The 72,089-nt window shown below is 39.6% G+C and overlaps 2 protein-coding genes and 1 non-coding gene across 4 annotated transcripts; 1 reads left to right on the top strand and 2 right to left on the bottom strand.

The window, feature by feature from the left end:
- The first annotated feature begins 15,027 nt into the window (after positions 1-15,027).
- On the top strand, positions 15,028-47,390 carry AGGF1 (angiogenic factor with G-patch and FHA domains 1). Of its 2 annotated transcripts, XR_610820.4 has the most exons (15): positions 15,028-15,667; positions 19,100-19,202; positions 20,220-20,422; positions 21,235-21,399; positions 24,205-24,393; positions 28,503-28,833; positions 30,322-30,433; positions 31,097-31,148; positions 34,867-34,968; positions 36,126-36,291; positions 37,689-37,771; positions 41,783-41,910; positions 43,865-43,964; positions 44,932-45,053; positions 45,230-45,369. XR_610820.4 is itself a non-coding variant. In XM_003812645.6 (14 exons), the coding sequence occupies exons 1-14, from the start codon at positions 15,458-15,460 to the stop codon at positions 45,428-45,430; spliced, it is 2,145 nt and encodes a 714-aa protein (XP_003812693.1). In that variant the 5' UTR covers positions 15,028-15,457; the 3' UTR covers positions 45,431-47,390. The 2 variants fall into 2 exon arrangements, 1 of the variants encoding a protein (XP_003812693.1); XM_003812645.6 differs by lacking the exon at positions 44,932-45,053 and having other exon boundaries at positions 45,230-47,390.
- Positions 47,391-54,281: 6,891 nt separating this feature from the next.
- On the bottom strand, positions 54,282-69,337 carry ZBED3 (zinc finger BED-type containing 3). Its single transcript, XM_034959926.3, has 3 exons — positions 69,215-69,337; positions 60,649-60,783; positions 54,282-59,956 (listed from the first exon to the last, which is right to left on the bottom strand). The coding sequence occupies exon 3, from the start codon at positions 59,937-59,939 to the stop codon at positions 59,235-59,237; it is 705 nt and encodes a 234-aa protein (XP_034815817.1). The 5' UTR covers positions 59,940-59,956; positions 60,649-60,783; positions 69,215-69,337; the 3' UTR covers positions 54,282-59,234.
- On the bottom strand, positions 62,488-62,625 carry LOC112440007 (small nucleolar RNA SNORA47). The gene has a single exon (XR_003028217.1). It is a non-coding gene; the product is annotated as a small nucleolar RNA SNORA47 (small nucleolar RNA).
- Positions 69,338-72,089: the final 2,752 nt, after the last annotated feature.

Here is a 72,089-nt window from a genome sequence, read left to right as displayed (position 1 = left end):
CGTGCATAGCCCAGTTTTCACAAGAATCCCACAAAGTCAATTTAGAGAGAATCCCCCACCCTCAATATTTGATCGCTGTTGATGTCAATCAAATTCCTCATACCCTACCCTTGATGTCTCATCAGCCTTTCCTGCCCTCAGCAAGAGCCTTGTTTGGCCACTCTAGCAAGAATCCCCCGTCTTTGATTTCTCTTCTTAGTAAATTTCCATCCACCATTACTCCCAACCTGCTCCTTGGCTGTAAATCTCCACTTGTTCTTGTCGTATTCAGTGTTGAACCCAGTCTCTCTCCCCTATTGCAATGGTCTTGACACTTTTACCTATTGCAATAGTTCTGATTAGGATCCTCCTTACCATGTTAATAAGGGTCAGAATGATTTTTTCTCTAACAAACCTGGGCCCAGCCTACTCTATCCAGCACTAATGTCCACCTCCCAGAAGTAAGGGAGTCTTCTTAGGATCCTCTTCTTTGATTACCTGAGGTAGAAGGTGTGGGGGACCAAATCAAAGAGTACACCAGTTTCTCCCAACATTCTTTCCCATTCCTTAGATGAAGAACAAGAAGACATCACATTGCTAGATGCAGTAAAATGGGTACATAGGAAAACTTCACCAAAGGATTAAAAATAACATAATTACACTATCACAATAATCATTCCACTTACACAATAAAGTTAACTCAAGTGGGGATTCTTAGTTTCATGTTAATTTCCTCCCATAATGCCCCAAGATGGGGACATACTCTTCAGATAAATAGTCCTGCTCCTGGAGCACCCTGAGCATTCCTGGAGCTCCCTGCGCATTCCTGGTACTGGCATTTATCTCACTACATTCAAGTCACCTCTTGTCTGGGCTCCTCCAGGGTAGGGACACCTGGGGTGATGGTGGGAAGGTGGGGAGTTGCTCCTCATAGTTGAACACAGGCCTCTAATTCCATAATCATCTGAAGAACATCAGGCCCAGAATGTGGACCATTAGAAGCTCCAGGCAACATTTTGGCTCTTTAGATAGACAATACCGTGTTAGTCCTTAAACTTGTGCCTGAAACCTTTTGAAAATGTCAATGCTTTATTGCCACCTTCTGGTCAATTGTGTTTTGTGTTACCTCTTCAAGACGTCATTTGGTCTCAGTAAAAAGGATCTGAGAGAAATGAAGTCCCTGTCAGAGCAGAAATCCCACTTCTCCAGCGGTAGCCAACATGGACAGGATGTTATATATCCCTTGAGAAATTTCCCAAGGATGTGAATGCATGTATATGTCACACAAATGAATACTGTTCTGAATCTTGTAGGGTATAAAAGACAGGTCATTATAGCTTACATTTCTACAGGGCTTTGTTTTTAAAAAACAGTTTACAAAGCGCTTTCACATTTGGTCATTATAATAACTTGAGAGGCAAGTAGGATGTATTAATAGAATGATCTGTTGGCCATCCTATAAAAAGACAGGGAACTGTCAATGAACTCTAACTTTCCTTGCAGATTTGTGCTCCTATTAATGTTTTTAAGCTTTCCAGAATGGTTCTATATCTACTTTTTCATTAGCAAGCCCACTTTTGCACTTAAAATGTAATTTAGTTTACAAGAATAATGTACGCATCATATTAAACCATCTATTGTGTAGATAAAACTTTAATAATCAATTAATAACATGTATACATTAATGCCTCATGCTGATGCATAAACCTGAATTTATGGTTCATGATGATGACGATGATGAGACAGTAACATGTGAATTAAGAGCACTGCCTCTGGAAGCAGACTGTCTGAATTTGAATCCCAGCTCTGACTCTTTCTGGCTGTATTATCTTAAGCAAGTTACTTAATCTCTGGACTTCATTTTTGTTCTCTGTGAAATGGAGGTGATGATGATGATGATGGTGATGATGATGATGATACCTATCCCACAAGACTGTTATGATAATTAAATGAGTTAATATCAATACAGTGCTTAAAACAGTGCCTAGCACATAAATAATTATTTTTGAAAAGTAATTAAACCAGCTCCTGGCATGTAGCAAACACTATTTATAAAACAGAACAACAATAATTAATATTCATTGCAAACTTGCTATGTGCTAGGTTCTAAATTTAGAGCTTTCCACACTATTATTTAATCTCCATCTGACATATGAGGAAACCTGAAACACAGAGCGCTTAAGTAACTTGCCTAAAGTCACACAGCTAATGTGGGTAACAGAACTGAGATTTAGTTAACGTGTCTCTGTCTAGAAGTTGTTATTTTACTACATAACACATGTCTGTGTTACAACTAAAGCATTTCACCCATTTATCAAGTTAATTCTATACTATTTGGAATCCTCTGTAACCCTAATGAGCTACATAAGCATCCAACTTTGTCTTTCTCTTCTAGGGTTTTGGTACACATTCAGATGAATCTTAATTTGTTCATGGCTATTTTATATGCAGACATAGTCAATGCCAAATGAAATGCCATGACTATATTTAATAAGTGTATGATGATAATAAAGAAGTTGTTAGGCTTACATTCTGTCCTTGCTCATCAGGAGACTGTTCCAAGAAACTAATCTATAACTTTGGTAATTAAATATTTACTCATCATGATCTCAGATTGAATCCTCATGAACTAACACACGGCGAGAAGTACATATCAATAAACGATGGGATCATGACCAGGATCTTCCTTGAAACAGCAAGAAGGTAAATATGTAGTTGTGGCATTCCAATGTTTCCTTTGAATCATTTTAATTTCCTTTCTTATATTTTTAAATATTTTTATATTATAAGAGAATTGTCAATAACTTGCTCCACCTCAGGGAAAAAAGGGAAGGGAGGAAAGGAGAAGACTCCTACAGAGTTAAATGCTTTCACATTTCTTGATTAATTCAGCACCCTACTCCACCCCCAAGTACAGGTGGGAGATGCTTCCTCACACCCACTCCACTGAGGGTCCAATCTAGGACTCCATCAATCCTCTCCCTCTCCTTCGGTTCATGAGTGTCTTGGGGTATTATGTGCATTGGGTAGTGAAGCTGGCTCCCCAGCTTCACTAGGGATGAAGTGAGTGTTCCTATGAGTCAGTGGGGGAGGATGCTGGAGGAATGAAGTCCTCGTGGGCACCAAGGGAGGATGGTTACCAGAGTTCCCTGGTGCAGGCAGGGGTGACACTCCCATGAATGAAAGTAGAGCCAACTGCAGCTGATGGCCCAGCTCCCAAGCAGTTCCTGAGCACCAATAGCCCTCATGGTGGTCCCTTATCAGATCTGCCCACCCAGTTCTTCCTGGGCAATGCACTCTCTCTCTTCTTGAACACCTTTTCCTAATGCCCAACCCAGCCCCAAACCCTGTTTCCTCTTTACTGTATCCTCTTGTTTCCTTTTGGTCTTGGAAAAAATTCTTACTTCCTTTAGCTCCTAACCTTCTCTAGGGTACTTCTTGCTTTTCCTCAAACTCTAGTCTTTTGTTCTTTTCTGATAGGCTGATATTCATCAGACTCAGAACCCATTCCTTTCCTTTCAGACAGAATCTAAGGGAAAATGATACTATATTAATTATATGACATAATTGTTATATAACACACACATATATGTATGTATACACACACACACACACACACACACACACACAGTGAGAGAGAGAGAGAGCCTTGCTTTGTCACCCAGGCTGGAGTGCAATGGGGTGATCATGGTTCACTGCAGCCTTGACCTCCCAGGCTCGGATGATCCTCCCAAGTAGCTGGGACCACAGGAGTGCAGCACCATACCTGGCTTATTTTTAAAATTTTTTAAATTATTATTTGTCTCCTTATGTTGCCCAGGCTGATTTCAAACTCCTGGGCTCAAGTGATCCTCCTACCTTGGCCTCCCAAAGTGTTGGGATTACAGGCATGAGCCACCATGCCTGGCCAACATATAATTATTGTCGTAATATTTTATAATATTTGGACATTATATTGTTAAATTATTATAATTGTTATAATATTATTATTATTATAACAGTATTGTATAACACTTGTTATAATATTGTAACATGTCATCACCTTATAAACTGTTTTAATATTTATTATATTATTATAATATTGTTATAATGTTATAAACATTAAAATATAAATTTACTTTAAAATCATATACCTAGTTATTATTATATTAAAATGGTTTGAACATTCCTATCTTTCTACTCTAACTTGTGTGAATGTAACTGCTCCAGGGAGATCGTCTGAGTGTGGGGGAATTGTGGAAAGGTTCTGAGCACATTTTGTTTACCTAGTAAGGAGAGGGTGTTTATTTTGTCCTGAAATAGATATTTCAGGTATCTATTTTGATCCTCTGAAAGAAAATTTGCATTGCTTTTTTTTACGTCTAGTTAGTATAACCAAAGAAATTGTTGCAAGACTTCACTTACTCTATTTTCTCTAATAATCTGTAGCATGTTTGTCCTTTAAACATAACTCCCATGACATTCTTAGACTTGTGCTTCTATAGAATAAATTGCATTCAATGGATGATATAGTTCTAATGCTGGTAATCTTATTTTACAATTGCACTTTTTGTGATTTCTTAATTTGTCTGTCTCTCCCACTAGACTTTAAATGACAAGGACCTAAACCTATTTTCACTCAACCTTGTACCCCTCCCTCTTAGAGCCTTGCACCAGGCCTAGCACACAGTTGGTGTTCCACAAATATTTGTTGAACAAATAAACATTTCTCTATTTTGCCTTCAAACCTTCTTGAAGATTTTATCTACACTTTAGAGATAAGCATGAACAAGAATATCGGTAGAACCATATTAAAGATGTAAGTTTCCTGTGCCACAACTCTCTAGGTCTTACCCAGATGACTTAAGGCTTCATCCCACATGACAGTTTCAGTGATTGGTTATAGCCACCTGGGGCAATTGTGTTGAGAAGGATTATGGAGCCAAGCCTGGGCTCAGAGGGAAAGAGCCAAGTACAGAATGGCTATATCCTTGCTGTGTATGTGCTAATCACACCTCACGTTGACATGATCACCCTGCTGAGAGAAGTGGGACCAAGGAATAATCACACATATCCAGGGTTTCACACAACTTTTTTTAGCTCATAAACTCTGTGAGTTCCACAGTCCTACACCATTTCAGACATCTGTCCATAAGTAACTCGGGTCTTCCTGTGCACCTAGTGGTCTTTCAACTTAATTCAGTAGCAGACGCTCAACACTTACTATCATGGGAATGTGTTGGTGGTGCTCAATACACAGGTATTCTGTTCAGTAATCATTTTAAAAATAAATTTTATTTCTAGGATAGTTTTAAGTTAAAAGCAAATTTTACTACTCATTTTGAAAAGTCTGACTCAAATGGTAATCTGCAAATGTAACCAATTGCAATTTGCATCAACCCATGTAGTATATATATATGTGCATGCACATACACACACAACCAGTTACCCTCTTCTTTCCACTATCATTACAACTTCTTCTGTATATCACTTCTTGGTTAATAGTTGTCAAAGGGGAAGGAGAAAAGCCCAAAACTTCAAAACACACCAGGAGCATTTTTATGTCATACTGGTTGAAAAATATTCACAAACATTTCTTTCTTTCTTTCTTTCTTTTTTTTTTTGAGATGGAGTCTAACCCTGTCACCAGGCTGGAGTGCAGTGGCGGGATCTCAGCTCACCGCAATCTCCGCCTCCCGGATTCAAGTGCTTCTCCTGCCTCAGCCTCCCGAGTAGCTGGGATTACAGACACGCACCACTACGCCCGGCTAATTTTTGTATTTTTAGTAGAGACGTGGTTTCACAATGTTGGCCAGGATGGTCTGATCTCCTGACCTCGTGATCTGCCCGCCTTGGCCTCCCAAAGTGCTGGGATAACAGGAGTGAGCCACTGTGCCCGGCCCTTGTTTGTTTGTTTGTTTTTGAGACGGAGTTTCGCTCTTGTTGCCCAGGCTGGAGTGCAATGGTGCGATCTTGGCTCATGGCAACTTCCGCCTACCAGGTTCAAGCAATTCTCCTGCCTCTCAAGTAGCTGGGATTACAGGCACGCGGCACCACGCACGGCTAATTTTTGTATTTTTAGTAGCGACGGGGTTTCTCTATGCTGCTCAGGCTGGTCTGCAACTTCCGACCTCAGGTGATCTGCCAACCTCGGCCTCCCAAAGTGCTGAGATTACAGGCGTGAGCCACTGTGCCCAGTCTCACAAACATTTCTTTACCAAATTTCTGGTAAGTTTTAAGATATTAATTGCTGGAGACTTGTCAATTAATACAACTGTCTTGTGTGGCTTTACAATAGGGATACTGAGACATTCATCAGTTTTAGGCGATTTTGTCATTGTGTAAACATTATAGCGTGTACTTACACGAAGACTTACACAAATCTAGGTGGTATAGCCTACTACTACACACCAAGGCTACATGGTATAATCTGTTGCTCCTAAGCTATAAGCCTGTACATCATGTGACTGTACTGAATACTGTGTAAACATAGAAAAGTTAATGCATTGTGCTATGACGTTACAGAGGCTACAACATCACTAGGTGATAGGAATTTTTCAGCTCCATTATAGTCTCATGGGATCACTGTCATATATATGGTCCATCATCAACTAAAATGTTATTTGGTGTATGACTGCACTTGACTTCTGGGGAAAAGGTTGGAGGACATAAAACTTTCACTCTGAGCCAACTGATATATTTCTTAACTGAAAGGTTTCCTAGGTCATCCACACAGAGGAAGAACAAAAGATGGTCAGGAAGAACCCTGCATGTTCTCAAATCTTCCACAGCTAATGGAAGTAGCACCAGGAAGCCAGAGGTTCTTAAACTTACTCTTATTTTATCATAATATCAGCAATTATTCCTTCAGTTGGAATTCTCTTAAAGTGTTCCTAGAGGACAGTACAGTAAATGCTTCACCTAAAAGTTAGGTTAGTAAAAATTACTAAGATGTTTAACAAAGTAGAGATGTTTAACAAAGTAGATAAACTACATTAAAAAAGACTATGTCATTTAGGCATTACATTAGGCTGAATGAAATAAAAACCCTGCTATGGTGACTTAATCAAGAGGAAGTTCAGAAACAGGTGGTTCACAGTGACATTAACATCCCAGGATCCTCCCATCCTTCTGGTTTGCTTTCTTTAGGGTGTGGTGTTCATCTCACAGTCAGGAAGTGGCTTCTCCACCTTGAGCATAATGTCCATCTTTCAGGTAGGGAGAAGAAGAAGAAAGAGAAGGGCAAAAACAAAAGACTGAATCTATCTTTTTTAAACAGGTGATATGGTTTGGCTCTGTGTCCCCACCCAAATCTTATCTTGTAGTTCCCATAATTCCCACGTGTTGTGGGAGGGACCTGGTGGGAGATTATTGAATCTGATCGTTTTAAAAATGGGAGTTTTCCTGCACGGTTTCTCTCTTTTGCCTGCTGACATCCATGTAAGATGTGACTTGCTCCTCCTTGCCTCCTCCCATGATTGTGAGGCTTTCCCAGCCACGTGGAACTGTAAGTCCAATTAAACCTCTTTCTATTGTAAATGGCCCAGTCTCTGCTATGTCTTTATCAGCAGTGAGAAAACGGACTAATACAACAGGAAACTATAGCTTTTCCAGAAACCTTGCCTGTAGTCTACTACTTATATACCTCATTGGCCAAAACTTTGACATATGGTCACCTAGCTGCAAACAAGAGTGAGAAATGTAGACTTTAGCTAGGTGCATTGCTACCCAAAATGAAATTCAGGTTCTCTTGTCAGAAAGAGGAAAATATGGCTGTTGGGTTGACAACTAGCGGTGCCTACCACAAAGACACTTTTTAAAATTGCAGCCAGAAAGGGCTTAACTCCCAGGAACCTTGGAGACTGTGAGAAAATGAAATAATTTAATATCTTGAACATAATTATTTACAGCCTCAGGCTCATGTTCAGGTTCAGGCTGAGGGCAAAGATATGACCTTTGCTCCCACCAGCAGGCAATTAGACATAGTTGAGCAAGGGCTAGCTTGAGTGATTTTTAAAGAACTAGGCAGGCACCTTCCTGCTTATGCTGTAGGATACCTGAAAGGCACCAGCAAGCAACGAACAACCTCAGAAGAATTTAACAATGATTGCTGATTTTTGTATTTTGTATCCAATTTTAACACTAAAAAATTCCTGTTGGAATGGGCCAGTTGCATTCAAAAAAGCACAGTTCAAATAGCCAAAAAAACTTTTTAAAATAAAAAATCCAAACTGACTTGGCATTTCTTGAGAACTATTAAAAGGGCACCATTTCGCACTGCCCAGTAACCCTTCTTACATCCCTTATTCTCTCCTCTCCCATTCACTCACGCATTTTGTTGTATCTTACAAAAATATTAATCCATAATGAACTAGAATTTTTAAAAACATCCTCACCACAAAGAGTTTAAGTACTGCTCTAGTATGAACCATTGATTTTGCCTTCTAAAGACCTAGAATTGGTCCAGTGGGACAGACTGTCCTTTGAGAGTTTGAATTCTTATTATTAAGGGAGAGTAGAAGGGAGGAGGACTTGGGAAGATTCGTAACACAGCAATGTTTTAACTCATTATACCATCATAAAAGGAAGGTACAAAATGTAAGAATTTTAGCTGGGGGTGGAGAATAGTGTCTTACTTAGCTTCCTCTGGCTTCCTTTACCATCACTCCAGTGTTTTAATGTTATATCCACCCATTTTTTTCTTGGGCCTCCAGGGGAGGAAACGGGTAATGGTCAATTGACCAAAAGTAATATGGGGCAATAAATCAGAACAATTGAAATGCTATGGTTCCCCCAGATATTCTCCTGTGGCATCAAAAAGTTGAATCAGGTAAGGAAAAGTTGGCTACCCACCATATCCAATATAAATTATGACAGGTGGATATTAATTAAATATAAATTGATGACAGTTTAAAAGAAATCGGATATAAATCAGCTTTTATTGAATTGACAATATTCCTCTGTTGTGGAATATTATAATATCTCAGGCATTTGAACTCCAGCCTGATTAAATTCATAGGCTCCTGGAATGGCTCTAGATCAGATTGAGTATCAATTAGCTATTGCTGCATACTAAACACCCCAAACCTCAGTGGCTTTAAACAACCATCCTTCATTATTTCTCACAAGCCTAGGGGTGATGTGTGGGCTGGCTGATCACCACCACCAGGATTGCTAATGTGTCTGAGGGTTTCCTGAAGTCTCTGCTCTAGCCTGGACTTAGCTGGAGCATCTAAGCTAGGAGAGGTCTGCTCCCTGTATTATTCATCTTTCTCCTGAGACCAGCACACATGCCTGGGTATGTTCTTCTTGTGGCAATGGCAGGAAATCCAGAGGGCAAGCAGAATCACTAAGGCCTTGGGACTTAGGCTTAGATGTGCCACTCTTCTGGCACATCACATCATTCTGCTGACCAAAGCAAATCACATGGCCAAACCAGCTCAAAGGTGAAGGGGAGATTCTTCCCTTTTAGTGAGGAAAACCACAAAATCACATGTCAAAGGATGAGGAAGAAGACCGATAAAGAACTGGGGCCATTCATGCAATTTCCAAAGTGTGATGGTTAATTTTATGTGTCAGCTTGATTGGGCCACAAGATGCTCATTTATCTCCTTCAATATTATTTCTGCTGTGTGTGTGAGGTTGTTTCCAGAAGACATTTGAATTGCCAAACTAGGTAAAGCAGATGGCCCTCCCCAATGTGGATGGGAATTCTCCAACCCACTGAAGGCCTGAATAGAAGAAAAAGACAGAGTAGAGTTGAATTCTTGCTCTGCCTGACTGCTTGAGCTGGAACATTGATCTTCTCCTGCCCTTGGCACTCCTGGTTCTCAGACCTTCAGACTTGGATTGGAATCTATACCATTGGCTCCCTGGCTCTCATGCCTTCAAATGACACCACGGGCTTTCCTAGGTATCCAGCTTGCAGACAACAGATTGTGGGACTTCTCAGCCTCTATAATCACTGAGCCAATTCCTTATGATAAATCATATGACAGCCAGGCACGGTGGCTCACACCTACAATCTCAGCACTTTGGGAGGCCGAGGCAGGTGGATTACCTGAGGTCAGGAGTTTGAGACCAGCCTGACCAACATGGTGAAACCGTGTCTCTACTAAAAATACAAAATTAATTGGGTGTGGTGACAGGTGCCTGTAATCCCAGCTACTCGGGAGGCTGAGGTGGGAGAATTATTTGAACCCGGGAGGCCGAGGTTGCAGTGAGCCGAGATCACACCACCGCATTCCAGCCTGGGAGACAGAGCGAGACTCCATCTCAAAAAACAAAACAAAACAAAATAAATCATATGACACTGAAGTTACAGAAATCACTTTTCTAATTTGAATCATTTTTTTAAAACAGAGAGATTTCACATAAAAATCCTGATTGATTTTTTTTTTCGAAAAATCAGAAGCTTTGCAACACAGGGTCCACATTCCCATATGTCTCCACAGTTCGCAGGAGCTGAGTAGCAGCTGCCCTGTCCATTCATTTGCTTTATCTCCCTAGCCCTTGGAGCCATTTGAGTTTGCTTTACACAGTAGTAGTTCTACAGCCAGATCTGTTTCTCAAGCTTCAGATAGGCTTCTGCAGTGCTCACTATTTACTGAACACCTCAAATTCAATATAATTAACAAAATCGAAACTAAAGCATCCCTTCCTCCTCATGCAACATACTCTTCTCCAATAGTCCCTATCTTCCTCGTCCAAGCTAGAAACCTATTCATCACTTTGACTTTTCTTTCCCTCTCTAATATACTTCAGTATACAATTTTATTCACAATAAAACTACGGTGTGTCTAGGAAATAACCTAAGAAAGAATACCCAAGACCTTTCCCGAAACAAGTGTTAAAATTGTACTAAAGTCCAAGAAAAATATTAAGCAAAAATGTATGTGAATTGACTATCTAAATAAAGTTTTATGTTAATTCCCCTAAATAAATCTATACATTCAATGTAATCTTAATAAAAATCCCATTGGATTGTTTGAGGAACTCAACGAACTCATTCTAAAATTTATATGGAAAAATAGAGGTTTATGAATAAGCTGATTTTGAAAAAGAAAAACAAAATAGGGCCTTGCCCTACCAGTTAAGGCATACTAAAGAACCTAAGTGATAAAAACAGAGTGGCTCTGGCATGGGAGCAGACTAATAGACAAGTGGAAAAGAATGGCGAGCTCAGAACTAGGCCCATATATAAAGATGGGAACCTGATGGAAGATGATGGTGGTACTACAAAGCAATGCAAAGGGGATGGTCTTGAGAAAACTAGGTCATGTCTGAATACCCCCAGCTGGAATAGAGAACAAATGTGAAAGTTCAAATTATAAGATCAATAGAAGAAAATATGACTTGGGGTAAGGAAAGTCTTCATGAAACCCTACACTGTAAAGCCAAGTAAAATTTTAAAAAGTAAAATAAAATAAAGACTGATTTCACGACATACAAATTAAGAATTCCTGGCTAACAAAGAACACTGGACAAAGCTAACAAATATATGACAAACTGGGAGAAGATATCTGTAATATCTAAAACTGATAAAGAAGGAATACCTTGTTTATATAAAGAACTGCAAAATAACAAGAAAGAAATGGGCAAAAAGATATGGATAGGCAATTCACAGAAAGGAAAGGACATATAGCCATTTCAACATATATACATTTCAACAAATGTATGAGATTCTCTAGTAATCAGAGGAGTATCAATTAAAACAGCAAGGAAATAGCTCATTATATTCATAATGGCAAAAAGTACAAAAATGGTTCATATCATTTATTGGAGAGGATGTGGGAAAAAAACATTACAAAACAAAATCAAATCGTGAAGGGTGTCAAGTAGAATGCTTTTTTAGGGCAGCGCCTCTGCCCACTATGCTAAGTACCTCTTAGATCTGAAAACTAGGTGTGGCAAAGACTGCTATTTACATACTCAACATGAATTTTGCCCTTCTTCCTTACTTGTAGAACCCCTATATTATTAGGAGAATAATGCGTCTAGCTTAGAAAAACACACATATACACATAATTCCCAGCCCCACTTGCAGCAAGGGGTGGCTATTGATAGGTAGACAGGAACCATTGGGTGGGGCTTTGGGAAAGTCCTTTCATCCCTTGCCATCTTGCACCATGGATCGACCTGGAGGCTCTGGAAACATGCTCCGAGAATAGCAGAGCAGAAAGACATACCAAGCCTGGGTCCCTGAAGAACTGTGGAGTCACTGGCCATGGACTGCCCCTCTCTAGGCTTCTGTAATGTAACAGGATAACACCCTAATTTGTTTAATAAGCCACTATAGACCACCTCTGATACTAGCACCTTAATGCAATTCCTGATATTCAAGGCTTTTTCTAAAAAAAAAGTCATTCTTTTCTAATGGTCAGAGGTAGGATACAGACTGGTATTACAAGGTAAAGATAACTTAGCCTTGAACAGATTAAGACAAATAAGAGGAGCACTGCTTCAAGTAGCAGTTAATAAGCTTATTTATTTATTCTCCAGTTAATTACTAAAAACTGAAATATCATCTTAAAGATACCTTTCAAATGGTATTTATGGAATTTCTTATCCCCTAAAGAAAATAGGTGGAGAAAGTAGAAAATAGCATCTTTTTAAAAGGACTTCAATATGTTCATTAATGGAGTCATAATGCATCAAGGGAAGTCAGAAATTTTTTGCAATACATCTTTTTTTTGCATCACACGGGACATACCATATCTTCTCACTAAACTTCCTTTGATGGCTTAAGATTACTCTTGACATGACAATAAGGTAGAATCTCTATGTTTCCAGATACAGTGCCTTGTGAAGAACTCTTCAGGCCTAAGGAGGAATGTGTACAGGCCCTAGAGAGGGCAGGTCTCTGCTGGAAAGCTCACTGTTTATGAATAATCTAGTGGGCAGTGCACAAGACAAAAATACATACAGAGCCATATTTTAAAATTTAGATTTTATTATTATTTATGTATGGTGAGGCCAACAGATCAGGAGATGGTCTGCTATCAAAAAGACAGTTTATTATTCACCCAGCCCAAGAGGAGGATGCACACCAAGCCACACAAGGCAATGTGGAGAAGCACTAAGGTCCAAAGGAGGCAGAAGGAGTGGGAGGAAACATGGCAAAAAACATTATGTGATTTTTGCAGGAAGGAATGGACAAATCAGGATAAGCAGGTTTAGTTTGCATAATTTCAGTGGGATCTGAGATGTAGGAGTTGTTCCTAGTTGTCTGGTACTTTGCCCTGGAGTGATTAGGGCAGGGGAATATTGGCATGGAGTGTAACAGCCTGATAAAGAAGGTAGATGATAAGTGTGTGGCATGCTGGGTGAGTTGTTTGCTATGTCTAGGAATTAGCTAACCCTTGGAGGGGTTATCTCCCTGGTCAGGAAGACCCCAGATGCCAGAGCATCAAGAATACAAAAAATAAGAAAATATAGTTAATGGAAGTGGCCACTGATCTAAGACACCAAACAGGATTCTCTTGTTCAGCTGTGTTCAGCATTTACGGATACTGCTCTGCGACAGGCACTGTGCTGGGCCCTGAGAGAGGAGCATCTGCATGACACAGCTGCTGACCTCCACAAATCTCAGGCCCAGGACTCTGAGCTCATGATCTAATTCTAAATGACTTTGGCAAAGGAAGGAAGTGTGTTCCAAAGAAGGCCTCATCAGTTTAAATATTGGCAAACCAATGCCAGGGTCATGCAGACAAAAGACCAAATAAATGCACCAAACCAGAGCATTTTTCTCCCCTTTTCCACAGAATATTGTCTCTCTCTTATTTTCCCACCAGGGATGCTCCTTTTTGCGACTCAGACCTAATGTACTTGCTCTATTTTCCCAGGGGGTCTAAACTCAGGAACCAGAAGAATGACTAAATGAGAAATAAAAGTAAACTTCTGAGCCCCTGAACTGACTGAATAGACCCATTGTTCACTACATAGAAAGCCAGTCATTGAGACAAGGAGTATTGCCAGGGAAGAAGGTTCTATTTGGGTGCTGCAGCCAAGGAGAATAGGAAATCAGTCTCAAATCCATCTCCTCAACCAACTAAAATTAGAGGTTTATATGGCAAGGGAGAAATGTGACTACATGTGAGAAAACAGGAATTAGTGAGCGGTAAGGATGAGGACTTGTTCAACAGGCAGCAGGTGGCTGGTTAGGCAATCATGATGGGTGAGGGGTATGGTGCCTCATTGTCCAGATGCAGTGATCTGGTAAGTTTCAATTCCTTGATACTATCTGGGAGGCCTCATGGTTGGTTTCCCAAGAAAGGAACTCAGATAAGAAAGATGTAACTTTCTGAAGTTTTAAGACTGGGAGGGTAAATTTCCAGGTTTATTCAAAAGAAACCATAAACATCAGTTCTATAGGACAGTTGGGCTGATTTCACACCAACCAGCATTCCTTCCTGATAAGAGACCACCAACCACAGAGAAGTTCTGGCCAATCTACCAGGGACTAACAGTGAGGGTTTTCATGTCCTCTGCTTTGCCATTTGACATCGGAGGGCTGAAAACTTCACACTGGGATCATGCTAACACCACCATTTTTTGAATATGGGTCCCATAGAGAGGCAGGAAGCTTAATTGTGCATGTGCATATTTCTCCTTTCATAAATATTCATGAATCCTCCTACAGCTCATTGAATATATTTGGCCACCCTGCTCAGCATAAATTTCTGTTCCCTTTGTCCTTCCTTCCAAGTGTCTGTTCTCAGCTTCTGACCAGAGGCTATGCTTCCAAGCCTGTCAGAAAGGCCACCCTGCAGGCTGTAACCCTTCATGAGAAATAAAGCCCTTTTCTAAATTTATTAACCTCCTCATTCTTCAGTTGACATAAGTAGAGCATCATAGTCCCCACAAATCATTTCTGGGATACTCTGTTCTTATTTGTAAAACAAGGAGATAGGAAATGCATGCTATACTAAAAGTTTGTTCAAAGAACATCAGCACGTGCAAATGTCTGGGACCACAGGCTGCAAGCCTCCCTATCGCTCTTAGGGCTTCGGTAGCCACATTGCCACAGCTCTCCACGCCCTCAGGAAACGCCCCTCCGCAGGCCGAGACGTCGGCACGTACACCGTCAGGTCTTCCCGCTTTCCGTCGCTTCCTGTTCCGTCTTGGTCCCGCCTGCCGCTGGCGCCGTTGTTTCCGGCTCAACTGGGGAGCTGCTGGAGCTCTTTTGGCCTCTGGTTTTCCGACTGCTTATCCGACGCTCCTCCCTCTGTCTCTGTAGCTGGAGAAGGTAGTTTCCAGGAAAGTTTTCCGGTTTGCAGGCCGCGCACATCGGGCAGGGGCCATCCTCGGTCCCCTTGCTCGCAGCCCCGTTCGGCTACAAGTGAGTTTCAGGGCGTCATGGCCAGGGGCCACCGCGGCCAGCCGGGTGTGAGGCTGCCTTTCGCTGCCCGCGCGCTCCAGTGGTCTCTGGGTCCGCCGGCGTCCGTTTCGGCCTGAACGCAGCCCCTCCGCGGCGACGAGCAGTCTCGCGCCGGAGCTCATGGCCTCGGAGGCGCCGTCCCCGCCGCGGTCGCCGCCGCCGCCCACCTCCCCCGAGCCTGAGCTGGCCCAGCTAAGGCGGAAGGTGGAGAAGTTGGAACGTGAACTGCGGAGCTGCAAGCGGCAGGTGCGGGAGATCGAGAAGCTGCTGCATCACACAGAACGGCTGTACCAGAACGCAGAAAGCAACAACCAGGAGCTCCGCACGCAGGTGCGCGGTCCTCCTCAGCCCCGCGCCCCATCCAGCCCAGGCGAGGCCTTCGAAGCCCCTGATAGCCTCGGAAGGGGTCCCTGGCAGGGGCTCAGAACTACTGTAGAGTACTTGAAGTAAATAAGTAGAAGCTCAGCGCAGTTACAATTCCAAGTACCTTAGGAGCAAACCTGAGTTCAGGTTACTTGATTTAAATCAATGTCTCGCGGCTGGCGTGAATTGAACTTAAGTACTGTGGCTACATTGTCTTCATTCTCACTTGACCTAACATCCCATTGGCAGTAGGCGCATTTACTGTAGATCACATTTGAGTTTATTAAAATGCTGGACTTGAGTCAGAATCCCATCTCTGCTATTCACTGGATGTGTAAACTTATATACCGAGTCTCAGTTCCCCATTAAATGAGAATGATAGCTCACAGTTGTAAAGGTGAAGTAAAACAAACAATTTTACAAACTTTTGAACGCTATACCTGTGTAAGGTTGCTCTTCTGGGCGTTTATCATCTTCGGCTTTCTTGTGGAAGTAGGGACGATATATAACTGCTTTTGTTGGAGACGTTAAGCAGCTTATTTCGTTTCCAAGATAGATAGTAGGGGCAAATGTTAATACTTAAACTGTCACATTAAAAACAACCTTGGCTGGACGCGGTAGCTCACGCCTGTAATCCCAGCACTTTGGGAGGCCGAGGCGGGCAGATCACCAGGTCAGGAGTTCGAGAGCAGTCTGGCCAACATGGTGAAATACAAAATTTAGCCGGGCGTCTCTACTAAATACAAAAATTAGCGGCGTGGCGGCGGGCACCTGGAATCGCAGCTAGTCGGGAGGCTGAGGCAGGAGAATTGCTTGAACCTAGGTGGTGGAGGTTGCAGTGAGCCGAGATCGTGCCACTACACTCCAGCCAGGGCGACAGAGTGCAACTCTGTCTCAAAATAAAAACCCAAAAACCAAGAGCATAGTATTTTTTTCTACCTTGTTGGCAGGCCCTCTCTGCCAACAGATTATTTCCACATAGTAACTAGTTTTAATTTGACCGTTGTCTAGTCCTTCATAATTTATTGGTGGTTTCCTAAAACCAGTATATAGGCTGAACACTGAAACGTCATCAGACTTCTTTGTTTTGTTACCAAATGGACTATGAAAATAACTGCTGAGTTGCAATGACTTTGTATGACCATTATATGGAGTTCCTGACATGACATTATTGGAAAGTTTTTGTTTAGTCAATTTAAACTCCTACAGTGTGTAATAACTATGCTAGGAAAATACAAATATGGTAAAAAAAACAAACAACAGGGAGAGGTGGCTGGGCGCGGTGGCTCACGCCTGTAATCCTAGCACTTTGGGAGGCCGAGGCGGGCGAATCACGAGGTCAGAAGATCGAGACCATCCTGGCTAACACAGTAAAACCCTGTCTCTACTAAAAATACAAAAAAAATTAGCCGGGCGTGGTGGCGGGCGCCTGTAGTCCCAGCTACAGGCTGAGGCAGGAGAATGGCCTGAACCCGGGAGGCGGAGCTTGCAGTGAGCCGAGATCGCGCCACTGCACTCCAGCCTGGGCGACAAAGCGAGACTCCGTCTCAAAAAAAAAAAAAAAAATATGGGGAGACGGGAGCAAAATATGACAGCCTTTTTTACATGACAGCCTTTTGAAAAGCTCCTTTATAATTCTAAATTGTTGAAGTACTGCTTGCATTAGAGATTCTAAAAGAAAACGTTTTTTGCTAATCTTCAGAGAGCCAGCATTTTGGTGTTACTGTTAATTTGATAAATCAGACTAAATGATGGGACTTTGTGAACAGATCCTTTATTTCTTACAGAAAAGAATGTTTTTATGCTAATATTTTGAGAGGTCAGCAATTCTCCCTAAATAATTAGAAAATTTAAGAGCTATCAATTCCCATTCATGTTATCTAATATCATTCAATGTTCACGTGGATTTAGTTATTAAATGTTAATGCCTCTTATAAGCTTTAATACACTTTAAAAAAATAGTAGTTCTGTGACTAAACTGCAGCAGAAGCGAACAGAAGGTAATTGCCTGAGAGGATCATCTGTCCTCTACATGCCTCCATTGTAGTCCAATATTAAAAATTTAATCTCATAGAAAGTCTTGACTCTACTTTGGATAGTGATAACTCCTTACTCTCCTAGTCAGCCTCCCTTGGTTGGGGAGAGGGTGGATTCGATTAACTGTCATTCCAAATTACTGAATGTGTTTTATTTGGAGCAGTTAAAAAGTTTTGCTTGAGAATGGTAACTGGAGAACCATAATATGTATAGGGTTTGTACAAGACCCCAAAATAGCCTTGTGCAAATTACTTTGTCTTGTCTGATATTTTATGTGTAAAATTGGGGTTAGGACAACGAATATTTCAGGTGGTTTTGTGAATTAATGAGATGTTATCTAAAGCATCAAGTATAGTGCCCAGCATGTAGTCGATACTAAGTAATCTAATTCATAGTGATAGGGACAGTAGCCAGAGCCAGGATTTAGGGCAAGGCAATCAGGCTCCTAGGGCGAGGAATTTAATGGGGCACTAATTCCCAGCGATGAACTCTGTACTTGCATGAATCAGAGGAGCGCCTCAAATTTTTCACGATCAGTGTCTTGCTTCCCTCGCTGTAGTTCCTGCCCTAGTATTAGCAACAGATCAGTTTTATCACCTTTCTCTGTTTAAGCTTTATGTATCATTAAATAAATATTTAAAAGCTTGTTTTTTAGTTGGTTTCTTGTGTGTAGTAGACATTGTCTCACATTGAGGTCCTCTCAGGCTGAGGTGTATTGACTGAGGCAGCGTATTGACCGAGGCAGCATGTTACCTGCTTTTGGGCACTTCCACACACTTGTTTCTCTCTGTCCTATGTAGTAGCATCCTTTTAAGGGTATTTTAGTGTGTGAAGTACATGGAGGACAGATGCCCCTCTCAGGCCGTCACCTTCCCTGTTCTCTTCTGCTACAGTTACTTAATTATAGGACTACTGTTTAATGAAAAAATGTATTAAAGCTTGTAAGTGGCATTAACATATTCAGGTGGATAGTTAATTCCCAGTGGAGAATACCAAATGAGTATTAGATAATCCAGTAGGGATGAGACTTTGTAAATTTTGAATTTTTGAATTCTTTAGAACTGACTTTAAAATGTTAACATAAAAGCATTCTTATTTGTTAGAAATAAAGGACCTTGTTCACAAAGTCTCATTATTTAGTTCGATTTTTGGAGGAGATATTTGGACATTTAGTAAGAGAGATTAGGAATAAAAATGTCTTTTAAATGTATAAAGTAAAATAATAATTTTAGCTTTTCTGAAAGGGAAACTTGCTGCTCTTGACATTTCTCTGAAACAATTATTTGTAACGGTAGGAGACTGGTATATATATTATTAGATTGTTACATGATTTCTTTTTCCTAAAGCCTTGTTTTCTCTCAGGTGGAAGAACTCAGTAAAATACTCCAACGTGGGAGAAATGAAGATAATAAAAAGTCTGATGTAGAAGTACAAACAGAGAACCATGCTCCTTGGTCAATCTCAGGTATTTAGCTTATAGTGAGGATATGCTAACACTGTTACATTCAAATCATGCTAATGTTGAGTTTTCTTTTAATTTAAAATAAAGATCAAGGTAAATGAGAATTGTTAATACTGTTGACGTCTCTCCATATGATAATGGTATTTTCGGATAATCAATTTGTTCTTCTGGAGGAAAAAGTAGAAATGTATTGTCATTCCTGTGATTTCTATAATGTTGCTAATGTTTTCAGTGGCACACTCACTGAGTAATTTTTGGCAGGCAGTTAGCCATCTACTTCCATATCTGCCTTCCTTGTGACCAGGGGCATTTGTTTTCTTGTTGATGTGTTCTAATTAGAATTATGTATAGTATCAGTCTCTCATCCTTGTGGGAATGGTGAGCCCACCACCATGGCCTTATGAATGGCATTATGTTATAAGGCAAAATAGCTGAGATACTGAGTTTTAATATATATGTGTCACAAGAAGAACTCATCTTTCCTATTAAGTTTTGCCTTGCTTCAGTCAGGACATAATTTTTGGCTAAATTGCTAAACATAGGAATAGTGCTAACCTTTCTTATCTGCATGATATGTTTTAAAAAGTCTGCATGGGGAGAGAAATTTGCCAAAAAATAAATCAATCCCTAATTCCTTGCCTTTATTTCATTATCAGTTGATAAGCAACAGTATTAAGGTATCCAGTTGGAAGTTAAGAGTTAAGTTTTTTAAATAGAACACAACCTATCTACAGATTTTTATTTTACTCTTGCTGTAGAAAATGTAACCAACTTACCTTTTTTTTTTTCTTTTTAACTGACAGCTAGGGTCTTGAAGGAGACATTAGAATCAAAGATACACACTTCTGCAGATTTATCTGTGCCATCTGTTTTAATCTTTTAAAATTTGTACAGTTGTAAAAATCATGATTTATTTGAAGTATGTGCTTTTTGTGTTTAAATGCCAGTGTTTTGTAGTTAAGTCCTTTTTATATACATTATTCTAATATGATATGATTTCACTTCATTTTTTTGCTACAGATTATTATTATCAGACGTACTACAATGACGTTAGTCTTCCAAATAAAGTGACTGAACTGTCAGATCAACAAGATCAAGCTATCGAAACTTCTATTTTGAATTCTGAAGACCATTTACAAATAGAAAATGATGCTTACCCTGGTACCGATAGAACAGAAAATGTTAAATATAGACAAGTGGACAATTTTGCCTCAAATTCACAGGTAATAAAATGCTAAACATGAAACTGTTGATGCCCAAGAACCTGTCCTTCTTTGTTGTTATTATGTGGAAAGATAGACTTCTTTGGTCCGTCACAGCATATATAAGGGTTATAAACATTCTTATGTGTAATTATGCAAAGAATGTTGTAGTTTTTCCAAAACCAGAATTAGAACTTCTTCATATATGTAGTGGTTTTCCTACTACATTGTGTTCCAAAATTTTGTGATATACATAAACTAAAACAAAATTTTTCCAGATATTTTGACTGAACAAAAGAACTGTGGACAACAATACCACATTTACACCTAAAAAAATTTTAATGTTCCTTTATGTCAGATACCCTGCCACTGTTCAAATTTCCCTGAATCTATAAATTTGTTTTTATAGTTTGTTTGAATTAGGATCCCTATTGTGTTTGATATATCTCATTTAATCTACAGTTTTCTCCTTCATTTGTCTTTTTGAAATTTTTTTTCCAATTGAACATATAATCATTGAAGAACCTAGATCTTTGTCTTAGCCAATATTTCAGGGTCTGTATTTTGTGGATGGCTTCCCTGTGGCATCATACATTTATTCTCGAATAATTGTCACTCATTTTTAGTGCCTTCAAAACTGGGTCAAAGTTGAAGTTACTGACACACTAGTAAATGTTGTAAAAAGTGGTTCAAGTCATAATTGATAGTCATGCTTTTCCATTGTAGAAATTGAAGTCGTTACTTAAACATAGTCTCAAGTCTTGAGTTCAGCCAACTTTTTAATTGATATACAGAAGCTTTTGTCTTATTTGGCATGCCTATATCTTTTATAGGAGCCAGCATCTGCATTAGCAACAGAAGATACCTCCTTAGAAGGCTCATCATTAGCTGAAAGTTTGAGAGCTGCAGCAGAAGCAGCTGTATCACAGACTGGATTTAGTTATGATGAAAATACTGGACTGTATTTTGACCACAGCACTGGTTTCTATTATGATTCTGTAAGTATCTCAGACCTTTTTTTTTTTTTTTTGAGACAGAGTCTCCCTCTGTCACCCCGGCTGGAGTGCAGTGGTGTGATCTCAGCTCACTGCAACTTTCACTCCCCAGGTTCAAGTGATTCTTATGTCTCAGCATCCCAAGTAGCTGGGATTACAGGCATGCACCATTACACCCTGCTAATTTTTTGTATTTTTAGTAGAGGCAGGGTTTCGCCATGTCGGCCAGGCTGGTCTCGAATTACATCTCAGACCTTTTAATACTGTATGATACATACTCAGTGCCTGATATCAAATATTAAACCCTAAGCCGAAGTAAGAAAGCAAAAAGCTGCATTTAAAATTATATTTGACTCAAAACTATTTGACAGAAGAATTCTAAAATAGCTTATGATGCTACACTTCTAAGTTTTTAAAATAAGGTTAAGGTTAAAATAAATTTTATTATGATTATTATAGACAATGTTTTGGAGAAGTGTTTATGTATAAAAATAACATACAAAAATACTGGAGCTTTTGTTAATAAAAGCAGATAGTTAACTACATTGTAAATATTTTAGAACCTAAACCAATATTTTTTTCATAGAATTAATAGGGAAGTAAGGTTAATTTTAGGCTTGGGGTGAGAATTTTAAAAATTATATCAAATACTTTATGAATTCATTTTAGGCCACATAAGGAGACTTCTTTCTTGAATTCTTAGTAGTATGTTTATTATTAGCCAGTGTTTTATATCCTGTGCCTTTTAACTATTTCACTTTAAACATTCAGTCTGTTGGCTAGGCATGGTGGCTCACTCCTTGTAATCCTAGCACTTTAGGAGGCTGAGGCAGATGGATTGCTTGAGTCGAGTGCAAGACCAGCCTGGGCAACACAGTGAGACTCTTTCTATAAAAAATTTTAAAAGTCAGCTGGATGTAGTGGCTCACCCTCTAGTCCCAGCTACTCAGGAGGCTGATGTGGGAGCGTCGCTTGAGCTGGGAAGATGGAGGCTGCAGTGAGCCATGATTGCACCACTGCCCTCCAGACTAGGTGACAGAGTGAGACCCTGTCTCAAAAAACAAGCAAACAAAAATCAATCTGTTAGCAATGAGAACTAGGGAATTAATATGGGATCTAAAATATAATGGACCACTGACTAGGATAGAACCAGAAAATAAAGTTCTTGATTTATAATACAGTGTTATAGCTGTTGAAGTCTAATAATTATATTTCATTGAAGATTTGATGACAATGATAGAACTCAGTCACATACCTCAAACTCAAGAATCTAGTAATGTAATCTGGTTTTCTGAGGAATTATAGAATGTGGTACACAAAAGTGGAGTTGACGTTCATCATTCCTGTTACTGGAACTATTGTTATCTAGAGAACATAAGATAATACTAAATATCTCAATTAACATAAGAGGTGTCATTAGTTTGTCAATCTGCATATGGTAAACTGTAAGTCCTTTGTAAAGAGAGGGTTTTCTTTCATGGGGGTTGCTAATTGACAATGCTAATTAATAACCAGAAAATTAATGTTTAAACACTTATCCAAAGAGAGTAGTTATTTAGTTTCTAGGAAAACAATAGTTTCAAGTAGACATTAGTCTTTGTCAATCTTCTGCCTGTCTTTCTGTATCTTTTCTCTTGACATCAGTTGTTTTGTAAATGGTTAGTACGTTCTGCAGGTTATATTTCTGAGTAAATTAGGAACTTCATTGTGTTGCCATTTTCATTGTGCTAATATTTTAATAAAATTTTTTTTATATTTTGAAAATGTCTATATTTTGGACTGACAAACAGATTTAAAAGGTTTGAATTATAAAAGTTCCATTATTACTAGAAATAAAGAGTGGAAAGCCTCCACTCAGTTTCTTAGTTAAGAGAAAGATGGTGAGAAATCTAAATATTTTTTGTAAGAGATCTGCAAAATGCATGGATTAAAGACAATAAATTGCAAGTGTCAATAGTTAGAAAAATAAATTATTCTTTTTCAGGAAGTTTTAGTTGCTCAATCTCAGTACATTAAAGATGTTTCCGGGTCTGGTCTGCATGGATTTAGGATGTAAATAAAATATAGACTGTTCAATTAAATCTTGGTTTTAGAGTACTGGCCAGTATATCATAAATATGGGTGATTACCTAATTTTATCTTTCTGGTTTTTAAATCTGTAATTTGCCAAATTCATTTTTGCATGGTTGCTTGTAAGTCTTATTTACTATAGAACTAATTAATTAATGGAGACAGTTTATTGATTGCATTTTATAGAATGTTATTTTTTGGTATGCATGAACTTTATTTTCAGAATTTTCTTCACTAATTTTAAGTTATGAACATCAAAAGACAAATCTTTGTTTTATGACATTGAGAGGAGGGTTTAGGGGTTTATACTGCCACACCATTATTGTGCAGTCATTAAGAATCAGGAGTCTAGAATTGCGCTCATATGGTCAGCTTTTTCCTATGCTTGCTTTAGTTTTCATGCCTTTAAAAGTATTATCAATTTTTTTAATGTATTAAGTGGAACCATATGAAATTGCTGTTTATTATAAGTTAAAAGTGGTCAAGTATTGACAATTTTATATGATTAAATTTAATATTTAGATTTACTTGTTTCTCACACTAGGAAAATTAGATCAGTTATTGAATGGTAAAGTATTTTGGAAGATTAAAGCATTTTTTATTGTTATCTTTAATTCATTGTCTTCTGAAAATACTATAGTTGTTCAAAGAAATATTTACCACATTTGAATGTATTTGGCATTTTCGTTGTTTATTTTATCTTACATGAATATAATTTTTTTTTCTTGACTTTCAAAGGAAAATCAACTCTATTATGATCCTTCCACTGGAATTTATTACTATTGTGATGTGGAAAGTGGTCGTTATCAGTTTCATTCTCGAGTAGATTTGCAACCTTATCAGACTTCTAGCACAAAACAAAGTAAAGATAAAAAATTGAAGAAGAAAAGAAAAGATCCAGATTCTTCTGCAACAAATGAGGAAAAGGTAATGTCTTTACAATTTTAAAAATTGACATAATGGTGATAACATGATAATTAAGACAAAATTTTTTATGAAACTGACAATCATTCAATAACTCTGCATTTCAAACATGCCCATTAAGATAACCTAGGAAAGTTTAGATGGAGCAAACATGGACTTTTTCATAAACTCTGTCACTAGAAATAGAAAGCATTTCTTAAAATTTGAAGGAGATAGATTAAGGTCAGATAAAATATCTTGTATATAGTTTGGAAGAAGAATTCAGATCCTCAGTTGATAAGTTGATGTCAATGCACAGTTCATAATAAAAGATAAACACAGTTTATAGGTAGACATAGATACAGGTTCAACTTTCTTAGTTATGTGGAGCAATTTTTTACTTATTAGGACAATTTTTTTTTTTTTTTTGAGGCAGAGTTTCACTCTTGTTGCCCGGGCTGGAATGCAATGGCGTGATCTCAGCTCACTGCAACCTCCGCCTCCCAGGTTCAAGTGATTCTCCTGCCTCAGCCTCCCGAGTAGCTGGGATTACAGGCATGCACCAACACGTCTGGCTAATTTTTTTGTAATCTTAGTAGAGACGGGGCTTCTCCATGTGGTCAGGCTGGTCTCGAACTCCTGACCTCAGCTGATCCTCCTGCCTCCTGCCTCTGCCTCCCAAAGTGCTGAGATTACAGGCATGAGCCACCGCACCCGGCCAGGAAAATATTAAAAAAAAAAAAAAATCCATTGCTGACAACTGTGGAGTGAGATAACATGTTTATTAGGATTAATAGTTTAAATGGCCTGCAAGACAATGGTTAAGAAAGCAATAGTCACATTTAATTTAAAAAAGTATTATGTAGGCTTTCAGATGGTACTTGTAAAGACTAAGGGGAACCCCAAAAATGCTTACGATGATGCAATGTTAAATTGAAAGAAGGAGAATATAAAAAGTTATCAGTGTTCTTTATTTCTACTCTCTAAACAGGTAAGTTTGGTGGTTTATAGGTTATAAAGGGGGCTTGTTTGTTTTATTGATATTTTATGAACTGTGGCAACTATTTGATATCTTACTCTTGAAATTTTATCTCATGGTTTCCTGTCCTGTCCTTTCCTGTCCTATCTCTGTCCTGTCTTGTCCTTCTGTCCTGTCCTGTTCTGTCCTTCTGTCCTGTCCTGTTCTTTTTTGAGACAGGGTCTTGCTCTGTCACCCAGGTTGAGTGCAGTGGTGCCATCATGGCTCACTGCATCCTCGACTCCTGAGCTCAAGTGATCTGCCTACCTCAGCCTCCCAAAGTGCTGGGATTATAGCCGTGAGCCACTGTGCCAGCCAGTTTTTCTTTTCTTAACCAAAGAAAAATTACTTGATACTAAATTGTAAAGTTCACATAAGGAATTAGGATTCTGTTGGATTTTTTCTGTTCTCTATTTGATTTGTTTCTGTTCTTCTATTTTTTTGTGAACAATACTTAGGAATAGAAGAGTATGTGACTAAAATACTAAAAATCAGTTTTCTGTTTGCTTTCAAGATCTCTGTTTTAATGGCTTGTGCTTGTTACTAGTGGTTTGACTGTTTGAAAGGCTAGGTTGTAGGTCGGGCATGATGGCTCATGCCTGTAATCCCAGCAATTTGGGAGGCCGAGGCAGGCGGGTTGCCTGAGGTCAGGAGTTCAAGACCAGCCTGGCCAACATGGTGAATCCCTGTCTCTACTAAAAATACAAAAATTAGCCAGGTGTGGTGGCAGATGCCTGTAATCCCAGCTGCTTGGGAGGCTGAGGCAAGAGAATCGCTTGAACCTGGGAGGCGGAGGTTGCAGTGAGCCAAGATCGCACCACCACACTGCAGCCCGGGCAACAGAGCGAGACTCCATCTCAAAAAAAAAAAAAAAAAGAAGAAGAAGGCTAGGTTGTGAAAGCACCTCTCCCTAACAATAGAAGAAGAAGAATATGTAGGGCTCCTCAAATGGCCTTGCCTGAAAAACTAGAGAATAGAGATGGAAAGCATTCTGTGATATTTTGGTCCAGCCTCGCTCCCATAACTACTCATCTTTGCCATTCTTCTTTGAAAATGTGCGAATTCCAGGACAAGAACTTTTAAGAAAAATCCTGTTGGAATTTTGAGAATTTCCTGAGGATTCTAAAAGGTACCTGTGAGGCCAAGAGAGTATCTTCATCTGTTTTCTTTATTTTTAAAGATATTTTTGAGCCTCACTTTTTGTAGGTGAAGGTTATGTGGAAGGAAGACAGTAGGGGAGATAGGAGTAAATAATTTGAAATATACATATGTGCCTCAGTGCCCATAAATAAGCCCTCCTTTCTTTTCACTTAATGACTATCTAACGTTCTGTACTGGCAAATAGCTTTCCCTGCATATGTTGTTCAGTAAGTAATAAATATACAAGATTGGAAACTGCTTTTTTAAGAGTATATACAGATAGGGAACTTTTTTGCTATAATTTTATAATGTAAAAGCTCCTCATGGTTTTTCAGCTCCTTGCCCTTGTTCTTGTTCTTGGTGAATTTGTATTGCTAGAAGTGTGTATAATTTATCACACTGTGAATGTTTAGCCAGTCTCCAAGCTGAACTTATGCTGTTATCAAAGATAGGTATGTGAGGTGGATGGATCATGAGGTCAAGAGATCGAGACCAGTCTGGCCAACATGGTGAAACCCCATCTCTACTAAAAATACAAAAATTACCTGGGTATGGTGGTGCATGCCTGTAGTCCCAGCTACTCGGGAGGTTGAGGCAGTAGAATCTCTTGAACCTGGGAGGTGGAGGTTGGAGCGAGCCGAGATCGCGCCACTGCACTCCAGCCTGGGCGACAGAGCGAGACTCCGTCTCAAAAAAAAAAAAAAAAGAAAAAAGGTGTGTGAGATGCTCTCATATTTTATAAAATAACAGAAGAGCATATGAATTCGCCTCATGTTGCTCTGAGGTAGAAAGAAAAGTGAGAGTGTGTTAGAAACCAAGGGGAAAAAATGGAAAACAATTATTTACTTTTTCTAAGGCTGAAATAATAGATTTGACCGTTGTATAACACAGTGACTATTGTTAATAACAATGTGTTGTATTATTGCAAACTGCTGCGAGCAAATTTTAAGTTTCTTACCACAGAAAAATAAGTATTTGAGGTAATGTACATGTTAATTAGCTCAATTTAACCACTGTACATTGTGTACATATTTCAAAACTTCATGTTGTACATGATAAAAATACATCATTTTTGTTAATTAAAAATATATTTGTTCATTTATTATAAGGCATATCAACTATAAATGTACAATAAATAATAAAAGACTTATGCCAGGCAAGTTAAAATTTTGGAATAAGATAGTTAGTTAATTTGTACTTTAAACTTTTATGTATTATCAAGCTGAATCTGAAGTACTAAATTTTAGCAAAACTACAATTTTGCTACATATTGAGTACATTTGGATCTTTAAATTCATGTCATAAGTAAAGCTAATTCTGTATTTTATTTGTGTTGACTAGCTTATTGATTACCAGTTTAAAAAGAAAATTTAGAATAGGTATTCTTTAGGCCTGCACTGTCCAGTAAGGTAGCAAGGAGCTCCATGTGGCTGTTGCGCACTTGAAGTTTTGCTAATCCAAACTCAAATGTGCTGTTAAGTGTAAAATACACTCTGGATGTTGCAGACTATGTAAACTATCTCATTAATAATTTTACTTTTTAAATGTGGCTACTAGAAAATGTAAAAGTACAAATATGGTTTGTGTTACATTTTTATTGGACACCATTGGTCTAGGCTATCCCATAGTCCAGGCAGTATGTGATGAGGGCCTGAACTAGGAATGTTAAGACATTGAGAATAGAGAGACAGATTTGGATATATTTTGAGAAAAGTCTGTAGCACTTCATAATTTTATATATGGTTAAGGGGATCTCAGAGATAACTATAGGATTTTTAATTTGGATAATAAGAAGATGGTAATATCATTAACCAAGGAAGGAAATGTGAGAAGGAGAGGGGGAACAGATTGTAACCATTGTTATTTTACTGACATATATCTTCACGAATTCGTTGAAACTTGATGTAATGTTATAAGATAGTGATGTTTAAGAGTATTCTCCCCTGTTCCCTCGTATCTACCCACCCTTCTCCAGGATTTGAACTCAGAGGATCAAAAAGCCTTCAGTGTTGAACATACAAGCTGCAATGCGGAAGAAAATTTCGCAAATATGAAAAAGAAGGCCAAAATAGGCATTCATCACAAAAATAGTCCCCCCAAAGTCACTGTTCCAACTAGTGGAAATACTATAGAGTCTCCTCTTCATGAAAACATCTCTAATTCAACATCATTTAAAGATGAGAAAATCATGGAGACTGATAGTGAACCAGAGGAAGGTGAAATTACAGATTCTCAGACTGAGGATAGTTTTGACGAAGACATTACCAGTGAAGGCAACGTAACTGCAGAAGATAGTGAGGATGAAGGTGAGTAAATAATCATTATTTAAGTAAATAGCCCAGTCTGGTAACTATAAAAGAGCAAAACCATTAAAAATGTTAGTGAGTTGTAGTATATCTGCCAGAAAGTAAACATTATTTTAATGATGTTATTGAAAATGTTGTGGGTTGCCACTTGGTTATTCTTAGAGAGTAGGATGTGAATAAATGACTAATACTTAGACCTTCAGAAGGTTTCATTGTATTGAATGGCATAGTCAGTAGAATACAAAGCCAGGTTACCTGGATTCTAATCTTAAAATATAGATTAAAGCTGTTTTAGTGGGTTAGATATTTGTAGTCTACTTTTGTAATTGAGAGAGAAAAACAAGTTGTCTTTAAAAAGTATACATTATGAATTCAGCTACATGGATATTATGGTAAATCTAATTTTTTTTTACTTGAATATATAAAGACATACTTTTAAAACACGGGATTTCATATTACAGTTGGCCTTCTGTATCCATGGGTTCTACTTTAGTGGATTCAAGCAACCTCAGATCAAAAATATTCAGGGAAAAAAATGGATAGCTACATCTGTACTGAACATGTACACACTTTTTTTCTTGTTATTATCCCCTAAATACGGTGTAACTATTTATATAGCATTTACATTGTATTAGGTATAAGTAATCTAGAGATGATTTAAGTTATGCAGAAGGATGCACATAAGTTATATGCAAATACGATACAATTTATATAAGGACTTGAACATCCATAGATTTTGGCATATGAGGAGGGATCTTGGAACTAATCCCCCACAGATACCGAGGGCCAACTGTATAGTATATGAGCTTATTTTGTTCTTTGGTTCTCAATGGCATTTCTCTTGCTTTTTTTTTTTTTTTTTTTGAGACAGAGCCTTGCTCTATTGCCCAGGCTGGAGTGCAGTGGTGCAATCTCGGCTTACTGTAACCTCCGCCTCCTGGGTTCAAGTGATTCTCTTGCCTCAGCCTCCCAAATTGCTGGGACTACAGGCGCATGTCACCACGCACGCCCAGCTAATTTTTGTATTTTTAGTAGAGACAGGGTTTGACCATGTTGGCCAGGGTGGTCTTGAACTCCTGACCTCAGGTGATCCGTCTGCCTCGGCCTCCCAAAGTGCTGGGATTATAGGTGTGGGCCACTGTGCCTGGCCTTTTTTTTTTTTAATGGACTCAATTTTTATAACTTAAAATAATATAAAAATATTTGGGATTTTTTCAGATTCTGAAACCTTGAAAAAGAAAGAGTTGATTATTTGATAACTGTGATAGATGCTAAATATGCAGCAACCTTTATGTGGATCACTTTAATAACAGTGTTAAGCCTTACCCATTGCTATGTATTATACAGCAGAATTTAAGAAGTCTGTTTTAGTCAGAATTAAGATTTTTGACCAACACATTTTTATTTTATGGATGCCTCCTAGTTATCCCTATGAAGTTCTTTTTCATAGTAGTTAAATTAATATTTACTCACTTCTTTCCTTGGCAGATGAAGACAAAATTTGGCCCCCATGTATTAGAGTAATTGTCATTAGATCACCTGTGTTGCAGATAGGATCACTCTTTATCATTACTGCTGTAAACTCTGCTACAATTGGAAGGTAAAATGGTTAATATTATTATATCATTCTTTCAGTTATTTCAGAAAGGCTTTATTAAGAGCATGTATTTTTGTTTGTTTGTTTGTTTTTTGTTTTTGAGACAGAGTTGTGCTCTGTTGTCCAGGCTGGAGTGCAGTGGCACGATCTCGGCTCATTGCAACCTCCGCCTCCTGGGTTCAAGCAGTTCTCCTGCCTCAGCCTCCTGAGTAGCTGGGATTACAGGCGTGCACCACCATGCCCAGCTGATTTTTGTGTTTTTAGTAGAGACGGGGGTTTCACCATGTTGGCCAGACTGGTCTCGAACTCCTCAAGTGATCCACCCACCTCAGGCTCCCAAAGTGCTAGGATTACAGGCACATAAGCCGCCACGCCTGGCCATTATGTTAAGCATTATTCTATGTGCTGTGGATACAAAGAGGACTAATGCAAAATGTCTACCCAAAGGAAGCACAGTCTGGGGGGAAAGAAGACATGAGTAAATAATCACTGTGTGAAAGCACAGGAAATCTAGAGTAGCAGTAAGGAAACTGGATAATCCATAACCAGCAGATTTACTGTTGATAGACATGTATTTTAACATTATCTGTTTTTTAAAATTCTTTCCATGTCACTTTATATAATATGCTTCAAAAATTATTAAAGACACTTTGCTTAACTCTGCAGAGAAAAGGATATGGAACATACTCTCCGAATCCCTGAAGTTGGTGTCAGTAAGGTAAGCTCTTTGATTTATCAAATATAGTCCCCTAGATGTAATTTTTTATATTATTATTACAGTAGAAAGCTTAGGGATTTTTCTCATTTAATAGGAAGGTTAACATGCAGTGTAGTAATGGTAATAAAGGCAGTGCAAATCTGTTTATTCCAGTGCTTGAGAAAATAAAAATTCTTTATCACAATTTGAATAAATAAAATTATGTTTATTTTTAAGAATCTGGACAAGAGTAGAAAGCATATGAAGTCTTAAAGTAGTACCCATTTAATGAATATTTATTGAGTGAAATAAATAGGCTACATTTTATGACCTTTAAAAAATGAATCTTACCTGGCTTCTGGCTACTTTAGTAGGTGGTTACTTTGAGCCGGAGGATTTTACAACCCAAGAATATATCCTATACCACTCAGGGTTCTTGTTTAAAACTTCTCCTAATTGAGCCTCTAATGGTTTCAGGAAAAAGAACAATTGAGTTTTCAAAACAAATAGAACAGAATTGCAACTCAAGTTATAAGTAGAAAACAACTAAAGGTTTAGCTACTGAGATTCTTTATATATTTTTACTTTTTTTTTTTTTTTTTTTGAGATAGGATTTCACTCTCTTACCCAGGCTGGAGTACAGTGATGTGATCACGACTCACTGCAGCCTCAACTTCCCGGGTTCAAGCAGTCCTCCCGCCTCAGCCCCGCAGGTAGCTGGGACTACAGGCATACTCTACCATGCCCAGCTAATCTTTATGTATTTCATAGAGATGCAGTTTCACCTGGGTGTTCGCTAGGCTGGTCTCAAACTCCTGGGCTCAAGTGATCCACTTGCCTCTGCCTCCCAAAGTGTTGGGATTACAGGCGTGAGCCACCACGTCTGGCTGAGGCTCTTTATATTTCTCTTTCCTGTACTATGTTTTCTGTGTTTTCTCTCCTCTCTTATGGTTGTTATCTTTTTTCCTGTTTTGCTTTTCTCTTTTTTTGACCTTCCATTGTTCCCATTTTGCTTTTATTTAATGGACTGTAATGTGGACCTAAAGTAGATTTTATGTGATGTTTGTCTTTTTGGAATATAATTTCTCATTTTTAATTTGAAAGTCCATTTACTTTCACTTTCTGGGGACTCATTCAGAAAGAGGAAAAAGTCCTCTTAATTTTAATTCTAAGCAGATTATGTTGCTTTTTTACTTTTTTACTATGACCTTGAGTCTCCTGCCTCCAAAAAAATAAAACAACACCTAATCTGTAACTTAAATAGCAAAGAGATCTGAGATCCTTCCCCACCTCCAGTCTAAACCATAGATAGTTCTATGGTGGCTTTTTCTTTTTCTTTCTTTCTTTTTTTTTTTTTTTTATATAGAGACAGGGTCTTAACTGTGTTGCCCAGGCTGGAATGCAGTGGCACGCACCACAGCCCCTGACACCTCCTGGGCTTAAGTGATCCTCCTGCCTCAGTTTCCTGAGTAGCTAGCACTATAGGCACACACCACCACACCAGGCTTCTGGTGGCATTTCTGTTTTTTCTTTCGTTTAAACTAACATCCGCTAGTGGGGTGGATAATTTGTTGGTGAAGTCAGTTTGATAGCACATATAACATGTATCCAAATAGATGAAAAACTTTTAAAAAAGAAGCTTAATGTTAGGGGAAAAAACAAGTATTTGACCACTAGATAGAAGACTTTCTGAGTTTAAAAAATGGTAAAAATTACAAAGGACAAAATGATCTTGCTCTTTATATGTTAAGAAACCAATTTAGAAGGCAGACTCAGACAGGCACAACAAATATGACACAATATACATTATTTATTTTTGAAAAGTTCACGCAAATTTATGTTTTCAAACTCCACTGTGACACCAGTAGATAAATGAGCAAAAGATACATCAGGCAGTTCACAGTAAAGGAAATATCATGGTTAATATATGAAAAACCATTTAGTCTTTCTAGTAATCTAAGAAATACAGATGAAGCCAAGGTGTGAATTTTCATTCATCATGTATTAAATATCACTCCTATTGGGAATGTAATTTAGAACAGCTTTTTGGAATAGGGTTTGGCAGTACAGAAAGACTTATTCTAAACAATCCAGTTGGAAAAAAGTGTACAAAGGACATAAAAAGAAAATTTACAGAAGAGGAAACCCAAATGGCTAATAAATATTAAGAGTTTGGGGGGTTGGGCGCGGTGGCTTATGCTTGTAATCTCAGCACTTTGGGAGGCTAAGGTGGGCAGATCACGAGGTCAGAAGATCGAGACCATCCTGGCTAACATGGTGAAACCCCATCTCTACTAAAAATACAAAAAATTAGCCGGGTGTGGTGGCGGGCACCTGTAGTCCCAGCTACTCGGGAGGCTGAGGCAGGAGAATGGCATGAACCTGGGAGGTGGAGGTTGCAGTGAGCCGAGATCATGCCACTGCACTCCAGCCTGGGCGACAGAGCGAGATTCCATCTCAAAAAAAAAAAAAAAAAAGAGTTTTGGTAGTAATCCAGGAAATGCAAGTTAAAATCACAATGATAAGGCAATTTCACACCTCTTAGGCTAGCAAAAATTAAAAATTTTGGCAACATCAAGTTTTGGTTTAGTATACATAGAGCAGCAAGAATTCTCACAGACTGCTGGTGGGAATATGAATTGATACAACCACTTTGGAAAACAGTTACGTAGTAAAGTTGAAGATTTGCTTATATTATGATTTAGCAATTCCATTCCTAAGTGTGTTGTATTCCAGAGAAACATTTGCATTTTGTACACAAATAGATTGCAGGTACAAGAAGGTTTATAGTAATATTTTTAAAGATAGTAAAACCTTGGAAAAAAACCCTGAATGTCTGTTTTCAGAAGGATGGGTGGATAGATTGTGGTATATCCACACAATGGATTACCATTCAGCAAAATGAATGAACGACAACTCTATAACTGTGTATAACAACTGGATGAACCTCATGACTTAATGTTAAAGAAGCAAAATAAGAGGAATAGATAGAGTGTTATGGAACAAGGAGGGAAAGATTAGTCCTAACTATTGAACATCTTGGAAACTTCTCTGAGAAGTTGGCCTTGAGTGTTTCAAATCACATTTTGTATTAAGAATTTTTGGCCAGGTGTGGTGGCTCATGCTTGTAATCCCAGCACTTTGGGAGGCTGAGGCAGGAGGATCACTTGAGCTCAGGAGTTCGAGACCAGCCTGGGCAACATGGGTGAAACCCTGTCTCAACAAAAATTACAAAAATTAACCAGGTATGGTGGCACACGCCTGTGGTCCCAGCTACTCAGGAAGCTGAGGTGGGAGGATCGCTTGAGCCCAGGAGGTCAAGGCTGCAGGAAGCCGTGATCACACCACTGCACTGTAGCCTGGGTAACAGAGTGAGACCCTGTCTCAAAAAAAAAAGTTTTTGATGATATGGACCAAAAAAAAAAAAGTTTTTAATGATATGTACAAATACTTACATTAGGTCAAAATTTTTCAAATTATAATCTCTAGTACCAAAGGAGAAGAGATAGGACATATTCTAAATTTTTCATGGTAATTAAAGGTAGAGTTATAGATGACATTTTCTTCATAGCCTCTGTTTCTACCAGAAGCATATAATAGTTTGTGTTTCTAAAAAAGTATTAAGTATAATAAAATTTAAATTATCAAAGGCTCAAGTTAACATCATCATATCATACAGAAATTGTCCATAGTTTTGAAAAGTGTAATAATTAATAATTGCTTGATTTCACTTTCTAAGTTTCATGCAGAAATTTATTTTGACCATGACTTACAAAGTTATGTCCTTGTGGATCAAGGCAGTCAAAATGGCACAATTGTTAATGGAAAACAGATTCTTCAGGTGAGTGTATATGTGTTAATTTGTTACCTGCACATTATTTTTAAACTGATTTTTTTTTATTTCTGAAGGGCATAATCTTTATCATTTGGTTCAGAGTAGAGTTAAGCCCAAATGTGTTACTTGGGAAGGAATTTCCAGAAAGGCTGAAAAAAGTGTATAATCAGTGGGTACTTACTTGGCTGTTGAGTTTTGACTTCTAATTATGTATCTATGCCTTATTTTCAGTTATGACTCCATTGTAAAGCTATTCGGAATAAGTGTGTAAATGTCTCAATAGCAACTTTGAAGGTCGTCCCTTTTTTTATTGTCTTAATGGAAATGTTACTAAATTGAAAACTGTATTAAAGGCAAAAGTTATGTCTATTCAGTTAACACTTAACATCCTCAGCATGTAGCAAAGTATTTGGCATAAATAAGAAAATATAGGGGCTGGGCGCGATGGTTCTCACGCCTGTAATCCCAGCACTTTCGGAGCCCGAGGCCAATGGATCATCTGAGGTTAGGAGTTCAAGACCAGCCTGGCCACCATGGTGAAACCTCATCTCTACTAAAAATACAAAAATTAGCTGGGCGTGGTGGTGTGTGCCTGTTATCCCAGCTACTTGGGATGCTGAGGCAGGAGAATCGTTTGCACCGGGGAGGTGGAGGTTGCAGTGAGCCGAGATCACACCATTGCACTCCAGCTTGGGCTACAGAGTGAGACTGTCTCAAAAAAAGAAAAAATATAGGAAGGCGGGAGGCCTTATTCTTAGTCTGTAAGAGTAAAAATGGAAATAAAACTGAGTTATCAAGAGAGAAGAAAAGGGAGATGTGATGCATTTATCCCATTCTCTTAACATTTCATCTTTTTTTATTGTGATGATTATATGTTTTGGTAATAGATTGAAGTCTAGAATTGGATATTTCTGATTGGATAGGGAGACTGGTGGGTTTGACAAGTTGCTCAGTTCAGCTATCTTCATCTCCACTAGTAGTACTTTTTTTATGGGTCATTAAGTTGGGGAAGTGTGTGCATGTGTGTATGTGTATGTGTCTATTTCATTTATAGCTATTTTAAATATATTTTAAAAATTATAATCAGACATTACTTACAATAGATGTAAGGTAACCATAAGTGATTGTTTTGATTTCTGTTTTGTAAAATGTTTCCCCTCTAGCCGAAAACTAAATGTGACCCTTACATACTTGAGCATGGAGATGAAGTCAAAATTGGAGAAACTGTCTTATCCTTTCACATTCATCCTGGCAGTGATACCTGTGATGGCTGTGAACCAGGGCAGGTTAGAGCCCACCTTCGCCTTGATAAGAAAGATGAATCTTTTGGTATGTGAAACAGATTAAATGTGGCTGTGATAACATTTCTCTTTCATTACCTAAATGTTCTAAAAAATATCAGTCAGCTACTGGCTACATGTCTAATTGATACGATACTGCATTGAGAGATATTTATACAAAGCTATCAGTCTTGTATCCAGTTGATCTAATAGATTGAGATATATTTCGTAAATATTACCAAATGAGACTAAGAAATAACATATATTTGGAAGTTGAGACCTAGGCTGATAGATTATAATTGTAGTTGATTTTTCTGTGTAATAATTTAGCTTCATGATATGTAGCATTGGTCTGCTTTCTGACCAGGAAAGAGGTTGATTAGCTCTCTTTCTGCTAATCCAGTTTAGTAGGCTTTTGAGGCAGACTGTAGTGGTAGTCAAATGTACTTAAGAGCAGTTGTAATTGAAAATTGGTAAGAGAGTAGATTTTAAGTGTTCTTACCATACGCAAAAAATGATAAGTACACGAAGTAGTAATGGATATGTTAATGAGGTTGATTTAGCCAGTTAACAGTGTATGCCTACATAAAAAATCATGTTGTATACCATATATACAATTTTTATCAATTAAAATAATTTAAAAAGTAATTATGACTTAAAGTAATAATTTAATAAAGATTGGTTTCCTTTTGACATGTATGTATCGATGTAAAAAAAAGTCATCCACAGTTGAACTCTGTCATATAATATTAACGTAGGAAATAATAAGCCAAGGCATGAAGGGTTATTGATTGATACGTTTTCTGTCCTATTGATAACTCGTGCTGTATATTGTCTATGTACCATTATTTTTTATTATAATAGCACTGTAGGATATTACTGTTGTGCTTTCAGCCCAGCCATCTAAAGCTCTTAAAATTTAAATAGATGCTTTGAACTAGTAAGAGGTCATCTTTTTTGACATAAATTTTCCCCCTAAATGCCAAGTATGCATGTTCATTGTTTATTTTTTGTTTTCTGATACTAATTTGAAAATGAATATGTTGCATTACACAATAACATGAATTTTGGTTTCTCTGGCTTTTATTTTGCATATGGCTATGTTCCTTTGCAAAATTTACTTAATATTTCTGCATTTGAGATTCTATTACAATAATCATATTGAAAAATCGAGATGTTCATTGTTCATTTTGGTAGCTATACTATAAGATTCCTATTATCTGTAGTTTTTGCTTTACTTCTCAAGTAGGTTTAGTTACCAAAATGCTGAAAGGACATCATCACAACCCAATATCCTTTATATTAATGTTTATTTCAACTTCTGGTTAATTGGAATGGGTTACCAATGGGTTATATTAGTTTTTTATTAATTAAATAACATTAGTTTTAATTTTGTACAAAATCAGATTTAGTGGCTTTTTTTTAACCAAACTTTTTTTCTTTCAGTTGGTCCAACACTAAGTAAGGAGGAAAAAGAGTTGGAAAGAAGAAAAGAATTAAAGAAAATACGAGTAAAATATGGTTTACAGGTGAGGATGTTGAATATTATTTCATTTGTTAAGCTGTATATCGGGTTTTGAGTAAAAAGTCTTTAAATATGCTCAGTACATTTTATATATAAATAGTTGTGTAGTATGATTTCGTGATTTGTATTAGTTTACTGTTCTGGTATTCATTCATAACCTAAAAACTATCGAAGTTGGAGTAGAAAAATGATAATAGCCTACATTGGAATATACATTTCTGGTTTTCAGAAAACTTGCATTAAGATGCCTTGACATAACTAGACATGATAGTGTCTGTAGTTTGTAGTCCCTGGTACTTGGGAGGCTGAGGCAAGAAGATCGCTTTAGATCAGGAGTTCAAGGCTGCAGTGAGCTGTGATCACACTTATGAATAGGCTCTGCACTCCAGCCTGGGCAATATAGCGAGATCTTATCTCTACAAAATGATGCCATTGATTGAACAACATAGTTGGAGAACTAATATGACCTGATGTAAAGACTTATTATAATTAAACTACAGTGATTAAGGTAGTATCATATTGGCATAAAGATAAATGGATGGAACAAAATAATAGTCCAGAAGTAGATCCATGTATATGTGTGGACAATTAATTTTTGATAAAGGTGTGATGGCAGTTTGGTGGAGAAAGAGTGGTCTTTTTTTTTTTTTTTTTTGAGACAGAGTCTTACTCTGTCACCCAGGCTGGAGTGCAGTGGCACAATCTCAGCTCACTGCTACCTCTGTCTCCTGGGTTCAAGTGATTCTCCTGCCTCAGCCTGACAAGCAGCTGTGATTGCAGGTGCCCGCCACCACGCCCGGCTAATTTTTGTATTTTTAGTAGAGACGAGGTTCACAGCATTGGCCAGGCTGGTCTTGAACTCCTGACCTCAGGTGATCTGCCCACCTTCGCCTCCCAAAGTGCTGGGATTACAGGTGCGAGCCACTGTGCCCGGCCAAGAGTGGTCTTTTACAACAAATGGTGGTAGAATAATTGGATGGCCTTACCAAAAAAAAAAACACAGACAAAAAGAATGTTGATCTGTACCTTGAACCATCTATAAAAATGATCCAAAAGTGGATCATAGATATAAAAGTAAAACCTAAAACTTTAAAACTTCTAGAAACTTTTTTTTAAAGGCAAAGATTCTAACACCAAAAGCACAATCCTTAAGAACAAATTGATAATCTGTATTTCTTCAAAATTAAAAATTAATGTTTTTCTAAAGACACTATTAAGAGAATGAAAAGACAAGCCACAGCTGGAGAAAATATTTGCAAATCATGTATCTGGTCAAAGACTTCCATATCTAGAATATACAAAAAACTTTCAAAACTTAATAATAAGAAAACAACTCAGTTAAAAAATGGGCCAAAGATTTGAATAGATGCTTCACCAAAGAAGATATGCTGATGGCAAATAAACATCTGAAAAAATGTTCAGTATCATCAGTCTTTAAGGAAATGCAAATTAAAACCACAATGAGATACCACTACACATCTATTAGAATGCCAAAAATTTTCAAAACTGACTATAACAGGTATTGGAAGGGTTGTGGAGGAACTAGAAATCTCATACACTGCTGGTGGGAATGTAAAATGGTACGGTTGCTTTGGTAGTTTCTTAAAAAGTTAAACATACACCTATTTTACAAGTTAGCCATTCTACTCTGAGATATTTACCCAAGATAAATGCAACCATATGTGCATAAAAAGACCAGTAAACAAATGTTCATTGCATTTTTTTTGAATAACCAAAAACTGAGAAAAACTCAAATGTCCGTCATATATGGATAAGCAAACTATGGTGTTATCTGTATGGTGAAAATACTACTTAGCAATAAAAAAGCAGGAACTAGTAATATAGGCCACAACCTGGGTGAATCTCAAAATAGTTATGTTGAGTGAAGCCAAATAAAACACGTGTATGTGCTTCCACTTGTGGAAGAATTTCACTATTCACTGGTTTCCAACTTGTCTGAGGTCTGTGAGACAGAACACACTCTCATACAAGTTACATGAAGCAAACTTACTACTTACAAATAGTGAGCAAGAGATGACAGAAGCCTAGGATTTATTGGGAAACCAACCCCCAAAGCTCAGAAAGCTGCCTTCTGGGTGAATGGAGTCTCAACTGTGTGTGCCCTACTTGCACAGCAGTTGAGCGACCCTGGAAAGCATCCCACCTTGGGTTATGTACCTCAGGGTCATTTGACGCACTGGGCTAAAATGTTGAAGGACATCCTGTTTCCAGGTGGGGACTGGAACAGAGCCTGGACTGTTTTAGCCAATCCCTCCTTACCTCAGGATGTTGCATTCCCAGCACATTCTGGTTGGTGTTGAGAACTACAAACAAGAAAGTGGGAAGAACTGTTCTGCACCATTTATGTAAACTTCTAGGAAAGCAAACTAATGTATTGTGACAGAAGGAAGATGAGTGATTGCTTAGACAGAAGCGAGGAATGCTACACAGGGAAGGTCTGGAGAGTTGGATTACAAAGAGAGACAAGGACACTTTTGGGAGAGATGGATATGTTTATTATCTTGCTTATGGTGATAGTTTCATAGGTCCATAAATCTCAAAAGCATCTCATTGTACACTAGGTATGTATGATTTATTTATATTAATCATACCTCAATAAAGTTGTTTTTTAAAAAAGTTACCACTTAATCCTGTAAATAGACCAGGAAGGCAATTAATTAATATTTCTAGTTTACTTTTGAGAAACTAAAGCTTAGTAGCCCAGCTATTAAATTGTAGAGCTAGATATAGAATCTAGGTCTTAAGTATATTTGTGCTAAATTTTTATACTTCAAGAAGATGTGGAAAAAGAAGTTGCTGCCAAAATAACATTTTTTCTGTCAAATTGTATCTTTCGTTGTTGTTGCTGTTTTACTTAGGTAGAGAAATCATAGAAAAAAGCAAGATAGGCCAATTTGGGGGGAAAATAGAAGACATTTAAGGAGAGAATAAAATTATTTTGCCAAAAATTTTAGCTCAATTTCTTTATTGTCTTCTGGAGGAAAAACTTACTAGGATAGATAGTTCTATATTTTTCTTCTCTTTTTAAAAGCAAAATTAATTAAAAGCTTCTGTCGTACCTTCCTTGAGTTGCTCTCCAGTCCCTAGCATCTCTCTGGATGAGTATCATACTTTTTATATAAAGATCAGCAAGTTATAACAAAGGGAAAGGGAAGGCTTCTATGAATGCTGAATTGACTACCCCTTCTTTGTGCCACCACCACACCTTGTGTATACCTTTATTGAACCACTCGTACTGCAACAGGCCAAAGGTTATGCATGTCTTCCCTCTGGCATTCCATTACCTAGCATGGAGCTTGACATACTCTTTTTCTAGGGAATGTTTGTTAAGTGACTAATTAGTCACTTAAATGGAGCTTTATTGAAGCAAAAAACTATTGTTGCCAGGGTAAATGGGTTTTTTAAAAGTCTCTACATTTCTCCCTTCCACGAAACAGTGTCAAACTACTATAGGTCCCTTGGAACTTTTAGTTCCTTAGAGAAAAGGGGAGATAGATTTTTTTCCCCCCAAACCCCAGGGATTCTGTATTTTTCTTTGAATACTAGTAGTTCATATGACAAGATGAGAACACAGCATTAAGTCAGAATATACTGTTATTTTCACCATATCATCTTCTTATGTATATGTATGTTGTGGCATAACTTGAAATATAAACATTTTAAAGGGAATAGACTAAAAGTAGCATATCTAATATGACAATTTCTTCATATCTTTTTTTTATAACTTTAATATAAATCAAGTAGAGATGGGGGTCTTGCTATATTGCTCACACTGGTCTCAAACTCCTGACCTCTAGCTATCCTCTTGCCTCAGCTTCCCAAAATGCTAGGATTATAGGCATGAGCCACCTGTAATTTCTTCATATCATAGCTTGTTTTATTTCATTGTTTATAGAGGCCACATTGAATCATATTCATTAAGTAAGGCACATGTACAGAAATTGTTTTATTTATCAGCTTTCTTTTCCTGAATGAATATTTTGTGTTTATTAAGAATACAGAATACGAAGATGAAAAGACATTGAAGAATCCAAAATATAAAGATAGAGCTGGAAAACGCAGGGAGCAGGTTGGAAGTGAAGGAACTTTCCAAAGAGATGATGCTGCTGCATCTGTTCATTCGTAAGTTTTGAATTACGGTGGCTCGAAACATCCTTTGTTCATAATAACATTCATAGGGTGGTCTGATGTTCAGGGCTATATATCCTGATAGGTGGCCTATTTATTTGTTTATTTATGAGATGGAGTCTTGCTCCGTCGCCCAGGCTGGAGTGCAGTGGTGTGATCTCGGCTCACTGCAACCTCCATCTCCCGGGTTCAAGCGATTCTCCTGCCTCAGCCTCCTGAGTAGCTGGGATTACAGATGCGTGCCATCATGCCCAGCTAATTTTTGTGTTTTTAATAGAGACGGGGTTTCACATGTTGTTGGCCAGGCTGGTCTTGAACTCCTGACCTCATGATCCACCCACCTTGGCCTCCCAAAGTGTTTGGAATACAGGCGTGAGCTACCACGTCTGGCCAATAAGTGGCCTTAAAATTAACGCTTTAACAACAAAATGGAGACACTAAGTCTATTTATACTTTCCACTAATCTTGGAATTCTATTATCCCCTAAAAAATTGCTGAGCAAATACATGAGCACCTGTACTTAAACACACATATATGTATGTTAACAGTCTAGCCACACAGTTGAGTGTATATACTTTTATATGCTAGATATCTAGAAGCCCAGATTGGTAAGAACTTGGTATGGACTGGTATTTTTTAATAATTATTTTAATACTCAAATACTTTTGTTCTTAATGACCCTGAAATATAATTTTTCTTATTTATTTTTCTCTGATTCAGTTTTCTCTTGGCAAAGTAGTTTGGATAAAAATGAAAAAGGTGATTTTTGAGGTTTGTAATATGACCGTATTTCTGCATTTAATCAAATAGTAGCTGCATTTTTTCCTCAGAATATAAATTTTGAGTTTAGTTAAAATTTAAATTTTTCATGTAGAACTGATAACTAATTATAAAGTTTTGATTCAATATCATATTGCATTGACTCTAAGAGTTTTATGGTTACAAATGGCAACATTTTTTTCTTAATGGTGCATAAAATAATGGTGTACCTTAGAGTTGATGGAGTTTGATCCATTACCAACATTTTATTTGATGAAATATAGGATTACAAAGTAGGTACACTAAGCAACATGACACTTTTTTTAAGTTTAATATTTAAAATATAATCTTGGAGAGTATAAAGAGTGCATTCAAATTAAATAAGACAAATTTAAAATAACACACATTGGTTTGACATTGCTTGGTTATTAACTGAAGGGCTAACAGCATATTTTGTGGAACTGAAAAGATAGAACATAAAATACTCTTAAATTAGCAGAGTATAGAATCATAGGACAAAAATGCAAACAGTGATTAAGAAGTTTTATTTCAATTTGAACTTTTTAATATGTAACATGTACAGAAAATTACACAAATTATATAGCTCAATGATACATCATAAGATTAACATATTGCAGAATACACATTTCTTGGACAAGAAATAGGAAATTATCAGTAACCCCAGAAGCTTATTCTCCCTGTGCCCCACCTAATCACTGTCCTGCTGTCCTCCCGAAAGGTAATCACCATCCTAACAGCAATAGATTAATTTCACTTATTTTAAAATTTTAATGAAATGGAACAATTCAATATTTATTTTGTGTCTATATTCTTTGTGTTCCACATTATTTTGTTAGGTATGGTTTATTTTTATTGCTGAATAATATTCTACTGTATGACTATACCACAATTTATCCATTTTAATCATTGCCAGACATCTGGATCATTTCTGATTTGTTGCTATTAGATTTGCTGGAAGAACATTGTTGTATGTGTGTTTTGGTGCACATGCACATGCTTTTCAAAGTAGGATATGTACCAGTGGAATTTGTGTGTCTTCAACTTTGTTAGGTAATGCCAAGCGGTTTTCTAAAGTAGTTGTACCAATTACTTTTAATTCATGAATTTATCATAAATGTGACCTAAAAGATCTTTTATAAATCAACTATCATTTTAATATTCCTTAAAGTGAAATTACTGATAGCAACAAAGGTCGGAAGATGTTGGAGAAGATGGGTTGGAAGAAAGGAGAGGGCCTGGGGAAGGATGGTGGAGGAATGAAAACGCCGGTAAGACTTGGATTTTCTTTTATTCATTTATTCCTAGAGCAGACATTTACCGTGTACGTTAATGTGCCAAACGTTGCCTTAAGTGCTAAGAATATAGTAGAAAGCAAAAGGAGACATGATTACTGCCTTTGTGGCATTGACAATTACCAAATATATACATGTGCTTTGTTTTGTGTTTTATATTTTTAGAAAGCCTCTTTTTGAGTTTTTTTTCCTACATTAAAGCTAGGGTAAGAAGTGCTGTTTCCTGAGCCAAAGGTTCTTCTGTGTTTTAGAGTCATTTTTAATAACTGTCATACTGTGCCTGGTACAGAGCACTCAAGAACAATCACAGTGTTAGTTTACAAACAGGTGGATTGTGTATGAGCTGAAAAATCTGTTTGGTTCAAGAATCAGAGCATGTAACATGAAATATAGAGAATAATGTCTGGAAAATGACATAGTGGTTTAATTAATGGTCCCATGGTTCATAGGAGGTTTGGGTTATCTTTCACACAAACCTTAGTAAGTAACCTGACTGTAGAACTTTCTGGATAATGAACTTAGTACCTAAAGAAATAATAGATGGATCAGTGTGAGTATATACCAGCTTTCTCATTTTTTTTGAGGTACAGTGGAAAGAACAAGGATTTTGTAGTCAGACCTAGGTTAGAATATGTGCTCTATCATTTACTAGCTATGTGGCTTTGGGCAAGTTTGGACTTTAGTTTTCTTATGAAAAAATGGGGATAAGAACTCTTTTTCAGGGTTGTCTTGAAGATAAAGCCCCTAAGCATTGTACCTTACATTAGGCACTCAGTAAATGGTAGCTTTGAATGTTCTTAAAATATTGAGAAGTGCTTCCCTCCTGTTATGAAAACAATCAAATTCTTTTTATGGTTATTAATGTTTAACCTGCTTGTTCACTTACTTAGGTAAGGATAGGACAGTGGGTTTAAACGTATCCATTGCCTTTATTTCTGGTTAGGGTGGAATGACATACTCTGCAGCATCTAAATGAAATTCGGTGATTGCTGGTTAAGGAGCACTCTATTTTCTGTAAAGTAGGCTGTACTTATTGACAAGGCAAGACAACATAGAAAAACGAATGTAAGTTCCATGTATAAAGGTATATATATTCCTGTATGTATTTGATGCATCTGACAGGTTTTTCTTTTGCATCAATCTTTAATAAATCAAAAAATTATAGAGTCCTAAGTTGGACACAGCAGATTTCAATGTGTTTAGACTCTAAAATAAGTCCTCTGCTCAACTTTTGGTAACAGATCCAGCTTCAGCTTCGGCGAACACATGCAGGCTTGGGGACAGGCAAACCATCCTCAATTGAAGATGTTCACCTTCTCCAAAACAAGAACAAAAAAAACTGGGACAAAGCACGAGAGCGGTTTACTGAAAACTTCCCAGAAACTAAGCCTCAAAAAGATGACCCAGGGACCATGCCTTGGGTAAAAGGGACTTTAGAGTGAAGGCTAATCATAGAAAAAAAACTCTAGTTTTTTTAAAAATAGAATTTGGAAACTTATTTTTTTCTCCCCAAAAGAATCAGCAGCACAGGAGAACTATGTCACAGTTTACCTCTTCCTGATTCAGAAATGTGTATGGTTTGCAGCTTTTAAAAACCATTTTTTTAAAACTAATAAATAGTGACTGAACCAATTTAGGCAGTAAATAGACTAAAGTTCACAGGGCATGGATGAGTTTATCAAACTTCGTTATTTTATCTTGTCATTTACAACATCCATATAAGCAACTAGCCATATAAGCAAAATTCATAGAACTACTAATGACTTAAGTGTACATCTGTTCTTGTCTCCATATATTCATGTAAGATGCACAACAAAAGAAACATCAGAAGTTTATAAAAATAAATCTGACTATATGCATCCTCATTTATTCCCTTTAGAACCTAGGTAAAAAATGTTGCGAAAACATGGGTAGTGGCGCATATATTTTGTTATCCTTGAAATAGCCTAAGTAATGTTATTGAAGAACTAATGAACAGGTAACATATTGTAGAAAATTAGTCTTTCATTGTTTTCTTCTGTGAAGAATCTGTTGCTATGTACTTTATATTCAGCATTTATATTTGGTTTGTTTCATAGCTAATGAGGTATTTAGATATGAACAACTGAATACATATTGAAATAGTGTGCTGGCTTTTGTAGTTTTGATAAAGACCATTGCAGGCAATGGAATTGTGCCAGAGAAATCTGATTTCTAGTACAAAAGGAATACTTAGCCAGGGCCTCAAGCTCAAGATACTTATTGAAAACATCCTCAATTGCAATAAAAACATTATAACATGAAAAAGAGTGATTTTTTGAACCGGTGATTTAAATGTATTGATCTGCTTTGAATTTTCAAGCAGCCAGAATTTTCTAGTTTAAATTGGCAGAGTTATAACAAAGGAGAGCCTCAAATATTAGACAATTGCAGTGCGGCTTTCTGGGCACAGGTGTCACTGCCCTGCCACCTATCACTATTCTTTTTCTGTTCAGTTTTTCTCTCAGGTGTTTGCTGGGAGATTAACACTGGAACTGACCCTTTTCTGGCAGTGAATGTAAGCTCTAGCTCCCCCATGTACTATAAAGAAATGTCTTCAAGATGTAGAAATAAGGAATATTCTGAAGATAAAAATTATACAGTAGTAAAGATAATTCAGAAAGAAAAAGCTACCTGTTAGAATTTCCAGTCTAAATGGCACAGGGTAGTTACAGAGAAAAGGGGATGGAGAAGGAGAAACTATGACTAAAGATGAGAGGTATGAACGAGTTGTCAGGTTCCTATGGGCTTAAGCTAGGACAATCAGGCCCTAAACTCCAAATTTGGATAAAATATCTCTTTGCATTCTTCTTGGCCACCTGCATAGTCTGACACATACGTATGTACAATTAGACTTGCAGGCTGCAGGAGTGCCCTGAATTGTTTTCTTTTAATTAGAAATAAAAAGTATTAGTCTAAATGTGGTTCTGGTGCTGGTGCCCTGTATATATGTAACAATATAGGACCCCTCCAAATAGGTTTTGCTTCTGGTGAATCTTGGTCATTGGGTTAGTATATGACTGTCTATAATATTTTCCATTTGTATTATTATATTGGGGAAAACATTTTTTATCATTTTCTATTAAGAAAATGGAAAACTTAAATATGGTGTTAAAATGGAAATATATGTGATATTTGCATTATTAAACCCCTTTGCAGATCTAAAGTCTCAGGGTTCCACTATTAGTGGTTAAAGTACTGAATAATGTCTGGGTCTATTTCCATCTGTAAAATAAGAATATTTGTCTCACGTGTCTGTCATGAATAGCAAATGAGAAAATGTATATAAAAGCACTTTGTAAATTGTAAAAGTAGTACAGATGTGAGCTTCTATTTGTTTAGAAGCATAAATGTTAATTATATACAGTTTGAATTTTGCATAAATTTTTTGTGTCTAATTTTAAATATTTGTTTAATCACACTACACATTTTCTGAGTAGCGTTTAAGTATGTATTTTAAGTGGAGCTGCAAGTTCTGAATTTTAAGAAATCTAACTTCTAATATTTTTGCCAGAACATAAGCTGGCAAAGTTGAGAACAGAAGAAACTTTCAACATTAGAGTAAAATAGAAATTTTTTCCAGTATTAAATAGAGGAAGCATCCTTATCCTCAAAAAGAGGAACTTTTTTCTGCTTTTGAAACAAGTGTTACTTCTGATGTGTCATTTTTATCCTGCATTTATAGAACGTAATGGTTTATGCAAATCAAAAACCTTCTGACTTTTCATAGAATATTTTTAATTTTTTATGATTTTTATTTATTTATTTTTTTGAGACAGAGTCTTGCTCTGTTGCCCAGACTAGAATGCAGTGGTGCAATCTCAGCTCACTGCAACCTCAACCTCCTGGGTTCAAGCGATTTTCGTGCCTCAGCCTCCCAAGTAGCTGGATTACAGGTGCATGCCAACATGCCTGGCTAATGTTTGTATTTTTAGTAGAGATGGGGTTTCACCATGTTGGCCAGGCTGGACTCCAACTCCTGACCTCAGGTGATCTGTCTGCCTCAGCCTCCCAAAGTGCTGGGATTACAGGCGTGCGTGAGCCACCATGCCTGTCCAAAAGATTATTTCTTAATTTGACATATTTTTAAAGAGCAGGCAAAGAAGATAGAAATCTCAGACAAGGGAAAGCAAGAGACGTTGGAGATTGCATACAAAGGCCATTCTGTAAAGTTGCAGGACAGAGGGATGTCCTTGGCAGGGGGCAAGAAAGCACTTGTGGACCCAAAACTCAAAGGCAGTCTCAGGAACAGTTGAAAGTATTTTCCCCACCATCTTGTTGTAAGTGTGCTTCTTTTAGTAGGGCATAACATATTTCTGCTCTGAATCTCTGATTCAAACATTTCATTTTACTTTTTCAGCCTTTAAAGTGGAAATGCATTTTGATTCTTTAAAATGAGGCAGTGGTTACTTATATTTTTGTGTGTTTCAGGGCCCAGGCTATCTCTTCTGCTTTTCTGTTTTACTAATCTTAGTTTTGGCTTATGGCCTTGTAGTTGCAAAATGGCTTTTGAAATTTCAGACATCATATTCATACCTAAAGCAAGAAGAAAGAGGAAAGAGCAGAGTGTAGTGTTAGTTCTCTTTTTTTAGGAAAACAACAGCTTACTCAGAAACTGACTTCTTAGGGTCATTAGCCAGAACCAGATAGCATGGCTACCCATAGAAGAGATGCTATAAAAGTGGGTAACAAGATGGTCACATTTGGCTTAAGCCAGTCATGAACCATCACCTGCAGCTGAGAATGTTGCCGTTGGAATGAAATAGGTTCAGTGAACCAAGCAGAAGGGGGCAGTGGATGTTGAATGGGCAGGTAGGTAACTGCCAGATAACGTACTTGTCCATCAGTGGGGACTACAGGGTTGCTTAAATTGTGATGCATCCCTACTATGTAATACTTTCTGGCCATTGAAATGAATAAGATAGAACTATGTATACCCTAGTGTAGAAGAATATCTCACAAAGCAGATTGTAGCAAAGTATATATGGCATAATCCCATTTTTATTTTTAAATTACAAAGGTATGTATTGAGTTGCTGATAACCCAGAGTGAGCAAACTTTCACATTTTATTATTTCTATATTTGAACTTTTAAAAAGTAAACAGGTGTGTGGTTAATGTGTATGTATATACACATTTGTGGTAAGAATTTACCCAGAAGTGGTTAAATTTGTGGTTAAGCCTTCATGGCTCAAACCCAGGCATTTTTCTCACATATATACCCAGTTTCACTTACCATCTATAAACTCATGACTTCTAGGCTGTCTTAGGATATTGATTCTAAGCTTATGACTTACATATCCATCTCAGAGTCACTTTAAATGCAACTCCAAGACTAACTCCATAATCTCCAAACCTAGTCTCTTCTAGTTTACTCTCTCCAGCTGGTAACATCATCCATCCAGTTGTGTGAGCCAGAAGCCTGAGTCAGCCTCTGTTTCACAACCACTAGCTTTTCTCCCCTTTGTCTGTTTCCAATATATTAAATCAGTTCACTGTTACCACTCACCAAAATTATTCTGAGGGCTTCCTAACTGGTCTTCCTGCAGGCATTCTTTCCTCCATCTTCCACACTGCAGACAACTTCCATCTCATCGTCTCCTGTTTGGCTTCCCATTACTTTGAGGCCATAAAACAAACTCCAGGCCCATAAAACCCCAAAGGATCTGGCTACTGCCAGCTTTCCTGGTCTCATCTTTTGTCACTTTCCTACTTGTTCTCTGGGCCCTAGCATGCTGGCCCCTTTTTCAGTTTGTCAAACACAGCTGCCTTCTCTCATCACAGAGCCTCTTAACATTGTATTACATGTATGGAATGCTCTTCCTCCCCCATTTTACATAGTTAATTCTCACATAGTCTTTAGGTCTCTGCTGATTGAATCTTCAGGGATGCCTCCTTTGAAGCCCTGGACTAGATTAATTGCCTTTGATATGTATTTTGAAAAACCATTTCTTTCATTTAGACCACTTAGCTTGGTTCACAGTTACATATTAGTGTGGTTAGTGTAATATTTCTCTGTTTCTCTAGATTGTTAAGTGCCATGTGAGCAGGACCTTGGGTATGCTTACTATTGCATCCCTAGAGCCTAGCACCACATCTGGTTTATACAACCATAGGCACTGAAGCACACAATGGGTAACTGCAAGTGGCTTGATGGAGTCTTATCAAGCTGTGACTGAAGAAACATGGGAACTGAGGCTACATAGAGGATCTACAACCATGGCTTTCAAACTATTTTGATGATGATCTACAATATGAATACAATTTGTATTACAGTTCAGTACACGAGCATGTTCATAGCATATGTAACACAGATTTTGTATACCAGTACTTTGCCATAAGCTCATGTAATACACTCGTTTTCCACATCACTGATTGCATCCACTAAATTGCTTTCATAATGCACTAATGGGCTGTGTCCTACAATCAGATTTTCAAACCTTTTCAAAGAACCCATTGCATTGCCTTAGGAGCTGCAGCTGTGTGAGTCTATGTTTGTGTGATGAGATGGGGAGAGTTTAGGATGCCAAACTGTGGTGACTCCAGTTCTCAGGCTCATTAACTACAATAGGTCTACATTCATCTGATTTGCAGTTCAAGCTTCCAGGTAGGTTTGATTGCATAACAAAGAAGGGGTGAACAAAACCGAGCCTCTTACCTGTAGCCGAAACCGCATATTGTGTTAAGAAATTTACATAATTAAGAAATGAAGGATTTTATCTCTGAGACAATGAGGAATCCACTGAAGGATTTTAAGCAGGAAAGGAACCTCATTAGATTGCTTTATAGCAGAATAACTATGGTTGATTGAAAGGAGGCAGAGTGGTGACTGGAAATCTTGAGTGTAGGTTGACCTCTTTGAGAGTTTGTTCAAATATTTATTGAGCACCCACCAAATGCTGTGCACATCTTGGAAGGCAGGAACCTTCTTTGTCTTATTCACTGCTCTATCTTCAGCACCTAGCACAGGATTGGATGTTTGGGAGGTCCTCAATAGCATTTGTTTGTGGAATGGATGGAATGCACATTTGTGTTGCGTCTGGCACTGTGCTAGGCCCTTAACATACATTCTTTATTCTGGACACCATTTTATGAATTAGAAAACTGAGGCTTAAGAGGTTTTTATTTTGCTCAAAGTCAAAAAGCCGGTGTGACAGAAGTGGCAGGGCTGAGGTTTCTATCTTGATTCTTTCCATCCCACAGGGATGATTAAGAGCACAGGCTGAAGAGTCTGACTGACCTGAGTTTAAATTAAAATTCTACCACTTCCAAGCTGAGTGACCTTTAAAAATTTATTTGAACCTCTCTACCCAAGTGTCTTCTATGGAGTTGGTAACCGCCCATCGGGTTCGCCTTGCCTGCTGCCCAGATAAAGCCGATTTATCAAGACAGGGGAATTGCAATAGAGAAAGAGTTTAATTCATGCAGAGCTGGCTAAGTGGGAGATGAGTTTTATTACTCAAATTGGTCTCCCTGAAAATGTGGAGACTGGGTTTTTTTTTTAAGGATAATTTGGCAGATGGGGGCTAGGATAGTGGGGAGTACTGATGGGTTTGGTCGGAGTTGAAATCATAGGGGGTCAAAGTGGGTTCTTCTTGCTGTCTTCTGTTCCTGGGTGAGCCAGGACTGGTTGAGCCAGATTATCAGTCTGGGTGGCTCCAGCTGGTGCATCAGAATGCAGGGTCTGAAAGATATCTCAACCACCAATCTTAGGTTTTACAATAGTGATTTTATCCCTAGGAGCAATTGGAGAGGTTCAAATCTTATGGCCTCTGGTTGCATAACTCCTAAACAATAATTTCTAATCTTGAGGCTAATTTGTTAGTCTTACAAAGGCAGTCTGGTCCCCAAGCAAGAAGGGGGTTTGTTTCAAGAAAGGGTTGTTATCATCTTTGTTTTAAAGTTAAAATATAAACTAAGTTCCTCTAAAAGTTAGTTTGGTCTTTGCCGAGGAATGAACAAGGACAGCGTGGAGGTTAGAAGCAAGACGGAGTCAGTTAGGTCAAATCTCTTTCACTGTCATAATTTTTGCAAAGGTGGTTTCAAGTTTTGGTGAAGATTAAATGAGATAAGGTTTGTGTGGCACTGAGCACACTGTCTGGTGCGTAATAAGCCTCCAAATATTAGTGATTATTAGCATTGTTATTATCCATGCTAGCAATACCAAGGACATGGTTGTAGGAGTAGAATCCCAGAGTAGAGATGGTGGTTATGGAAGTCAGGTAGGATGAGGAATGAGGCTAGCAAGTAGTGGATGGATCATCCTCATTCCACAAGGCAATAGGAGATAGATGTGGACAAGAAGACTGAGTCAGGAGCTGGCTTTCTAAGTGAATATTGGAGAATGAGGAGGAGATCGGTAGACAATAGTGAGAAAGGACAGAAGTTATTGTAGGTGACTCTCATCATCCTTAAAGGAGGAGGAATGGATTCTACATGACTTTGGAAATGGAGTCATCTGGAGGAATGATAGGGAGATCTAGCCAGGCAACCCTGGCTCTCAGTACTCTATGGGAGCATGAGAGCTACAGGGAGAATTCCAAGAAGAAGTAGATTTCAGATCCCCATATGTAAAAATCTTTCGACAGCATACATTAATTCAGCAAATAGCCATGAAGCACGTAGCATAGGCCAGGCACTGTTCTAGGCACTAGGGATACAACAGTGAATAAAACAGTCAAGGCTCCCTGCCTTCGTGGAGCTTACATTTATTTTTAGATAGGATTTAGCAGAATGTAAGGGCCAAGTAATACATGCAGGCCTTGATAGTTCCAGAGAGTATTAATCCAAAATAGTTTCTGTTCATTCCAAAGTCTTAAAGCCAACACTTTAAAGCAAAAATTTGGGTGGAGTGTGTGATGCGGGAAGGATTTGGGGCTTTTTTCTTAATGTTTTCAGACTGTTTCTAAACCAGATCTATTTAGGGGAATCTTATAAACTGCGCTTTCAAAATCTTTTTAGTCATGTGTTTGAGAGTTCTGGGTATGTAGACAACAGACCTCATTGAGGCTGCAGCCCCTTGTTCAGTGATGTATCTCCTCTACCTGAGAATAATAACTGCCTGCCCAGACATCTGGGTTCTATGGTTCTAAATCTGAACACCAAGTACAGTCATGTATCACTTAACGATGGGGATATGTTCTGAGAAATGCCTTGGTGGTTATTTCGTCACTGTACAAACATCGTAGAGGTACTCACACAAACCAAGATGGTACAGTCTACTGTACACCTAGGCTGTGTGGTATACTGATTGCTCCTAGGCTACAAACCTGTACAGCATTCTGTGGTCTGAATACTGTAGGCAATTCTAACACAGTTAAGTATTTGTATATCAAAACATACCTAAACATAGAAAAAGTACAGTAAAAATACAGTATGGTAATCTTACAGGACCACCATTGTATGTGTGGTATGTCATAGACTGAAATGTTATGTGGTGCATGACTCTACCAAAAAAAATGAAACTGCATTATGCAGTTCATAACTATACAAAAAAAAATGCAACAGGAATCAGGTCACTGGAAACTGGAAGTGATGGAAAACGTGTAAATCAAAAAGTCTTTGGAGGGTGAAGAGCAAACACAGATCAGAAAGTTAATGTGAATAGAGGCAAAGAATATCTGCCTGCTATGTAAGAATGTCTTTTTTTTTTTTTTGAGACAAGGTCTTCCTCTGTTGCCCAGGCTAGAATGCAGTGGCATGGTCATAGCTCACTGCAGCCTCCACCTCCTAGGCTCAAGTGATCCTTCCACCTCAGCCTCCTGAATAGCTGGGATGACAAGAGTGTACTAGCACACCTGGCTAAAAATTTTAATTTTTTGTAGATACAGGGTCTCCCTCTGTTGCCTAGGCTGGTCTTCAACTCCTAGGCTCAAGCGATCCTCCCGCCTTGGCCCTCCCAGTGTGCTGAGATTACAGGCATGAACTACCATGCCCAGCCAAGAATGGCTTTTGGAAATTCTTCCTTTAAAAAACTCACTCTTCATCTATGTTAAAATTCTATGGTATTTCATTGCCCAGCATGCAGAATACAGGGAGAAGCTGGTGGAATATTATCAAATGTATTTAAACATGTGACAACGTTTTACTTAGCTTCCAATTACTAGTAGACTTCAGAGGGCAGAAGGTTGCCAGCTTATTCATCTGGTCATTACTTATCTTGACCAAAAGCCCACGAGAATATATAATGAAAGAATAAAGCTTTCATTACCATTTAATGTTTTTCCTTAAAGCCTCATTTTAATACTGTGAAACCAGATTTCAGAGAATGTCATAATTAAGATTTTTATAAAAAGAAACCTTTAATACTATTTAAACATATAATGACTCCCAGTGCTACCTGAATTCATTCACATCATAAACCAACTAAAATGGGCTTTAATCTGTACGGTGACCATGCTGCCTTTACTTAACCTTAATATACCACTATCAAGACCAATTTATGAGCCACACTAAAATAATTATCATTGTTTTATTATAATCTCACCTTATTAACCAGCAATGTTAATCTGGTTAATCATCTACCATATTCATCAGACTCTGAATAATTGGCAGTTCTTTTAAAAAATCAAATTTATCCTGGAAAGAGGAGTATTTGCCAACTCAAGGATGTTTTAAAGAATGTGCTAGGGACTCATGGCCACTCTAAAAGAGGAGTTCCAGAAATGTTGAAGCATTTTGGGAATAACTGTATAGTCTTCCAGGTCTTCTACTTTGAAGAGAGATGACTTAGATGGATAGATTTGTATATACCTTTGGGATTCCTCAGATTACTTTGTAGTCACAAGTCAGATTGAGTTTTGACTGGAGCAGGTCATTTGGCAACTATTTGATAGAAAAATATTAAATAGTATTTATCAGAAAGAGAATGTCTTGGCAGATCTCTGAGGCTTGTGTGTAGGTGTTCTCAGGAATCCTCCCAGGGAACCTGCTCTTGTGGGTTCCTTGGGAATGATTTCAGGTGAGCAGCAGGAGCCCTTAAGGCTGAAGAGACTGAAATGCATTAAGTAGGCTGGAGTCAGATGACGCGCCACAGCCACCATCTCCTGACAGTGGACAAGTCACTCTCTAGAACCTATTTTCCTAATCTATCAAATGATGGAGTTGGACTGAACAAGGGCTGCATTTCTTTCTAGGATTTTCTGGAAATGGGGATTATATCCATGCTTTCGTTGGAGATTTTATTTTAAGGATGCTGAATGCTGAAGGAGAGGAATTTTGTCTACAAACAAAATTTTTTTATCATAAAAGTAATTCATACTTTGTGTAAAAAATTACAACAATGCAGAAGTGTATAAAGCAGAAAGTAAAAACCTCTTCCCTTAACTCAGCACTCAGGTTAATTGTTCTCTATCTCCTGAACAGGACATTCAGGCTCGCACTAGCCATCTTTGAGGGAGTAGTTAAGATTCTAAATCTTTTCCTATGTTTTAATGGTTCTTACAATTGGTGAGATAGAAGAGTAACATTTGTGGAAGTCTTTTTTTTTTTCCTTCTAAAAAGGAAATTCAGATCATCTAGCCCAATTTATAAATCCATATGAAGAAGTTAAGTTCCAATACTTGAAAATAACTTAGAGTAATATAAAAATTGCGAAAGACAAAAGAAAATATATTAAAATGTTAATTAATAGCAGTTTTACAGAGGTGACAGGATTTTGGGGTGTTGTTTTTCTCTGTTCTTCTTCCTCGACTGAGGCAATACATTTTGTGTTACTTGTATAATAAAAAAGTAGATTTACATACCAGAATGGTTGATTGGCTTCAAACCAAACAGTCCAATAACTGACGCATTAAATCTTTATTGACTAAACAGCTTAAAAAATTATTACTATTTCCTTGTATTTGTTGTTGTGAATTTTACTCAGAATTAAAGATAAATGATTAGTAATTACAGGAAAACTAACTTGTAAAAATCTTAAAGACATTGAATGGGTTAATGTACTGAGCAGCTACGGAATGCAAGGCACTGTGGGAGTAGGGTGAGTATACTCCCCACAAGGGCTCAGGGTCAGGCAGGGGAGGTGAGATAAAAACCCACAGCCATACACTAGCTGGCCTGTCCTGAGGGTTGTGAGGCACAAAATGCTAGGAGACTAGAGAAGTAAGAAATGTCTTGACATGAGGAGAAATCAAGGAAAGCATGGTTTTAGAACATGTGTGGGATGTTTTTTGTATTGAGACTGAAGAGGCTTTTTAAAGTGGAGGGAAGGCAAACTGAGGCATAGAGATGCCAATACCAGGTCTTGTCAGGAAGAACAGAGTCCAGTTTGGCTGCAGGATAGGGCATATGTAGGGGAGGGGATAAGACTGGCATGGGGGCAGAGGGGGACTTGAATGTCAGGTGACAGAGTCAAAGCTTGCACTCTAATAAGTAGGTGATTGATAGGTGATCTTGGGGGCTTTTGAGCAGGAAGAGTGATATAATAAATCAGCATTGGCTTAGGACAATCCCTTTGGCTTTGGCGAAATTGTGACTCAGGTAAGGGACAGTTGGGGGAGACAAGGATGGGAAGATGCATGATAAATGGGCCCTGAGCTTGGCAGGCAACAGGAAGGCAGTGCAATGTTTTGTAGAAATAGACTTAGCAGAGCAGGCGCCCAGCATTCAGCGAGACCACAGTTCAAACCCCATACAGATTCTTAGCCACTGTATGACTTGAAGGTGATACTAACTCCCTTGAACCTGTCTCATCTACAAAATGGGCATAGCACCTATGTCATAGGGTTGCTTTATGGCAGGTAATCATTCCTGTAAAGCATTTAGCACAGCTCTGATGACACATGGGGAATGCTCAGTAAATATTAATGTCCCTAATTCCAGTCAGTTCCATTAACTGGAATTAATTAGTTGGAGTTAGGAAGGAAACAGGTGTCAGCTGGGTCGACTGAAGGAAGCAGAGATCTCAGGAAGCAGAGATCTCAGGAAGCAGTACATGGTGGTACAGTGGGAGTATGGCATCTGTGGGGGAGACTGTCTGCAGTGGGATCCCACCTCTATTGCTGGCCAGCTGTGATCATGTACAGGATACTTAACCCCTTTCTAGCTCAGTTTCTTTAGCTGTAAAGCCAGCGCAGTGTTACCATGGAGCTGGTATGTGAAAGCAATGCATGTTAAGTGTGTAGTATGTGCCTGATACATTGTTAGTGCCCAGTAAATGTTAGTTATCAGGTGAGGGGTGGGATGCGGGGTTGAGTAGATTTGCCTCTTCCACTCATAGAGGCAGGATGTGCAAGGAGGGGTGGAGACATGCAGCAAGGGATTGGGCATGAAGGTTTTCTCCAGGCCCGGGGAGAACACTCGGCCTGGAGATATTCAGGAGTCCCTGGCCCAGAGGAGATTACAACTCTGCAGGGATATGAGCCATGAGTGGAGTGTAGACATAAGCCTAAGGAAGCAGACACTTCCAGAACAGAGGACATTTGCTAAGACAGCTGGCCTGGATGCTTGAAAAAGTATCATGGGAAAATATGTCGGGGTTGTTGTAGACTGAAAGTGACTAGAGTTGAAACCAAAAGAATGTATGAACCTTGATGGAACCTGGTTGTTGTTGTTGTTTTTAAAGACGAACATTCTGGAGACAATTGTTGAATACTGATTAAGGGCTCTGTATTAGAGGCTATAAAGAAGTTACTGTTGATATTTTTAGGCATGATTATCTTAATGTAATCATGTAGAACGGTGTCTTTGTTCTCAGGAAATCTATGTGGTAATACTCAGGGGTTGAAATGTCATTATATGTACACATGCATGGGGTGGAGAGAATAGTAAATCTGGCAAAATGTTAACAACTATTCAATCCAAGTGGAGAGTATGTATCTGAGTATTGATTGTGCTAGCCTTTCAACTTTTTCTGGATGTGTGGAATTTTTCAATATAAAAAAATGAGAAAAAAAAAAGAGGCCTATGGAAAAACTGGGAACCAGTATGCAACAGGAAAAGGAATTCTTTGAAGGAAAAACAGGATCCACCTACCAAGAGAGCAATTTCAAGGGAGAGATTAAGCAAAATGAAGGCTGCAAATAGATCATCATATTTGGTCACTGAGAGATTGTGGCAGCTTGGAAATAGTCCAGTGAAGCATAGAAAACTGACATGTACCCTAGAACTTATAGTTATATATATATATATATAAAGAAAAGAAAACTGACCCAGAGTGAGGGAGTAAAAACTGGGGAGGAAGGATAGGCAGCCAGGACTTGTTGGCCCTTCTGGGTTAAGTCTTTCTTTTCAGTAAGAAAGGGAGACTGCACATTGCTGAGGAAGAAGAGCCTGGGGGAAAGGGAGGGACTGAGACAGCGAAAGGGGGAATACTACAGGAGGAAAGACCCAGTAAACGTGGGAGAGGAATGGGATGGAAAATGACAGGTAGATGTGGCCTTAAGCGGAGGGATGCTTTCCCCTTCAGCCCAGAGGTGAGGACTATGACGACATGTGGGGAAGAAACCCTCTTCCTAGTGACAAGGGGATGAGGTGATGTCTTGCTAAGGTGGCAGATGTGAGGCCTGAAAGTGGACATATGTGCCACACTTGTCATTAGGTCTGAAGCAAGGGAAGGATGGCCGAGGGGAGACAGAGTGCACCTGGTATTGGTTGAATAATATGGGCAGTAAAAAAGCGGGCTCTGGGACTGCCCCGATGAGGGCTAGAGATGATGCGGGTCTACAGCAGTCATGGAAACTAGAGGGGACGTCCCTCCTCCACCCTTCAGAACTTGGTGTTGGGCAGATTATGCATTAGGAACTCTTTTTTTTGGGGGGGGGGGGTAAAAAGCTTTCTCATTTCCACGCACCCTCCACCTTGGGCTGCTGGGTGTATAGGCACATGGTGTGATAAGTCTTTGGTATGGAATGAAGCTCTAACCTTTCAAAGTCACCAGGTTCGGGTTCCCAGCCCTAAGTGGCCATGGCACTGGGTGGTCTGGGTTCACGCGGCTCCTGGAGCTCTCGGGTGTCCCGTGTGCCACCCCAATTCCTTGCGTGCATGCCCACGAAAGGCCGCCCAGGCACCCCCGGTGACCCCATGGAAGTGAGTTTCGGTTCTGCTCTGGCTTCGAAGTGCTTCTCAAGCTGAAGCCTTAGGGTGTGGAAGATCCTACAGTTAGCTGGAGCTTTCGAGTGAGTAGCGGCTGCGGGCCTGGCTTCGGTTACGGCTTCGGTCCCAGCGGGGTCTGAAGGCATTGGCATTGGACGGAGAAGCGCTGTCCTGGGGTGGGGAAGTGGCCACACCCCTACAGGAGGACCTTTGTGATGACGCAGCCGTCCCTGTCACCCTCGGGGTCGTCCTTGAGCGGCGGCGGCGCAGCGGGGGCCCAGCCCAGGGCGCCCTCACGGCGGCTCACCTCCCGCAGCCGCGCCTGCAGCGCCTCCCGCTCGGCCTGCAGTTCCCGGCGCGCCTGGGCCGCGGCGCGCTCCTCCTCCTGCAGCGCCCTCCGCCTCCGTTCCAGGGCGCGCTCGCCCTGCTCCACGGCCGCCTCGCGCCGCTCCAGCTCCCGCTCCCGCCGGCTGCCGCGCACGGCCAGCGCGCCCATCTGTTCCAGCAGGCGCGCCCAGTCGCCCTCGGGGGCCGCAGCGGGACCGGGCGGCGGCGGGCAGGGCGCGGCAGGTGGGGAGCTCCGGGCGCCGCTGCTCTCCAGCTCCCGCCGGTGCGCGCTCCTCAGGTGCCTCCACAACGCCGAGGTCCCCGCGTGGAAGCCCGGGCCGCGGCCCACCTGCTCCCCGCACAGACGGCAGGTGGCCCAGTGGCCCGACGGATGCCCGGGGCGCCCCGGCGCCAGGTGGAAGTAGCCCCAGGCCTCGGAGTATGGCGCCCCCAGGCGGCCGGGAGGCGTCGGCGTCGGCGCCGGCCCCAGTCCCGGACACTGACCGCCCCGCGCCGCCGCGTCGTCCAGCCCGCGGGCCTGGTCCATGGTGCAGGCCGGCTCGCTACTCCTCATTCTGCGGCGCCCGCACGCTGGGGAGCAGGGGAAGAATAATAATGAGTGTTAGGATCACGCACACAGCTCCTAGACTACAGTTAGCCTAAGAAACCATGCTGCCCTCCATTTTCTTACCGATAAAAAGCCTATAGTGTGTGTAGATAGTCTAAGTTTCTTTCTAATTAATCTTCAGTATTAAGTGTTGATTCCTCAGAAAAAACTGTTAAAAATATCTAGCCATTCCTATACTAGGAATCCTCTTTGAAATCAAGTGGGTCCCCAGTCAACAAGTATTTATACTAATAGCGGGAAGCTAAGCTGCTTGAACGGAAAGAACTAGCTAACTCCGTGCTGTGTCTGTATTAGCTTTAACTAGTCTCTGCTTTCTTAACAATAACAACAACAACAATAAAAAAGGTACTGTCTTCAGAATAACAGCTAGGCTCCCTTATGCAGTCTTCTCTGGGTGCTGCACAGCACACTTGAGCAATGACCAGAAAAGACAGCTTTGGGAATGAAAATTTTGTTTCTTAAGGAGTGGAAGAGCCAGTGGTGAACAGCCTTTTAAAAAGCTTTCAAAGACTGTATGTTTTTCAAGATAAAAATATGTTTTTGTGATTATAAAAACAATCTACTTATGAGAAAATCGGCAGTACTGAAAGCAATGCTTTTAAGATATGCACATTTAGGAAATAGCAATATCCAAAGCAGCATTCTAAATTTTTACCTTTAAATTAGACAGTGGGTAATTTCCCAAGGATTCTGGGGTTCCTGTCATTGCCTCAGGGTTTCCAACCATCTCAGGTGGGTAGAAACAATGCATGCAACACGATTCCTGAGTTCTGAAGAACTATCAGCAGTGCTAGGAGTAAATTCAGAGGACAGGCAGGCCAGTGAAAGAAATGCATTCAAACCACCTTAAAGACAGATACTAGAAATACTGAGCAGCGCCATGCCCTGGTTCACTTTTTCTAACCCTTTCATAGATACCCAAGGCATAAAACAAATAAAATTAGTTTTCTTTATTGTTTGTGCTAACTAAAAGATCCCCTCTACATATTTGCAAGATACAAAGTTTGCTCAATACTTTTAATTAAGGAAGAAAAAGAAATAAAATAACGTCTTGCTTTGTTCAACACAAAATCTGTTAAAAGGATCCAAACATAATGCAATGTCATTGCACAGTCTTTTTTATTAGGAAACTAATTCACTACTGCAATAACCTATTAAAGAAAAGGGAATACAGAAAAAGGTGAAGTGTATTCGTTAGGAAATAAGTTCACAAAGGACCAAATGTGTGATTCTAGATAAATTTGCTTTGAAAGTTGAAAAACAATGAGAAGAAAACACATGACAGACTTCTTGAGCTCTTCTGAGAACTTAGGGAGAAAATCAAGGGCAAGGTGAGACCCAGGCACAGTGAGATCAATGCTGCTCATACTGTCAGATTTTGAACCAGCAGCCATGGAGATGACAAAGTTCCAGAATCTTTCTTGTTAAACACAACTGGGAAAAACTGAAGACAAAGATGAGAATAGGAAAAATAAGCTGCTATAGTTAAAGTAGCATTTAGTGTAAACTATGAATTCAGTTGCTAATAGTCTTGTTGCAGATGCACAGTACTTTTCTAAACCTAAGTATTCTTTTTCCCACCAAGCAAGTCCACTCCGGATCAGGTATGATATTTAACATATCATTTTTAAAAAAAGATAACAAATATACCAGAATCATCAAAAAAGACAAGTACCATGCGTCTTCTAACAAAGAAATGCTATTTACATGTCTTCTGATACGCAGGCATTGATTTAAATATGGTCACTCATGATAAAGACCAATTAGCATAGAAAATCTTTAGAAATTAAAGGCTACATTTTCCCCCAAGAGATGTATTACATTGCTAAAGTCTCAAAAGTGGGGGAAAGTAGAATGAGGAGTTACAGACCACCTTCAAGAATAGTGTTTTTATGGCCAGTAAATATTATGGTTATATAACATTATGGTTGCTAAACAGAGTAAGATTTAAGTGTTATAAACATTTTTAATTATCTAACTTTACCTAAAATTTTTCCTATACTTTTTTCTTTTTTAAAATTTCTATTTCCTTCTATATTGAATCTGATCTTTCCTGAGGTCCTTTTTTATTACTGGACAAACACAAAAGTGCAGAGACTATTATAATGAATCTTTACGACTAATTTACTTTATAAATTAAAAGGGATGTAAACGTTTCTTATAACATCAAGAGTATTGCTTTGCATTCTGATATGCTTTCTTGAGCCAAAGCTTGGAAACTGCACATAAACCCGCAGATTCTCTTACTTGTGCCAAAGTCTGAGAGTCATCCTTACTGATGTGCCCCTGATAGTGCCAGAGGTGACCAATTACTGTCATGCTTTTTACCTCTCTGGGTTTCCTTAAAAACTGGAATGCCCAGAGGGAGTGTCGCACAGGTGAATGCCATCTGTTAGGAGTTAAAGTGGGCACAAGGGTGAGAAGCACTGACTTTGATGTCTTAATCCTTTTGACCTAGTGGAAGCCTCACCTGAGCCAGGGACAGGCTGCATCACAAATGTCGGCCAGCACAGCGCTGCCCCTCCAAGGGTGGCAAGGGGACATCCTCTGCCTGGGCAGCCCTTCGATTTTGGAGGTCTTAACCGGTGGAAGGCAGCACGGGACAAAACTGCCTCACCTTCTCAGTCCTCCACATCATGCGGCTATATTCTAGCTCAATACAATCCTCAGTCTCAGTATCTGCTGAGTGACCAGCAGTCTATGGCCACAGGCCGTAACAGCCTGGTTAGCTGAGCAAACTATCACAAGGACAGAAAACCAAACACCGCATGTTCTCACTCATAGGTGGGAATTGAGCAATGAGAACACGTGGACTCAGGGTGGGGAACATCACACACTGGGGACTGTCGTGGGGTGGCGTGGGAGGGATAGCATTAGGAGATATACCTAATGTAAATGACGAGTTAACGGGTGCAGCACACCAACATGGCACATGTATACATATGTAACAAACCTGCACGTTGTGCACATGTACCCTAGAACTTAAAGTATAAACAAAAAACAAAAAACTCGAGTGCATTTCAGCTGCCCCTGCAATGTGGAGGGGGAGAAACCTCTTCAGACACTTCAGCCACAACCGTAACACACAAAGAGCTCTTCAAACACAATAAAAAGACAAAAAGACCGACAGAAAAACAGACGAGAAATATGAGTAGGCAAATGACCTAACAGCAAACTCCACTGGCCAGGAAATTTATGAAAAGGTGCACAACATCACTTATATTCAGGGAAATGCTATTAAAGTAGTAATAAGGTATCATTTTACATCCATCACACCAAGAAACATTAAGAGGTCTAACAGCCAAAGTTACAAGGGAGGTAGAGAAAAGGCACACTCCTCAATTACTAGTGAAGATGGGATGGATTTCAGGAAAGCATTCTGGCCTTTTTTTTTCTTTCTTTCTTTTTTTTTTTTTTTAATTTTTTTTAAGACAGGGTCTTGCTCTGTCACCCAGGCTGGAGTGCAGTGGCATAATCATGGCTCACTGCAACCTCTGCTTCCCAGGCTCAAGAAGCGATCCTCCCACCTCAGCCTCCAAAGTAGCTGGGACTACAGGTGCATGCCACCATGCTTGGCTAATTTTTGTATTTTTTGTAGAGGCAGGGTCTCTGTTGCCCAGGCTGGTCTTTCTTGAACACCTGGGCTCAAGTGATATACCTGCCTTGGCCTCCCAAAGTGCGGGGATTACAGTCGTGAGCATACCCAATGAGAATGCATGTCATTAATTCTGTGGTTAGCTAATAAGAAGAAAATGAAAAGTAAGAGATCCCTCAATTTTTCCTTGAACATTTTTTAAAACTAACACAAAGGTGCCAATGAATTTGAGTATTTTGCTTACATCCATCCACTCCATCCAACTCTCATTCAAATGCTCATTGTGCACCTGCTAAGGTCAGGTGCGTGCTTTCTGCCAAGCATTCCAAGAGGAATGTCACATAGTCTCTGCCCTCAGGAAGTGTACGGTCTGGTTGGGAAAGAGATGCTTCCAACAATTCTGATACCTGTGTGATAGGGCCAGCTGCAATTTCTATATTAATTAAAAATAGAGGCTGGGCTCGGTGGCTCACGCCTGTAATCCCAACACTTTGGGAGTTCCAAGCAGGTGGATCACCTGAGGTCAGGAGTTCGAGACCAGCTTGGCCAACATGGTGAAACCCTGTCTCTACTAAAAATACAAAAATTAGCTGGGCATGGTGGCGGGTGCCTATAATCCCAGCTACTTGGGAGGCTGAGGCAGGAGAATGGCTTGATCCTGGGAGGTGGAGATTGCAGTGAGCCGAGATAGCACCATTGCATTCCAGCCTGGGTGACAACAGCGAAATGCTGTATTGAAAAAAAAAAAAAAAGATAACCTGAGATTCTACTCCTGGGCATCTCTTCTATAGAACTATCAGCACCAATAAACACAGTCTTGTATCAGGATGTTCATGTAGAATGACATCAGAATCTACATCAGAATCATGTAGAATGACAAGAAACTGGAAGCAAGGGAATGCCTACCACCAGGAAAATGGCTGAGTATATAACATATGTTCATACCAGGGAATATTATACAGCCATTAAAGAGGAATAGGATGAAGTTCTGTTCAGTGTCTTACAAGGATATCTGGAGGAACTGTTGAGGGAGAAAAGAGAGATGCAGAAGAGTGTATAATATGATCCCACTATTATTAAGTAATATACATATCTGTAGAGGCGATATATAGCTATAGATGAAGAAAAATAAGGAGATACTATGGTTGAGGCAATGGTAACTGATGTGAAAGGAGGGATAAGGGGAAGAGGTAAACACAAAAGTAAAAGCAATGAGGTACTAAGAAAGCATGCATGTGATCATGTGTATACATTTAGGGAAAGTGTGTATATCACAGGATCTCTACATAAATAAAAAATAATTTTATAAAACAACCCTTGGGCCTGGGTGTGGTGGCTCACACCTGTAATCCCAGCCCTTTGGGAGGCCAAGGCAGGTAGATCACCTGAGGTCAGGAGTTCAAGACCAGCCTGGCCAACATGGTGAAACCCCGTCTCTACTAAAAATACAAAAAATTAGCTGGGCGTGGTGGCGGGTGCCTGTCGTCCCAGCTACTCAGGAGGCTGAGGCAGGAGAATCGCTTGAACCTGGGAGGCGGAGGTTGCAGTGAGCCGAGATTGCACGATTGTACTCCAGCCTGGGTAATAAGAGCGAAACTCTGTCTCAGAAAAACAAAAAACAAAAACAAAAAAGCAAAACAACCCTTGACTCCTCAAGCATGTGAGCTCAGGCAGGGCCAGCCCAGCCTTAACTGTGGAGGCTGGTGGGACAGTCCCATGGGGAAGCCCACTGCTGCGCCGCTTGGAGGAGGAAACCCAGTATGTGAGGCTGCTCATTGTCACGTGGTTTGCTGTGCTCTGCAGAAGGAGATTCTGTGTTCACACCCAGGATGTCATGGAAGAGGAGCTCATCCCATTCATCTCCCTGGCACAGGGTAGACACTTGGGGGATGCTGCATTAAGTGAAACGAACCTGACTCTGTTTCTTTAGCCCCAGCCCACCCGAGTCTCAATCTTCCCATCTGTCAAGAGAAATAATAAGATTATTTGCCTCTAAACAGGTGGCTGAGATCATAGATAGTGCAAATGATGTCACTGTTGGACTCTCCGGTGTTATATAAATTTAAGACATGAACAATAAAGAAACTACCGATATTTACTGCTCAGACATGCCCACGTTAAGATTTTAATGGCTAAAAGGCAGTTGTTTTTCCCTCTGACATTATGTTATTCAACAGAGTAAGTAGTCTAAGTTGGAGGAATCCCCTTGGGAATTGACTACAAAGAGCAAATAAAAAAGAGTAACAGATCCAAGACCCTTACCCCTTAAATTTATTTTCACTTCCTAAATTGAACTTCATGCAAAATAGGTTATTTATCACTAGGGTAAAATAAGATAATGGGGAGGTTTAATTAGCCAAAGCCCTGTGATAACGCATTTCTTCCTTACCAAATACCCAATGAGAATGCATATCATTAATTCTGTGGTTAGCTAATAAGAAAATGAAAAAAGCTCCCTTAGTTTTTCCTTGAAAAAATTTTTAAACTAACACAAAGATGCCGATGAATGAGTATTTTGCTTACATCCATCCACTCCATCCAACTCTCATTCAAATGCTCATTGTGCACCTGCTAAGGTCAGGTGCGTGCTTTCTGCCAAGCATTCCAAGAGGAACGTCACATAGTCTCTGCCCTCAGGAAGCGTACGGTCTGGTTGGGAAAGAGATGCTTCCAACAATAATTCTGATACCTGTGTGATATGGTTTGGCTGTGTCCCCACCCAAATCTCATCTTGAATCCTACTCCCATAATTCCCACGTGTTGTGGGATGGAACTGGTGAGAGATAATTGAATCACGGGCACGGTTTCTCCCATACTGTTCTCGTGCTAGTGAATAAATCTCACGAGATCTGATGGTTTTATAAACGAGAAGCCCTTTTCGCTTGACCCTCATTATAGCTCATGCCGCAGCCAGGTAAGAAGTGCCTTTCGCCTTCCGCCTTCCGCCATGACTGTTAGGCCTCCCTAGCCATGTGGAACTTTAAGTCCATTAAACCTCTTTCTTTTATAAATTGCCCAGTCTTGGGTATGTCTTTATCAGCAGCGCGAAAACAGATTACTAACACACTGTGGTAAAGGTGAAATCAGTGCTCGCTCCTTCGGGTGAATTCCGTCACATAATCTCCACTGGGGAAGGGGACATAATCTCCACTGGGGAAGGGGTGGGCGTGGGCAGCTCCTGGGAGCTGATGTCTTAGGGGCCCTAACACAAAAGTTCATGCAGTTCAGCATCCCTTCCCCTCCCATGCCCCACAGGGCACAAACGCATTGTTGTCCATCACCAAAACACATTACCCTTAGTACTCGACTCTAATGAAGTTCCAGTTCCTCAGTTGTATAACGAGGCTTCCAAGCTCCTATTTTAAAAGAAAGTTTCTTGAAGCTAAATAAAAGCACTGCTAACATGAAATTAACAGTGGAAATTTTTGAGTGTAATTTCAGGGTGAAAAAAACTGAAAAGACAAATGTAGATTTTAGATATTTCAAGGAAGGAGAGAGAGTAGTGTTGCTGGTACCATGCCTCTGCACTTGCTATAGCTGAGTTTCATTTGAGTATCCATTATTTGGAAGGAGTTCTTAAATCTAAGCCTGTGGAAGACAATAAATTCACATTAATTATCTCTCCATTTGACTCAATTTCTGAAGAAGTTCTATCCTTCTGATGAACTATCAGATTAAATCCCAGATTCCTCAGTATGATGTCCCTGAATACCAATATAAAGAATAAAGGAAGAGATCAAAACCTGGATGAATAATCTGTATAAATATGGGCATATACACAAGGTATGACTATAATATTGAGACATCCTATAAAGCACCTACAAAAGTTAATTGTATTATTTTATACTTATGCTTGTGCACATAAAAAATATTTGGCAGGCTAAAGGCCAAAGAACCAGGCACTGTTCTCAAAAGGACATAGCAGATTAATTACACCTCTATTTGTCCTTCCATACTCAAGGCTACTTACTGTAGTTGGGTTAACCAGGCAGAGTTTAAATCAATATATGTTGGTTGAGCCTGGATCTTAGATGAGAAATTCACACTAACGTGAAATTCACACAGACATATGTGGAAACACTAAAAACATTTTCTTTTACTTCATCCACCAGTGACTTTAATGAAAGCAGAGCATAATAATTAATACAAGTAATTAGAGTTGACAACTGAAGTGTCAAGAAAACCACAGTTCATCTGTTATCCGTCCATCTCTGTTGAAATATTAGTTTACTGCCATATATTAATCTATTTATAAACAGATGCAGACAATTAGAAAAATTAGTCTGGAATCACCAGTCTGAAGGCTTAGCTGAAGTTAAAAGACAAGTAAAAATGCCTCCAAACTGTAAAACCTGAGTTGGGGAATAAATGGTAAAATGTGTAAAAATTTAGAAAAAGGTTATATGTGGACTGTAAAAAATACACTGGACTCACAGGTAATTAAGGGGTGAATCAGAGTTGTTTCCTAAATGGCATAAGCCAAACTCTTAGATATTTCTACCATTAGCTAAAAGGCAGAGAAGCACTCTCTCTCTCTATTAATGCACTTTTAAAAATGAAAATTGTGAAGTGTTCTGCCCTTAAAGTGGACCTTTATTTCAGGCCTGCATTACTTTGCTTAATAGATATGGTCCTAAAGATTAAGGTGGTGATCCATTTTATCTTGTAAAAATGCATAATTTAATCTGAGTTATAGGAATTTAAAGCTGCCCTACTTTGAAGGCCTTTGTGACTCAAAGATTTTTTTAATTTAATTTTTAAATTGAGAATTACCTGGCTTGGGCTTTTGGTCTTTTTATAATATGTATTGCTGTCTACTTTTTTTTTTTTATTATTCTTGGCTGCCTCAAGCTATTCTTGCCTCCAAAAGGTGTCAGCATATGAATAAAAACAGCAGAAAATAATTACCCTAATTAGGTCAATGTATTAAGCTGTTTCTACAACTGTTTCTCTTAAACACCTTATCTTTGTAGTCTTAGCTAATTAGAAATTCGACTAGTGGTAAGTATTTATTTTTTTCCTTCAAGGGGGTTTTTGCTTTGCTAAGCCTCGGGCATTTGGTTAGTGCAAGAAATCACGGAAACTGCTCCAGCGGACTCCGAAAGGAGCGGAAAATTCTTTTGTTTGGGGGCCATGAGGGGTGGGGGAGGGGTGGGGATTCTGGTGTAAGCTTTTGGCTTGCATTCGCTTTCTCCCTCCGAAAGTGGGCGACATCAAGCAAGTCCCAATTACAGAAAGAACCCACTGCAGGGCGCCCAGCCACTTGCCCAGTGAAAAGACTGTAATCAGACAACTTTAATAAAGGGAGAGCAGGAGAGTGGTGACGAATTTCCACATTCCGAACAAGCTTGTCGAAAGGGGAGTGCAGGGAAGGAGCAAGAATGAGGCACTGGAAGACGGTGAGCGGGGCCTTGCCACAGAATCCCGGGCCCTTGCCACAGAATCCCGGGCCCACCTGCTTTCTCACAGTCGCGACAGCCGGCCCGGAGAAGGGCAGCCCAGCGAAGGGCACGCCCCGCGCGGGTGCCAGGGAGGCCGGCAGGGGCGTCCGCGGTCGCTGCTCACCTGCGCTCCCCGCTGCCCGGCCCAGCCCGCCTCGCCACCGAGTCTGGAAGCCCACACTCACCCCTTTACCCGGGAAACGCGGCCGGAGCCGGCGGCGGGTCGGGAGTCCGGGATGGTAGATCCCCCTCCAGGCGCCTCGCTGACATTTTGTCCCGGACGGAAAACCTCCGCGCGTGCCCCTTAAAGACACAGCGCTGCATTCACATGTCTGCGGGGAAAGGGGGGCCGTCACGTGTGGCCTTCGCCCGAAAGCGGTAGGGGAGTCGCTCTGAAACCGCCAAGGATCGCGAGCGACAGATTTGTGTTGGCCAGGGTTTTAAGATGACGCAATAGCTGAGTGTGGTTGAAATGTAACTATTGTTTTACAACTTTGCATTAACCTTCCAAGACCTGAATTCCCGGGCCTGAGTCTCAGAGCGCGGTTTGCATCCTTGCAGGCTGTAGGCGCATGATGTCACAAGTTATTGGAAGAAATCCCTCCAACCTAGGTTGGGACAGATGAAGGCGGCGCTTATTGGTGTTCACCAAAACACCAGCATGGTGTACCAGCTTTGGCTAGATGATGCTCAGGTAACGAACAACCCCTGCAACTCAGTGGCTTAAAGGTCCATTTGTCAAGCGAATTACTGTGGCTGCAGGGAGCTTTGGCAGTACTCCACCAGTTTTCTTCACTCCAGGCTGAAAGGTCAACTTTTCTGGGCCATGCTCCCTGCTGGGCTGGTAAACCAACTTTGAGGGAGAAGGGGGAAGTCCAGATTTGTAGTGTTTGCTATTTCTATGATGTAAATACTCCCACAATGGCCGATTTCAAGCTACAAACAGTCCAACAAGTGGCTTGCCAAGTTCCTGGAAATTTAACAATTAGCTCCTGTACATGACTGGCACAAGCTGCTTTCCAAACTCACATTCCGCATGCCTCAGTTCTGCTCACTTTCTATTGGTCAAAACTTGCTGTCAGTGGGTGGGGAAGTGTACCCCTCTCTTAAGGAAGCCTTGCAAGTCTTGTGACAATGAAACAGGAGAGTTCCCTGATTTCCTCCCGGCCCCCGCCCTCCCGCCGCCCTTTGCAGGACATGCAACAGGGGTGTGGCTCGTGTGTTCGGTCTCTGCCCTGCTGAAACCCCTTATGGGAGGTGGAGCATGCGGACGGACGGGTGCAGGAGCCAGGGTGCAAAAGCTGGGGCGCTGGGCTTCCAGCCCCACGGCAGTGTCCAGGGGCAGGATCCCGTGATTCCCGGAGCCCAAATGGGCGTGTGTTACAGTGTGCTCTTTTAGCCTTACCATCAGCTGACGGCTTAAGTGTTAACCAGCTCAATAGACCCTCTGCCTTTTTGCAAGCGCAGAGGGTCAGTGTGACAGTTTCTGTATCTCAGCTCTTGTCTCACCTCCCAGAAGAATCAGGTCACACATGGACTTGAAGGATGGTGAATGCCGGGGTGGGGGCGGGAGTAGAGGAGTTGGGGGAAGGTTGGGGGTGTTTATTACGTGGTAGGGGTGGCACTCAGTAGGATGGATGGGGAGCTGGAAAGGGGGTGGAGTAGGGAGATGATCTTCCCCTGGAGTTTAACCGTCCAGCGGTGGATTCTCTGACTGTCCCCAGCTGAACTCCACCCAACATTCCTTCTCTTTTCTCTTTATCTGCGGCTCTTCTGCTCTTCTGCTCTTCTGTTCATCTGCTCATCTTTTGCTGCTGGAGCCTGGTGTCTGGAGTTTATACGGGTACAGGATAGGGGGTCATGGAGGGCCAAAAGGTAACTTTTGGGCACAAGAACAGGAATGCCTCTCTTCATTTAGGGCCATGGGTTTCCAGGCTTGAGGGTGGGGCCTTTGCCAGGGAACGGCCTTATTCTACCCAGTAGTTCCCTGTCTACTGTCCCTATCAACAATAAGTGAGCTGAATAATACCCTTAAAAGAAGAACAAGAAATAACTGGGTACAATAATACAATCCACCATTCCAATAATGGTTTTGGAGGAAGAAACTGGTTGGGTGTCTTCAAAGGCAGAGGTCCCCAACCCTGGGCCATGAACCAGTACCCTTTGTACCCTGTTAGGAACCTGGTGGCACAGCAGGAGTTGAGTAAGGGGCAAGCAAATGAGGGAAGCTTCATCTGTATTTACATCTGTTCCCCATGACTAGCATTGCCGCCTGAGCTCCACCTCCTGTCACATCAGCTGGGGCATTAGATTCTCATAGGAGCACAATTGTGAACTGTGCACATTCAAGGGATCTAGGTTGTGTGCCCCTTGTGAGAATCTAATGATGATCTGTCACTATCTCCTGTCACCCCCAGATGGGCCTGTCTAATTGCAGGAAAACAAACTCAGGGCTCCCACTGATTCTACATTACGGTGAGTTGTATAACTATTTCATTATATATTACAATGTAATAATAATAGAAATAAAGTGCACAATAAATATGATGCGCTTGAATCATCCCAAACCTATTCCCCACCCCTGTCCATGGAAAAATTGTCTTCCACGAAACCAGTCCCTGGTGCCAAAAAGGTTGGGGATTGCTGTTCAAAGGGATAATTTTGCAATGTGAAGGCCAACTATTAGGTTACTACTTTTCTTCTGGCCCAAAGGACACTTACAGCTACGGACATCTGATAAAAAGAAAAGTAATGAGTACACTGTTGGTGGGAATGTATATCCATACACCCATTATGGAAAACAGTATGGCGGCTTCTCAGAAAACTAAAGATAGAACTATCATATGATCCATCAATTCCACCACTGGTTATTTATCCAAAGGAAAGGAAATCAGTGTATCAAAGGGATTCTTGTACTCCCGTTTATAGCCACACTATTCACAATAGCCAAGATACGAAATCAACCAAAGTCTATCAACAGTTCAGTAAAGAAAATGTGATATATATACACAATGGAACACTATTCAGCCATAAAAAAGAATGAAATCCTGTCATTTGCAG

This window comes from Pan paniscus, chromosome 4, assembly GCF_029289425.2.
Source record: "Pan paniscus chromosome 4, NHGRI_mPanPan1-v2.0_pri, whole genome shotgun sequence".
Classification (NCBI taxonomy): Eukaryota; Metazoa; Chordata; class Mammalia; order Primates; family Hominidae; genus Pan; species Pan paniscus.
The sequence above is the reverse complement of the archived record's forward strand: the minus strand, read 5'-3'. Positions and strand labels throughout refer to the sequence as shown.

What these genes read in the sequence shown, in the direction of transcription:
- AGGF1 (XM_003812645.6), top strand. Translation starts at nt 15,458, where the DNA reads ATGGCCTCGGAGGCGCCGTCCCCGCCGCGGTCGCCGCCGCCGCCCACC. An exon ending in ATTTTGCCTCAAATTCACAG is followed by an intron (nt 20,423 to 21,234) that starts GTAATAAAATGC and finishes TATCTTTTATAG; the next exon opens with GAGCCAGCATCTGCATTAGC. An exon ending in CTGCAACAAATGAGGAAAAG is followed by an intron (nt 24,394 to 28,502) that starts GTAATGTCTTTA and finishes ACCCTTCTCCAG; the next exon opens with GATTTGAACTCAGAGGATCA.
- ZBED3 (XM_034959926.3), bottom strand. Translation starts at nt 59,939, where the DNA reads ATGAGGAGTAGCGAGCCGGCCTGCACCATGGACCAGGCCCGCGGGCTG.